At 41.7% G+C, this 72,089-nt stretch overlaps 1 protein-coding gene and 1 pseudogene across 4 annotated transcripts; both read right to left on the bottom strand.

Annotated features, from left to right (window-relative positions):
- Positions 1-22,297: 22,297 nt before the first annotated feature.
- On the bottom strand, positions 22,298-22,731 carry LOC110308583 (large ribosomal subunit protein uL14 pseudogene; annotated as a pseudogene).
- A 14,926-nt stretch (positions 22,732-37,657) lies between these two features.
- Positions 37,658-44,351, bottom strand: Fst (follistatin). Of its 4 annotated transcripts, none has more exons than XM_021180264.2 (6): positions 43,908-44,351; positions 41,771-41,962; positions 41,105-41,323; positions 40,532-40,756; positions 39,630-39,860; positions 37,658-38,877 (listed from the first exon to the last, which is right to left on the bottom strand). In XM_021180264.2, exons 1-6 carry the CDS (start codon positions 43,990-43,992, stop codon positions 38,795-38,797), a joined length of 1,035 nt encoding a protein of 344 aa, XP_021035923.1. In that variant the 5' UTR covers positions 43,993-44,351; the 3' UTR covers positions 37,658-38,794. The 4 variants fall into 4 exon arrangements, with proteins under 4 accessions (XP_021035923.1, XP_021035924.1, XP_021035925.1 ...); XM_021180265.2 differs by having other exon boundaries at positions 39,630-39,857; XM_021180266.3 differs by having other exon boundaries at positions 38,862-39,142.
- Between the last annotated feature and the right edge of the window lie 27,738 nt (positions 44,352-72,089).

The following is a 72,089-nucleotide window of genomic DNA, read 5'->3' as shown; positions in this document are numbered from 1 at the left end:
TGGTTATCAGGAGAAAGTTTCAAGGAACTGTATTCTAAACATTGGGTCAGCAATTTTGTTTTCCTTCTCAAACATCCTGAAGCTAAGAGATAATTCCTAAGTTATCACTTTCTTCACTCTTCACAAAGCTGCAGGTCATGCATCCATGTAAAGATATCTAAAGGCCAAAGGAAACTCATTACCCCTGTGTGCCTCAGGTTGCCGTGCGTAATCATTTTCCCCCACTAGTTTCAAGAATATGCTGATTTCTATAGCACCTTAACTTTGAAAGAACGCTTGTGTTCGATCCTTTGGAGGTTCCTCAGTTTCGTAGCACACAATCACTTATACACACACATGCAGAAACACAGACACACATGAACTCACACATGGACACACAAATACACCCAGATACACATTCAATCACATACATAGACACACAGACACCACATACATACACAAACACACATGTAGGCAAGCAACACACAGACACGAACACACACAATTTCACACATAGACACATATAAAACACTCAAACACATACTCAAACACACACATAGACATACTCATGCACACACATGCATACACATACATAGACACACACACACACACACACACACACAGCTTTAAGGCACTATATTTAAGAAACTTCAGTAATGCTGTTCAAAGCCGTGTAGGGAAGTCCGCTCCTAGCATTCCGAGGGTCATTTTGGTCCTCCTGACACACTGTAAGACAGTAAAGATATCTAAATAAAGTGATAGCCTTGGTCCAATTTCGCATGGCTTTAGAGAGCCTTGAGTTTATCGTGTTTTAATCATGGCCCTTTAACATTTGCCAAACATATGGCTTTTCTTCCTGCCTTTCGGTCTTGAGAATATTTATATTTGTCTTCTGCTGTCTGATCTTTGTGGGGCTGGAGATGTCTTTCACTGAAACGACACTTGCTCAGTATCTGTAAGCCCCGGGTTCTAGCCCCAGCATTGCAAAGACAAGTGATTTTTTTAAAAAATGGACCTCACCAAGGTATGTGTGCTGAGATAGCTAACCAAAACCCTACTTTACTTTTATGAAGGAATTCAGTTAAGGGATCATTTTATTTACTTGAAAAGCACATTTCATTTACTTGGAAAAATAGACCAGTTTAGTAACCACGATTTCATAGATTCACAGACTTAAAACTTATAATGGGCTTTATAGAATGATTTTTTTTCCTGAATTATTTCCATATGTATAGTTCCATTGAGAATTAGTGTGAATCAGAAGATTAGCCAGGAAGACGATAACTCATAGAACTGAAGATTTATATAGCAGAGTTTGTGTAAAAATTATGCTCAAACTGAGTGTAACTGTTCATTTAACACATGCCTACTGAGGGGTTGCTGTGTGCCGCACATCGTAGACGAGCCACAACGAAAAACAGAGACCATTCATGATGCTGGGAATTTAAAACCCAGCAGATACTCATCCAGAGGCTGTCAGAATTGATGTGAGGAACTCAGTTCTACCTGAGCTGACTACAAGTGTGCTGGTGTGTGCTGATATTCTTTGGTGTGCTGGCAAAGAAAACACTGAAATTCTTTCTCCCTTCACCATATTCCACATTAAAGGGAAGCTGGGTCAGATTGTACATGTTACAATATTTAGTGCCTTGACAAAGGAAGCATAAAATCCCAAAGTTTTGACTGGTTTCTGTGATGAAAGTGCAGACAGTTTGATATTTTGAGGGGATGGGGTGGGGTGGGGGCTCTTTTGAAACAGGATTTCTCGGTGTAGTCCTGGTTGTCCACTCTGTAGGCCAGGTTGGCCTTGAACTCACAGATCTGCCTGCCTCTGCCTCTCGTGCTGGGATTAAAGGCACCAGCACCGCCAGGCCAGGTTGAAGCTTTGCTTGGATCTTTCATTTTCTATTCTTAATGTTTCACAATGGCTGCATTAACATATGTCAGATTTGGACTTCTGGAAATGTATGTTCTTTCTCATATCTTAGCCTTCGCACATTTTCAGATTTTACACATTAGACAAATTTGTAAGAGTTGATCGAGCCGGGGGGCGTGGTGGCGCACGCCTTTAATCCCAGCACTTTGGAGGCAGAGGCAGGCGGATTTCTGAGTTCGAGGCCAGCCTGGTCTATAGAGTGAGTTCCAGGACAGCTGGGCTACACAGAGAAACCCTGTCTCGAAAAACCAAAAAAAAAAAAGAGTTGATCGAACACTAGAGTTTAAGAAACAGGTAAACAAGCCACACTAGCAAAACCAGCCAAGGGCTGGACAGATGGCAGCAGTTGACAGCACTGATGCTCTGGCAAAGGACCTGGGTTCCATTCTCAGCACCCACATGATGGTTTACAACCATCCGTAACTGCAGCTCTCAGGAACCCAGTGTCGTGCCCTCTTCTGACTCCCATGGGCACTACACACACATGGTGTACATACATACATACATGCAGGCAAAACACACATATGCATAAAATAAATCTTAAAAAACAAGCAAACAAACACCCCAACCAAAACACAAGCCCCCCCCCCAATAAAAACAACCCACCGACTTTTTTGACTAAGGGGAAAATGAATGATGGCTAACATCAGCTATGAGGTAGAGGCTATGTATGACGGCCATATAATGAGAAAGAACATGAACCCCATGAGAGTGTTGCAAGCTTTATAAACTCAGTCATGGTCCAGATAAATTCAGTGCATGTGGCCTTCAATTTGATCTTGAAATGTGTTGCAACTCAGCATAGAGAAAGGAAACATTTAGAATTTTAAAGTAAAATCACCCTGATTTGTAAAAGATTGTTATTACTTTGAAACTATTATTATTATTATTATTATTATTATTATTATTATTATTATTATTATGTATGAGGGCTGAAATGAAGAAAATATAACACAGAAGTCAAATGGGTTTAACACTAAGGAGGGAATAAAAGCCAAGGGAAGATGGATGGTCAGGCTGCACTGGAGAGCTGGCCGCCCACATGGTAGAAAGCAGACTCTGGGAAGCCTGCCCTTCGACCTCCACCAATGTGCTGTGGCATGCATGTCCACCCTCTCCCCAAATAAATGAATATTTTAAAATGCATTACTTTGAAAAGAAGCAAAACCAGGAAATTTCGCAAGTTTTAAGCAATCAACAGCATCTCAAGGGCGAGTGAAAGGCTGTTAGAAACACAGCCCACTGAGACAGAAAGAAAGGAAGCTATGCCAAGAAAGGAGTGCCAATGGGAGGGTTTAGAGCCCCACAGGCTTACGTTCAAAATCAGCAGGCTTCCAAATCAACAACTTACCTTTGCAACAGAAGGAACTAGAAAAAGAATAAGTTACCCTAAAGGCCACAGAAGAAAGAACATAATCATTAAAACAGAGATGAATAGAACAAATAGAAAAACGGTAGAAAAAAATAACCCAAATGAAACCAAAAGGGGGTCTTTCGAAAAGACCAAAGTAATTAATAGAATTTTAGCTCTAAGGACTAAGAAAAAGAGAGAAGATTTAAATTCCTAAAACAAAACAAATCAAAAAATTGAAAGTGATAGTAATGCTATCGATTCTGAAGAAACAAAGAGGATTATGGGAGATCAAGCATAAAGAGATAGGCGGATAGATTAGATCCTATGGACAACTTCCCAAAATCAAAATTTACCAGTTCTAAACACAAAGAAATAAACAATTGAATAGACCTGTAAGTAACTATGTAAATGAGGAAAACAAAGAGAGAAGACTGGGTTAGTAACCTAAAACATCTCCTAACTTGCTGGGGGTACCCAGTTAGTTATAGAGTATTTGCCTAGAATGCATAAGTACTGAGGTCAATCTCTATCTCTCTCTCCCTCCCTCCCTCTCTTCCTCCCACCTCTCTGTCTTTTTCTGTCTCTTTGTCTCTGTCTCTGTCTCTCTCCCTCTGTGTGTGTGCGCGCATATGTGTGTATATCTCCGTCTCTCTGTCACACATACACACAAACGAGGTGGGGTAGGTGGTCAAAGTTGGATGCCTAGCATTTAGGAAGTAGAGGTAAGACTGAAATTTGAAACCCTTCTGGGCTTCATAGTAAGATCCTGCTTTAAAACATAACAAAACAAACAAAAATACCTTCTGCAAAGAACAACATTGGGTGTGGTGGTTTGTATATGCTTGGCCAGGGAGTGGCACTATTAGAAAGTGTGGCCCTATCAGAGTAGGTGTGTCACTGTGGGTGACAGCTCCTGTGCCATGACAAACTGCTGTGGTAGCCTGCCTATGGTCCCTGTGGTTGGGATAGATAGGGGAATTCTCTGGAGCCAACTGGCTAGCTGTCCTTCAAGTGAGAACTCCGACCTCAGGATGGGAAGTGGAGAGCAACCGAGACAGGAAACAAAAGCTGTTTAAAAGACAATGGGGACACACTCACGTTCATGGTCCAGAAAAGCTTTCATTTTTTAAAAGAGATACATAGTGTCCAAAGTTCGAAAGAGCCTCTCTACCAAAACCCCTGCGTTGTTTCAAAGACAGTGCAAGGAATCTCAAAATTCATATTAAATTAGTAAAATTTAAATAAAAGGATCACACTTCTGAGTGTTTTGATTACATTTCCGGAAGAGGTTGACTGATGTCCAGGGTCGTTCTGAGACAGTGTTCTGGAGAGCATAAGTACTGGGTGCAATTGTTCCGTTCACGTGTCTACTTCCTGACTGTGGATGCCATATGACCAGCTCCTTGAGGTCCCGCTGCCATGCTTTTCCTGCCAACAAACTGTGGGCTGGAGTCAACCCTTCCTTCTTAAGTTATGGGTTTGTTTATTTCGTTTGTCTTGCATTTTGTTTCAGCAGCAAGAAAATACAAACCTTATTTAAAAAGATGGATCAAGCCAGCTTAGAGATTCTTGCCCCTGTCCTTATTATGTGAGGACATATTTGTCCCCTCTGGAGAGCACAGACATGGCATCTCACCCTGGAAGCAAATAGCAGCCTGCTTCTGCATCTTTTGGTACCTATGTTTTATTTGTTTTTGTTTTTGTTTTTGTTTTTGTTTTGTTTTCCCAGCTATTCTTTCAGTGTTTCCTGATTCTTGGGACAGTGTGTGTGTGTACACCCATGTACAGGCATGCCATAGTACATATGTGGAAGTCAGAGGACCACTCTTGGAAATGGCTTCTCTCCTGCCACCACGTTGGATCTGGGTATCAAACTTGGGTCATTAGTTCTGTGCAAATCTCTCTACCTACTGAGCCATCTAGCCAGTCCCCTACCTCAATCTATTCTTATAACCTTCCCTCTTTTCCCTTCAGGCAGAGTCAATCTCTTTTTTAAGACAGAGTCATAGCCTTTCACATACTTTTCAAAACAGAACTAATGGTAGAATTGTTATAATTGTGTCTGTCTCTCACAGGCCTGAGGATGATATGTTGTTCTTCCCAAAACCAAGCACATTATCATTTTTCAACCTTCATTTATTTATTTGTGTGTGCTTGTGTGAGTGTGTGGCTACAAATGCTCCATGATACATGGTAGAGGTCAAAGAAGACATTATGGGAATCAATTATCTTCTTCTACCATGTGGATTAAAAATTGCAAACACTTCTCGAGGAAATAGACCCAGTTAAGGTTTTCTGGGTGGATAATAAAAAGGGAAAATTGAACCGCGCACACACACACAAAAATGAGATACTTTTTTTCCCCCAAAATACTCTGCACTCTTTCTGTCTGTCTTCCTTCCCTTTCTTTCTTCTTCCTTCCTTCCTTCCTTTCTTCCTTTCTTTCTTTCTTTCTTTCTTTCTTTCTTTCTTTCTTTCTTTCTTTCTTTCTTTCTTTCTTTCTTCCTTCCTTCCTTTCTTCCTTCCTTCCTTTCTTTCTTTCTTTCTTTCATCCTTTCTTTCTTTCCTTCTCTCTCTCTTCCTTCCTTTCTCTCTCTCTCTCTTTCTTTCTTTCTTTCTTTCTTTCTCTCTCTTTCTTTTTCTCTCTCTCTTTCTTTCTTTCTTTCTTTCTCTCTCTCTCTTTCTTTTTTTCTTTCTCTCTCTCTCTCTTTCTTTCTTTCTTTCTTTCTTTCTTTCTTTCTTTCTTTCTCTCTCTCTCTCTTTCTCTCTCTCTCTTTCTCTCTCTCTCTTTCTTTCTTTCTTTCTTTCTTTCTTTCTTTCTTTCTTTCTTTCTTTCTGTTTTTATTTCCATTTAGCACTAGGCAACATTCTAGGTGTCAGAGATGCGAGAGAGAATAGTCATTCCTTCCTGGAGCCCACACTGTGAGGGAGGTGATGAGCAGAACCATAGATAATGAATGAATGAATAGCTTCTTATAAGAAGAGCATGTACCCAGTACAGTTGGAGACGAGCTTGCATGTGGTCCCTTGCTGGCCTTAGTCCCTGAGGATGACTTTGAACTTCTGATCCTCTGGTTTGTATCTTCTGGGTGCTGGAATTAGAGGTGTGCTGCCACACCTGGCTTTATATGTTTCTAGGATCTGACTCAGCAGTGCAGACAGCAGAGATGCCAAGTACGAACGTTCTGAGAGACAGCCTTCTTTGGTATGTTCAAGAGATGGTAGTTGGGCTTCCCAGGAATCTTTTTTTTTTAAAGATATTTTCTTTATTTACATTTCAAATGCTATCCCGAAAGTTCCCTATACACTCCCCCCGCCCTGCTCCCCTACCCACCCACTCCCACTTCTTGGCCCTGGCGTTCCTCTGTACTGGGCCATATAAAGTTTGCAATACCAAGGGGCCTCTCTTCCCTGTGATGGCCGACTAGGCCATCTTCTGCTACATATGCAGCTAGAGATAGGAGCTCTGGGGTACTGGTTAGTTCATAATGTTGTTCCTCCTATAGGGTTGCAGACCTTGGGTGCTTTCTCTAGCTTCTCCATTGGGGGCCCCGTGTGCATCCACTTCTGTATTTGCCAGGTAGTGGCATAGCCTCACACAAGACAGTTATACCAGAGTCGCTTCAGCAAAAATTTGCTGGCATATGCAATAGTGTCTGGGTTTGGTGGCTGATTATGGGATGGATCCCCGGGTGGGGTAGTCTCTGGATAGTCCATCCTTTCATCTTAGCTCCAAACTTTGTCTCTGTAACTCCTTTCATGGGTATTTTGTTCCCTATTCTAAGGAGGAATGAAGTATCCACCCATTGGTCTTCCCTCTTCTTGATTTTCTTGTGTTTTGCAAATTGTATCTTGGGTGTTCTATGTTTCTGGGCTAATATCCACTTATCAGTGAGTGCATATCTAATGACTTCTTTTGTGATTGGGTTACCTCACTAAGGATGATATCCTCAAGATACATCCATTTGTCCAAGAATTTAAAAAATTCATTGTTTTTAATAGCTGAGTAGTACTCCATTGTGTAAATGTACCACATTTTCTGTATCCATTCTTCTGTTGAGGGACATCTGGGTTCTTTTCAGCTTCTGGCTATTAAATAAGGCTGCTATGAACATAGTGGAGCATGTGTTCTTATTACCAGTTGGAACTTCTTCTGGGTATATGCCCAGGAGAGGTATTGTTGGATCTTCCGGTAGTATTATGTCCAATTTTCTGAGGAACCTCCAGACTGACTTCCCGAGTGGTTGTACAAGCTTGCAATCCCACCAACAATGGAGGAGTGTTCCTCTTTCTCCACATCCTTGCCAGCATCTGCTGTCACCTGAATTTTTGATCTTAGCCATTCTGACTGGTGTGAGGTGGAATCTCAGGGTTGTTTTGATTTGCATTTCCCTGATGATTAAGGATGTTGAACATTTTTTCAGGTGCTTCTCAGCCATTTGGTATTCCTCAGGTGAGAATTCTTTGTTTAGCTCTGTACCCCATTTTTAATGGGGTTATTTGAATTTCTGGAGTTCAGCTTCTTGAGCTCTTTGTATATATTGGATATTAGTCCCCTATCAGATTTAGGATAGGTAAAAATCCTTTCCCAATCCGTTGGTGGCCTTTTTTTTGTTATTGACAGTGTCTTTTGCCTTACAGAAGCTTTGCAATTTTATGAGGTCCCATTTGTCAATTCTTGATCTTACAGCACAAGCCATTGCTGTTCTGTTTAGGAATTTTTCCCCTGTGCCCATATCTTCAAGGCTTTTCCACACTTTCTCCTCTTTTAATTTCAGTGTCTCTGGTTTTATGTGAGATGATAGTTAGGCTTCCCAGGAATCTTAAGAACTAACTAATGGTTACAAATTAATAAGGTGCTATTCAAACTTAAGCTATGCAGAGGTAGAGTGAAGTTATTTTTTTTAATTTTTAATATTTTTTTATTACATATTTTACTCAATTACATTTCCAATGCTATCCCAAAAGTCCCCCATACGGCCCCCCACTTCCCTACCCACCCATTCCCATTCTTTTGGCCCTGGCATTCCCCTATATTGGGGCATATAAAGTTTGCAAGTTCAATGGGTCTCTCTTTCCAGTGATGGCCGACTAGGCCATCTTTCGATACATATGCAACTAGAGTCAAGAGCTCCGGGGTACTGGTTAGTTCATCATGTTGTTCCAACTATGGGGTTGCAGATCCCTTTAGCTCCTTGGGTACTTTCTCTAGCTTCTCCATTGGGAGCCCTGTGATCCATCCAATAGCTGACTGTGAGCATCCACTCCTGTGTTTGCTAGGCCCCTGCATAGTCTCACAAGAGACAGCTATATTTGGGTCCTTTCAGCAAAATCTTGCTAGTGTATGCAATGGTGTCCGCGTTTAGAAGCTGATTATGGGATGGATCTCTGGATATGGCAGTCTCTAGATGGTCCATCCTTTCATCACAGCTCCAAACTTTGTCTCTGTAACTCCTTCCATGGGTGTTTTGTTCCCAATTCTAAGAAGGGGCACAGTGTCCACATTTTGGTCTTCATTCTTCTTGAGTTTCATGCGTTTATCAAATTGTATCTTATATCTTGGGTATCCTAACTTTTGGGCTAATATCCACTTATCAGTGAATACATATTGTGTGAGTTCCTTTGTGATTGTGTTACCTCACTCAAGATGATGCCCTCCAGGTCCATCCATTTGGCTAGGAATTTCATAAATTCATTCTTTTTAATAGCTGAGTAGTACTCCATTGTGTAAATGTACCATAATTTCTGTATCCATTCCTCTGTTAAGGGACATCTGGGTTCTTTCCAGCTTCTGGCTATTATAAATAGGGCTGCTATGAACATAGTGGAGCATGTGTCCTTCTTACCGGTTGGGACATCTTCTGGATATATGCCCAGGAGAGGTATTGCTGGATCCTCCGGTAGTACTATGTCCAATTTTCTGAGGAACCGCCAGACTGATTTCCAGAGTGGTTGTACAAGCTTGCAATCCCACCAACAATGGAGGAGTGTTCCTCTTTCTCCACATCCTCGCCAGCATCTGCTGTCACCTGAATTTTTGATCTTAGCCATTCTGACTGGTGTGAGGTGGAATCTCAGGGTTGTTTTGATTTGCATTTCCCTGATGATTAAGGATGTTGAACATTTTTTCAGGTGCTTCTCTGCCATTCGGTATTCTTCAGGTGAGAATTCTTTGTTCAGTTCTGAGCCCCATTTTTTAATGGGGTTATTTGACTTTCTGGAGTCCACCTTCTTGAGTTCCTTATATATATTGGATATTAGACCCTTATCTGATTTAGGATAGGTAAAGATCCTTTCCCAATATGTTGGTGGTTTTTTTGTCTTATTGATGGTGTCTTTTGCCTTGCAGAAGCTTTGCAGTTTCATGAGGTCCCACTTGTCAATTCTCGATCTTACAGCACAAGCCATTGCTGTTCTATTCAAGAATTTTTCCCCTGTGCCCATATCTTCAAGGCTTTTCCCCACTTTCTCCTCTATAAGTTTCAGTGTCTCTGGTTTTATGTGAAGTTCCTTGATCCACTTAGACTTGACCTTAGTACAATGAGATAGGAATGGATCCATTCGCATTCTTCTACATGATAACAACCAGTTGTGCCAGCACCATTTGTTGAAAATGCTGTCTTTCTTCCACTGGATGGTTTTAGCTCCCTTGTCGAAGATCAAGTGACCATAGGTGTGTGGGTTCATTTCTGGGTCTTCAATTCTATTCCATTGGTCTATTTGTCTGTCACTATACCAGTACCACGCAGTTTTTATCACAATTGCTCTGTAGTAAAGCTTTAGGTCTGGCATGGTGATTCCACCAGAGGTTCTTTTATCCTTGAGAAGAGTTTTTGCTATCCTAGGTTTTTTGTTATTCCAGATGAATTTGCAGATTGCACTTTCTAATTTGTTGAAGAATTGAGTTGGAATTTTGATGGGGATTGCATTGAATCTGTAGATTGCTTTTGGCAAGATAGCCATTTTTAAAATGTTGATCCTGCCAATCCATGAGCATGGGAGATCTTTCCATCTTCTGAGATCTTCTAGAATTTCTTTCTTCAGAGACTTGAAGTTTTTATTATACAGATCTTTCACTTCCTTAGTTGGAGTCACGCCAAGATATTTTATATTATTTGTGACTATTGAGAAGGGTGTTGTTTCCCTAATTTCTTTCTCAGCCTGTTTATTCTTTGTGTAGAGAAAGGCCACTGATTTGTTTGAGTTAATTTTATATCCAGCTACTTCACCGAAGCTGTTTATCAGGTTTAGGAGTTCTCTGGTGGAATTTTTAGGGTCACTTTTATACACTATCATATCATCTGCAAAAAGTGATATTTTGACTTCATCTTTTCCAATTTGTATCCCTTTGATCTCCTTTTGTTGTCGAATTACTCTGGCTAGGACTTCAAGTACTATGTTGAATAGGTATGGAGAAAGTGGACAGCCTTGTCTAGTCCCTGATTTTAGAGGGATTGCTTCAAGCTTCTCACCATTTACTTTGATGTTGGCTACTGGTTTGCTGTAGATTGCTTTTATCATGTTTAGGTATGGGCCTTGAATTCCTGATCTTTCCAAGACTTTTATCATGAATGGGTGTTGGATCTTGTCAAATGCTTTTTCCGCATCTAACGAGATGACCATGTGGTTTTTGTCTTTGAGTTTGTTTATATACTGGATTACGTTGATGGATTTCCGTATATTGAACCATCCCTGCATCCCTGGGATGAAACCTACTTGGTCAGGATGGATGATTGTTTTGATGTGTTCTTGGATTCGGTTAGCAAGAACTTTATTGAGGATTTTTGCATCAATATTCATAAGGGATATTGGTCTGAAGTTTTCTATCTTTGTTGGGTCTTTTTGTGGTTTAGGTATCAGAGTAATTGTGGCTTAATAGAATGAGTTGGGTAGAGTACCTTCTGTTTCTATTTTGTGGAATAGTTTGTGAAGAACTGGGATTAGATCTTCTTTGAAGGTCTGATAGAACTCTGCACTAAACCCATCTGGTCCTGGGCTTTTTTTGGTTGGGAGACTATTAATGACTGCTTCTATTTCTTTGGGGGATATAGGTCTGTTTAGATCATTAACCTGATCTTGGTTCAACTTTGGTACCTGGTATCTGTCTAGGAACTTCTCCATTTCATCCAGGTTCTCCAGTTTTGTTGAGTATAGCCTTTGGTAGAAGGATCTGATGGTGTTTTGGATGTCTTCAGGATCTGTTGTTATGTTTCCTTTTTCATTTCTGATTTTGTTAATTAGAATGCTTTCCCTGTGCCCTCTAGTGATTCTGGCTAAGGGTTTATCTATCTTGTTGATTTTCTCAAAGAACCAGCTCCTTGATTGGTTGATTCTTTGAATAATTCTTCTTGTTTCCACTTGATTGATTTCGCCCCTGAGTTTGATTATTTCCTGCCATCTACTCCTCTTGGGTGAATTTGCTTCCTTTTGTTCTAGTGCTTTTAGGTGTGTTGTCAAGCTGCTAATGTGTGCTCTTTCTAGTTTCTTTTTGGAGGCACTCAGAGCTATGAGTTTTCCTCTTAGAAATGCTTTCATTGTGTCCCATAAGTTTGGGTATGTTGTGGCTTCATTTTCATTGAACTCTAAAAAGTCCTTAATTTCTTTCTTTATTCCTTCCTTGACCAAGGTATCATTGAGAAGAGTGTTGTTCAGTTTCCACGTGAAGGTTGGCTTTCTATTATGTATTTTGTTATTGAAGGTCAGCCTTAGTCCATGGTGATCTGATAGGATGCATGGGACAATTTCAATATTTTTGTATCTGTTGAGGCCTGTTTTGTGACCAATTACGTGGTCAGTTTTGGAGAAGGTACCATGAGGTGCTGAGAAGAAGGTATATCCTTTTGTTTTAGGGTAAAATGTTCTGTAGATATCTGCCAGATCCATTTGATCCATAACTTCCGTTAGTTTCACTGTGTCCCTGTTTAGTTTCTGTTTCCATGATCTGTCCATTGGTGAAAGTGGTGTGTTGAAGTCTCCCACTATTATTGTATGAGGTGCAATGTGTGCTTTGAGATTTACTAAAGTTTCTTTAATGAATGAGGCTGCCTTTGTATTTGGAGCATAGATATTCAGGATTGATAGTTCCTCTTGGAGGATTTTACCTTTGATGAGTATGAAGTGCCCCTCCCTGTCTTTTTTGGGTTGGAAGTCAATCTTATCATATATTAGAATGGCTACTCTAGCTTGTTTCTTCATAGCATTTGCTTGGAAAATTGTTTTCCAGCCTTTCATTCTGAGGTAGTGTCTATCTTTTTCTCTGAGATGAGTTTCCTGTAAGCAGCAAAATGTTGGGTCTTGTTTTTGTAGCCAGTTTGTTAGTCTATGTCTTTTTATCGGGGAGTTGAGTCCATTGATATTAAGAGATATTAAGGAAAAGTAATTGTTGTTTCCTGTTATTTTTGTTGTTAAAGTTGGCATTCTGTTCTTGTGGCTGTCTTCTTTTAGGTTTGTTGAGGGATTACCTTCTTGTTGTTTCTAGGGCGTGGTTCCCGTCCTTGTATTGGTTTTTTTCTGTTATTATCCTTTGAAGGGCTGGATTCCTGGAGAGATAATGTGTGAATTTGGTTTTGTCGTGGAATACTTTGGTTTCTCCATCTATGTTAATTGAGAGTTTGGCTGGGTATAGTAGCCTGGGCTGGAATTTGTGTTCTTTTAGTGTCTGTATAACATCTGTCCAGGATCTTCTGGCTTTCATAGTCTCTGGTGAAAAATCTGGTGTAATTCTGATAGGCTTGCCTTTATATGTTACTTGGCCTTTTTCTCTTATTGCTTTTAGTATTCTATCTTTATTTAGTGCATTTGTTGTTCTGATTATTATGTGTCGGGAGGTATTTCTTTTCCGGTCCAGCCTATTTGGAGTTCTGTAGGCTTCTTGTATGTTCATGGGCATCTCTTTCTTTAGATTTGGGAAGTTTTCTTCTATAATTTTGTTGAAGATGTTTGCTGGTCCTTTGAGTTGAAAATCTTCATTCTCATCCACTCCTATTATCCGTAGGTTTGGTCTTCTCATTGTGTCCTGTATTTCCTGGATGTTTTGAGTTAGGATCTTTTTGCATTTTCCATTTTCCTTGATTGTTGTGCCGATGTTCTCTATGGAATCTTCTGCACCTGAGATTCTCTCTTCCATCTCTTGTATTCTGTTGCTGATGCTCGCATCTATGGTTCCAGATTTCTTTCCTAGGGTTTCTATCTCCAGTGTTGCCTCATTTTGGGTTTTCTTTATTGTGTCTACTTCCCTTTTTAGGTCTAGTATGGTTTTGTTCATTTCCATCATCTGATTGGATGTGTTTTCCTGTTTTTCTTTAAGGACTTCTACCTGTTTGATTGTGTTATCCTGTTTTTCTTTAAGGACTTCTACCTGTTTGATTGTGTTATCCTGTTTTTCTTTAAGGACTTCTACCTGTTTGATTGTGTTATCCTGTTTTTCTTTAAGGACTTGTAACTCTTTAGCCATGTTCTCCTGTAGTTCTTTAAAGTCCTTCTTGATGTCCTCTACCATCATCATGAGATATGCTTTTAAATCCAGGTCTAGCTTTTCAGGTGTGTTGGGGTGCCCTGGACTGGACGAAGTGGGAGTGCTGTGTCCTGATGATGGTGAGTGGTCTTGGTTTCTGTTAGTAAGATTCTTACGTTTACCTCTCGCCATCTGGTAATCTCTGGAGTTGTTATAGTTGTCTCTGTTCAGAGGTTGTTCTTCTGGTGATTCTGAGTACTGTCTGTCAGCAGACCTGGGAGACAGGCTCTCTCCTCTGAGTTTCAGTGGTTAGAGCACTCCCTGCTGACAAGCTTTCCTCTTAAAGGGAAGGTGTACAGATATCTGGCGTTTGGACCTCCTCCTGGCCGAAGAAGAAGGCCGAAAACAGGACCTTTCCCAGATGCTGTGTTGCTTTGGCAGGTCACAGAAGCTGTCAGCTTCTGTGGTGCACACTCTCAGCTGTGCAGACTAAGTTCCTAAGTTCGGTGGAGTCCTGGATCCAAGATGTGTTCCCTGCTCCTGAGGCAGAGGGCTCCTGTGCAGGGCAGACCTCTGTCTTCCAGCTGGGAGGGTGCCGGATGTCTTCGGCCCCAAAAGGATGCTGCCTCAGTGGCTCTGTGGCTCCCGCCTGTCCCAGAAGCTGTCTGTCTCTGTGGTCCTCACTCTCACCTGTGCAGACTAAGTTTGTTGGAGTCCCGGAGCCAAGATAGTGCTTTCTGCAGGGCGGATCACTGTTCTCCGGCTGGGAGGGTGCCGGATGTCTGCGGCCCCAAAAGGGTGCTGCCTCAGCGGCTCTGTGGCTCCCGCCTGTCCCAGAAGCTGTCTCTAGAGTGAAGTTATATTTGTACTAAGATGAGTCCTATGTCACCGTCCACTTTCTAATTTTTTCACCCTTGACTGTGAGGATGAAGTTAAGCCTTTCATATTTCTTCCCCACCCAGCTTTGCACTCTGACATCACCATGAGAGTGTGAAGCCAACTGGTTGGACCATCAGCCAATGTTACAGGCAGATAGATCTTTTCATCCCTGGAGAAATGGTTGCTGGATGCCATAAATTCTCAGCAAAAGCAAATTGTCTCATCCCCCTTCTATGTCCTCGTAGCGTAACAATAAAAGTAGGAAGAGGAGGCAAGATGGCTCCCCAGGCAAAGGTACTGACTGCTGTGTGTGATGGTCCAAGTTTGAACCTTAGATTCCACACGATAGAGGGAGATAACTGACTCCTGAAAGTTGTCCTCTGACCTTCACCAACTCATCACACTGTGGCCTGCCAGTATGTGCATACACATGTGTGTGCACATACATCCACCATAAATACATGTAAGAGTTTAAAAACACTTCTATGCGAGTGAAAACACACAAAACAAAAACAAATATGAAAGAGACATAACAGGCCAATGGAAGACAGGCGCAGGTGCCCAAAGTAACCGAGAGAGCTTTGGTTACACTCTGTTGCTGTTTTTAATTTTTTTTTCCAAACAGAGTTTTTTTCTTTATAACAGCCCTGGCTGTCCTGGAAGTTTCTCTGTAGACCAAATTGGCCTGGAACTCATAGTGATCTATCTGCCTCTGCCTCCTGTGTGCTAGGATCAAAGGTGAGTGCCACCACACCTGGTATTTTGGTTACATTCTTAATTGTTCATTGAGTGTAACACAACAAATTTGTAGAGTGTCTTATCATCATGTTTGTAATAAGTTTACAACCTTAAAAGCCTACCAAGATTTGGGATGTTTCCAATCTTAATACATTCTAAAATTCTATGTCTTCTGGATCATACCAGTGGCACTAACAGTATGTGCCTCAGGTTAGCCCAGGATGTAAATACATTTCAAGCAACAAGATCCTGCTTCATTGTTAGAAGTGTCCATGAAATTGGTCTACTTGGCCATCTGTGCTATGGATGGATTTATGCTTTGAGTTACTGCATTACTTTTGATTGTCAGATAATTGCATATACTTTGGATTCCTGGATAATACAAGCTTATTATTTATTCTTAATCACCAGTAACTTTTTTTTTTGGCAATTGGATATTTTCAAATGTTGTTGATTTCGTTCTTTCCTTTGTCCATCCCTCAGTCCTCCTCTGTGTTGGCTGACTACAGACTTATCTTCTTTCTTATGTTGGCTCCCAGGTCTCATTCTCATTTGGTCTCTTATTTCTACTCTGTCTGGCATTTTCTTCTTCTCTCTTTTTAAAAAATTTTATCCAGTCCTTCCAGAATGTTTCTCTTTGAGTTTGTAGTGTCTTTCTTCTGGGCTTTGGCCACAGGAGAGTTCCCAATCTGTGACTGGAAGTGAACTTGTGTACTTTTTTGTGTAACATTATATGGACTGTCTCCTTCCTCCCCTCACCACTACCCCACCCTACGTCTGCAAGATGACCCGGTCTGTTTTTATTCTTACTGGATTTGTATGGCCTTGCCTCCCTCTGCAGCATCTCCCTCTGTGAGTATGCTTTTGCAAAATTATACAGTATTTTTATTCTGGTCAAGGGAACAGTCTGGCCCTGCTTTAAAGATGGTAATTATGGCTCTGTGAAGATCTTCCTGGAGAATTTGCACCAAATCTTCTTTTGTGTGCACGAATCCTTCCTCTGGCTTTGTGTTCTTATCCTTTCTGCCTGGAAGAACTCAAAGAACAAGCAGCATTAGACTTGGGTCCATGAGAAAGTATTTCTTATAGCTGCACACTATGAATTTGGGTTCTTCTGCCCTGTTTACCTAGCTTTCAAAATTATAAATTAAAAACTTGACCAAATAACTGGTGACCTTGCAAATAAGATTTTAAAAAGTTGACTTTGTATTTTAACTTATTTTTTGTTTTAATATTCTGTAAAATTTGGGCATTTGAATTATCATGTATTTCATTACAGTATTCCTAATAATTTGTCATACACTTCTTTCAAATACACAACGAGAAAGAAATGCTTATGTTTAAAAAGTGGGAAAAGAGCACTTCCATTTGTTTTATTTTTAAATTGGCTTAATTAACAACCTCCCCCCACCCCCAGAAACAATGTCTTGCTCTATAGTCTTGGCTGACCTCCTACTTGCTATGTGCCCGAGTTGGCCTTAAATTCTTGGCAGAGTGGGCCTTAAATTCTTGGCAATCCTCTTGCCTCACTCAGCCTACTGAATACTAGGATTACAGGTGTCTGCTACCATGCCCCATTGATATTTTTTCATTTTAATTAATATGTTTATGTTTATTTATGGTGCACAGTATTTTAATCCAATACATGTTATGGTGCTTAATAATGAAATCAGAGCAATTAGCATTTCCATTTCCTCAAATGCTACTTCTACAAATCAGCTACCTTCAAGGTCGCTTCTATTTATTTCAAGTGCATAATTAATTGTTGTAGAGCATAATACTTTGTGTGCTATTTAAAACCAATTCTCTTCATATAAGTCTATTTTGATCCTCTTTATTTAAACAATCACTATTTAAATATAATTATACTTGAAGGAGCCTTATTTCTCATCATGGTATAAATATTATGCTTTTACAAATTTCTGAAGAAAGGGAATAAAATGTACTTTGTTTGGAAGATGATATGTCTGTAAGCCTGATCCCTCAATTAAGGATTGTAGGGACAAGTTGAGTGCTCAGAGAGAGAGAGAATGAACAAGAGAGCAGAGTCTCCACGATTTGTTTCTTTCTTGATTTTGTAACTTAAATGAACTCAATGAAGTTAGGAAGCAATAGGCATTAAATAACAACAAGCAACACTTTTTCCCTTTATATTTGGTTGTGTGGTGGGCGAAATTTCAAGATGGCACATTTTTGTCTGTTTGGGTAGCTGTAACAAGTTGTCATGGACTTACTGGCTTACATAAACACTTATTAGTATTTTGTTTTCTGGAAGTCCAAGATCAGGTGGCCATCCTTGAATGAGTTCTGCTGTGGACTGCTAAACACAGCGAAAGGAGGGTGAGAGAGCACTCCTGGCTCTCTAAGGATAAGGTCTCTAATCCCTTCCTAAGAGCTCTAAGCTAGAGAGGTGAGGTGGCTTAGTGGTAAAGAGCAAGTACTATTCTTCCAGGAGACCTGAATTCAATTCTCAGATCTCGTTGGAGGGGGCACACACACACACACACACACACACACACACACACACTTAAAGGCAAATATTAAAAAACCAAAACCAACACTGAAAGAACTCTAAGATCATGACTGAATCACTTCCCAAAGACCTACCTCTTCAACATTTATTGGGGTAAAGGAGAATGGCCATTCAACCTGTTGCTAGTGCTCACATGTCCTGGCCCGTAGTAACAGTCTTTGCTAATATATTCAGGCAAGCACCAATCCTGTACTGCTAAGAAGGGTGTGTACACATCACTTCCCAAATAAATTAATACTAGGGGAATTATCATGACAGGTATGACCTAGTGACACAGCTGCTTACATCTGGTCTAGGTGTCAGAGACAAGAGGAGCTTGAGTGTGGGTGAGCCTCAGAGAGAATCTTGCTGGATGTGAGTGAGGAAGGGGCTCTGCAGCAAGGGAGCAGTCAGCAAGGAGATGCATCCCAGACCCAGAACCTCAAAGTAATGTATTCATTTCGTTGTTAGTGTTTTTTGCCCTAACCGTCCTGCATCTATCTTTATCCACTAGGCTGGACTTGAATTCAGAGATTTGCCTCTGCCTTCCTAGTTCTTGTTGTTGTTTTTTAAATTTCGGGTTTGGTAGTGTTAAGATCATGTCTAGAGGACTGTAAGCCTAAAGCCTTGCTTCTTAAACTACAGGTTTAAGGTGGGGTAACAGAATGTGGGGGGTACCTTGGAAATCCGGCACACGGAGCGTGTAATAACTAAAGAAGTAACCCAAGACCATCTGCACAGGAAGGAGAGCTGCTGCTGGAGAGCTCGCCTGGGTGTGTCATGCAAGTGCGCCGTAGCTCGCTCTGCACTGTCACTTCATGCCCTGCCAACCAACGCAGACTGAAACACCTCAGCTCCTATTCCTGGCGACCGTGCGGTGTTTACTGCAATGTTTTACTGAACGTGCAAAACGCTCTGCTCTCGAGAAAACACAGTGTTTTAATTATGGAAAACAAAGGCGTTTTAATACTTCCCTAGGACCATTCTGCAGCGCTCAAGTATAATTCTGAAATCAAAACCTTTTCAGCCTCGTTAAAGGAGATGAGGTTCCCAGTATGTTGTCAGAAAGCCCTTAAACCAAGAAGTTAAGAAATCCAGGACCAAAGCATAAAAGATTCAGTGTCTGTTGCTTCATGTGTCTGTGATACAAATGCTGGCGTATGACTTTGAAGAAAAAACAGAGTTAAGAAGGATAAGGAGGGGGCTGTAGCTTTTTAGTACAATTTTGGATTGTATTGTGTTCAAATGTTTGTTTTTAAGAACTGAGGTGCTGAGTGGAGTTTCATGAACACACACATATGCACATACACACACACATACACACATACTCACACATACACACACACACATATGCACATACTCACACACACACATACACACACATACACACACATACGCACACACACACACATATGCACATACACACACATACAAACACACACACGCACATACACACACATACGCACATACACACACACATATGCACATACACACACATACAAACACACACACGCACATACATACACATACGCACATACACACACATACAAACACACACACGCACATACACACACATACGCACATACACACACACATATGCACATACACACACATACAAACACACACACGCACATACACACACATACGCACATACACACACACATGTACACACACACACGCACACACACACACATACGCGCACACACACACACACACACACACACACACACAAATCACTAAACAGATTTTGGGTTTAGGAGTAGAATTTTCACATGTTTGAAATGGCCTCAAACATATTTTTGCCATTTTATACTACATTTTTATGTGAAGCTACAACCCCTACACTGATGATTATAAATAAAAATATCTAGTCTACATTTAATTACTTATGTAAAACTATAGAAATGCATTTATCATGTCAGTGTGCAAATTTATTTTCCTTTTTAATAAATGGTGAAATTATATGCATTCCACAAAGTCATTTGAAAATATAATCTTATTGTTTATTATCAGTAAACATTTGTCTTTTTCCTTAGGATCTGATCACTTCTTACTCTTAAAGATTTGTTTCTGACTGGATTGTGACTTAGACATAGAATCTCTCAGCACAGATGGCCTACATCCCTTGGCCACTCGCTTCTGGCATTTTTCTTTGCCTTTCTTCTTTCTCTTCACCAAAATTTTAGCATTTTCAACAGTCTGCTCTGTTGACGTTTTGTCTTTTATTGTCTATTGTAATGTTAAGTGTGGCCCCCAAGACTTGGAGTCTGCACTTAGCCCCTGTGACCCTACGCACAAGTTAATTTTGATTGGTGAATAAAGATGTTGACAGCTAATAGTTGGGCACAAGAGGCATAGGTGGGGTTTAGGTATCATAGGCTTGGGGTGAGAGGAGGACCGTGAGGTAGAAGTAGGTGAAGGAGAGAAGGAAGAAGAAGCTGCCATGGGTTAAAGGTCCTGAGGGCTGTCCAATTGGAGCAAAGAGCAGCCCAGATGGAACATAGTAAATAGTAAATAATAAGTTGGGGCTATTGATAGGAAAGTCAATTCTAAAAGCATGGAGGGTAGGCAGCTGCCCAGCTCTTGTGCTGTTTTAGGGCTTCACTGTAAATATAAAGGTCGTGAATTGTCTTTCATTCTGAAACTCAACAACCAAAGGCAGAGTACAAACCGTGGAATGGGATTTAAATATTTACTACAACACTTCTCCTTATCATTTTAAGTGTGTTCTTTCTTTAAAGCCATACGTCAACATTTGCATCACAGGACACATGAAACAAGAAGACACTGAATCTTGGATGCTTTGGTCTTGGATTTCTTGCCTTCTTGGTTTTAAGGGCTTTCTGACAACATACTGGAAATATCATCTTCTTTAGAGAGATTGAAAATTTTTTTTTGTTTTTTTGTTTTTTGTTGTTGTTGTTGTTTTTGTTTTTGTTTTTTCCTGCTAGCTCTTTTGTGCCTCAACCGCCAAGACACAGCAGTGTCTGCTAGTTCAGGAATATCCTTACTCCACCCCCTCCCCCACCCCATAAACAACTTGAGAGTATTCAGATTGGCATCCACAATACATCAATGAACAGACTCTGGCTTCCTCTCTCCAGTTTTCCTTGGTCTATAACAAGAAGGCCCCTTACTCAATAACAGATCCATACTGCTACAGATAAAGATGCCTTGCTTCATGAGATAACTGCATTTGTCATTCTCACTGCTTTGGACCAAACAACCATCACTCTTCAGCCAGAGCATCCACAGCTACCTTTCTGGTTGTGTACTCTTCATGGAAAGTACAAGCCTCACATTCATCACCCACTTCCCTGAGTTTCTAATAGCCGCTAGCTAGGAAGGAGATACTCAGGCTCACCTCGGTACAGCCCACCTCTTAGCAGGCGTCACGCAAAAGAAGTGTTTGGTTTTCATTCTCATCTTTATGTACTATGCTTTTGGGCTGCTGTTGTTTTGCTTACTGTTAACCGAAGTGATTTTTCTGCATAAAAGACAAAGAGCTTTAAGGCTGTAAGGGAGGGGGGCGCTGCATGATTTGGGGAAGTTCCCTATGCAGCCGTTAGCTAGCAATAAGGACTTTCTTTTCAGCTCTGAGAGTGTCCCATTGGTAGTCTCTGGTCCAGGGATCAAACTTAGGTTGTCAGTCTAGGTAGCAAATACCCTCGCCTAATTATCTTGCCAGGGGCTTTATTTATTTGTTTTATTTATTTATTTATTTATTTATTTATTTATGTTACTCTTTTGGGAGACTAGGTCTCATTATATACATTATGTAGCCCTAGCTGGTCTGGAACTTGCTTTGTAGTTCAGGCTGGCCTTGAACTCACAGAGATCTGCCTGCCTCTGCTTCCCTGCCTTCCTTATGATGGTATTAAAGTCATATGCCTCCAGGCCTGGCCAATTTTATATTTTCATACACGTCTTTATCCACCCATCTATCTATTGATGGACATCTAACCTGATTCTATAGCTTGGCTATTATCAATACAGTATCAATGAACCTTGGAGTTTCAAAAAATGTCTCCTAGATATTGACTTGCTTCCTTTGAATATATACTTAGCAGAATTATGATCAAGTGGTAGCTTTGATTTTCGGGTTTGCCAAGGAGCCTCCACACTTGGTTTCCAAAATGGCTGTACCGATTTATGTTCCCATCCTCAGTACATAAAGTTCTCCCTTATAACATTTGTAGTTTTTAGCTGTTCACATGGGGATGAAAATGGATGTCATTTTTTGCATTTTTGCATTTATTATCCTTGGTAATCAGTGATATTAAGCCTATTGAGTACACTAGTTGGTCCTTTGTGTATCTCACTTTGAAAAGTGTCATTTAGATTATGAATCCACTTATTCTTCTTTGCTGTTGTGTTTTCTTTTTCAAAGCAAAGCCTTTTTAATGAATATATTTTTCACATATACAGTCATGCAATGCTGGAGAATCATGCAGTGCTGTCTGCACTGGATACAATCCTCGGCCACAAGTCTACATACTCCTTTGCAACTAGACCTGTGATGGCAGAACCTTTCATCTCACCTTCATTGTTTACTATGACCCCTGTCTTATCTTCAAAATTAAGGAACGCCCCCCCCCCACCCCGTCTTTTCTTCACTATGACTTTCGTTGTTGAATTACCACGGCAGGATGGACCTTTTCTCTTAGTTCTGGTTTGCCTTTCTTAACTGTGGCCATCACCGTGTCACCTGCCCCAGCAGCAGGGAGTCTGTTCAACAGTCCCTTGATTCCCTTCACAGAGATGGCATACAAGTTTTTGACTACTGTGTTGTCAGCACAGTTGATCAGAGCTCCTACCGGAAGACCCAGGGAAATCCGGGATTTCATTCCGGAGGACCCACCATGTCCTTGCTTCAACATCTAGAACGTCTGGCAAGAGTCAGAAAGTGTTGTTGTGTTTTTATGTGTTCAATATTATTTGTTTGCTGAGTCTGTGGATGACCCGTCCAGCAGGTCCAGTTATTCGAGGGTCTCGAGGGGACCTCCTCCTAAGAACCAAATGTGGGGTAGAGAGGGATGAAGGCCTTGTGCGAATAACGACACGGAAACATTCTGGAATGCATCAAAGCCCCAAATGTATTGACAAAGGCCCAAGGCTTAAATGCACAAGCAAAAGGGGAAGTACAGATACTTATCAGTGGGAGGGGTAGGGCAATACAAGCAAAAGGAGAAGTACTTATGGGGGGGGCAATGAAATTCTTTCTTTTGGCAGCTACTCGGGGAAGCAGGAACTTGGTGGTATCAGGGTGTGGTCAGGACATCAGCGATGACTTAGGGCTGGAACATCCCATGGTTGTTCTCGGAATCCATGTGTCGGTGGCCCACTTTTCACCCTTTTCTTCTCAGGGGGAGAGGCCCAATTTAGAGATCAGGACAATAGTGTTGTCTTAATAGCTCCCAACACGTGGCTTGTGTACATCTCTCATGCTCTCCCACTCATCGTTTGACTGTTTCCTTTGTGATGAGGAAGCATTTCAGATTGATAGGATTTCATTTTGGCTACTTTTTTGCCTTTGGTTTTGGTTGGCATCTAAAACGTCTTTGCATCGCTTCTCGGCCTTTTGGCTAAGATCAAGTGTAAAACGTCTTTGTTCAAATAGCATTATCAACACTTTACCTAATGCTCTCCTCAAATTATTTCTGGGCATATTTACAATAAAAATTTTTCATCCAGTTTGAGTTCTGATTGCTTTTTTTTTGAGATGAGGTCTTCCTACATATCCCCACCTGGCCTGGAACTCACTGTGGAGAAGTGGATGACTTCAGGCTCATAGCAATCCTCTTGCCTCTGCCTGCTGAGATCAGGAATTGAAAATGAGCAAAATCATGTGAAGTTTGAATTTTGTATGCTGAGAGCTGTAGATCTTATTCCATTCTTCTTCACGTGGATACCCAGTTTACCAGCCCTATCTACTGAAGAAATTGGTTTTTTCTACAATGAATGTTCTTGTTGCCTTTGATGAAAATCACTTGTCGGCTTGTGCACTTATTTCTGGCTTCTCCATTCTATCCTATTGAGCTATGTATCTATTCTCATGCCAGCATGACGCTATTTTGTTTACTCTAGCTGGAACGGTTACTTGAAGTCAAGTACGATGACGTCATCAGTGTAATCATCAGCATAACTGTTTCTACTCAGCGACTGACTCTTCTGGGTCCTTTCGGATTTACACACCGCTTTTTCTATGATGAATTTCATTTCATTTTGAAAAGGACAGTGTTGAATGATCATGTTCAGTGGTACACGTATTTTAACAACATCAGTTCTCCTAACTCACAAACACATGATATCACTTTTACCATATAAAGTTTTCAGCGCATAATTTTTAAAAACTTTCCCAGGTTGAATTTACTCTTAAGCTTTTAAAAATAAGCATCATTTTTTTTATGTATTGAAAATGAGATTGCATTCTTTTTTCTTTTCCAGGTATTTTATTTTTGGTGTATGCTTGCATTCTGATCTATCCTGGAAAAGTTATTTATTTATTTATTTATTTATTTATTTATTTATTTATTTATAGCAAGACTTGACATACCTCAGGCTGGCCTTAAAGTCACTCCATCATTGGAGATCACTCTGAACTTTGATCATCCTGGGTGCTAAAGTTACAGGTGTGCCTCACTACATCTGGCTTATGCAGTGTTGGGGTTAAACTCAAGCCTTTCTGCATAAGAAGCTAGCACTCCATCAGTGGGCATTTATCCCCAGGCACAGATCAGTGTTTCCAATGATATGAATCCGACAGATCCAACTGAGAAGCTGTTATGTGAAGTTGTGGTAGACAAACCTTTCTCCCTTAAAGCCTTTTCCCTTCTCTTTCCTGTGGGGATTAAGGATTAGTTGAAAAGTCAGGTCTGATTGACTGCAGTGAACTAGACTGCATAGATGACTGCAGAGAACAGATTGTCTCAACTGGACTACTGAGAGCAATATGGATGCTGAGACTCACGGCAAAGCTCCTGCCATGCACGACAGCTAAGGAACAGAAGCAGGGGGCCTCTCGGCTTCTGCTAGGCAGTCCTGAAGGGGAGCATCGAGGTTGGGCAGTACTGACACAAAGTGGAAGAGCCCACACGGAGTGTCTGTCCTGTCCTGTTGGGGGGTAGTTTTATGCTACTTCCTTTAGGTCCCGGATCAGCTGAGCTACCAGGTCCCATCCATCTGGCTTCCCTTTCGCTCTACCCACCTTTAGTTTCATGCTACTAACCCCTTCCCAGCTTCCCTTGAATCCACAGATAAAACACACACACACACACACACACACACACACACACACACACACACACACACACAGTTTGTTCCTCTACAATTTGCCTTCTTGGCACAATTGCTGGGCATTACTATCTCCTGTCTGGAAAAGCATGCCCTTGCCAATTCATTATCTCTGTCTCTCCACCTGTCCTAAATGTCAGTGGTTAGTCCTACCTAGCCCCTGTAAACATCCTTGGCCACTCACCTGTAATAGTGGCCCCAGGCCCCAGCTCTCCCCACCCCACAGACCTCCCATGCTTACTGTGTTCTTCTTCCTCCAAAGCATAGCAGCAAACTCCTCTCTCCTTCCTTGTGTCTCCCTTTCGCTCCTGGGACCTAGAAGTCCCATCTGTACCTTCAGCCCAGAAATTGCACACACCCTCCCCATCTTTCTTTACTGACAAATCAAGAACCAATTGGGGAACAAGACCTTAGCATCAGAACTGCCCCCTTCACTGTCCTCTTCTCAAAGACCTGACTAAATTAGGATGGAAGCCAGCGTCTGTGGCTGCATGGAAGCTGCAATCTTCTAGGTTCAGCCTTCTAGAGTACAGGGCAAAAGAGAGATGGATAGAGTATGGATGGGGACTGGGAATGCATGACAAATACCCAGCATGCTCAGGGCCATGTCTATTCAACTTGAGACAATCTCAAGGTGAAGCAGTATGTCTTATTCCATGTCAGGTAAGTTACTGGTGAACTTAGTGTGGTCTGGGATGATTCTCAAAGCCCCATGATAATTCTCTTTACTATGCTGCATATGCTATCTTGATAAATGTGATTAATATTCCAGATAAATAGCATAGTGTTTGCATAAATTCACAGGTCTCCCCACCCCCAAGAAGTTAAATTAATAAATTAAAACCTGAAGGAGAAAAAATAAACTCAATCTCCCCCCTAAAACCAACAACAACCCACTACTGACTTTAAAGAACAGGAATGGGCATAAAATGGAACGCTATTGTGAGTGATCTGGTAAAAGAGAAAAGACACTTAACCCTTTCTTCAGGCAGTCTAAAGGTGCAAGACACAATTTTAAAAGAAATTTGTGACAATAATTTAAATTAGTTAGAGAAAATTAGCATTCAGATGGATTCTAAGTGGAAAGTAACACATATTTATTTTAGGTGTGAAAATAGTTCTTAAAGAAGGAATAATTTGCTGTTTCCAGAAAGAATGAGAGTGTATAAATACATTTGCAAAAAAAAAAGTTGCAAACTTTTAAATTTTGAGATAAAATGTAAAAAGTAAAACTAAACTATGACCACAGATTGAAAACTTTATGCAAATGATTCTCCTTTCTAACATTTTGCATCTAAAATGAACATTAATTTTTAACTTAAAGGACTGTACATACACGTGCATATATAATATGTAATATGTATATATATAATAGTATGTATATATATATATATATTTAAAGTATTTTAAAATTACGTGTATGTGTGTGTGTGTGTGTGTGTGTGTGTATGTGTGGGTATATACACTTGATTATAGATACCCTCTGAGATCAGAAGAGGGCACTAGATCCTCTGGAACAGAAGTTAAGGACAGTTATATATGGCCTAACAGTATTGAACTCAGGTCTTCTGAAAGTGCCATGCACATTCTTAGCTACTGAACTATTTTGCCAATCCCCAACATTAACTTTTTCTGAGGGTGGAAATTATCAGCCCACAAATAAAAGCATTTGGTAACATAATTGATTGCTTTAAGATAGCCATTAGGAGCTGGGCTTAGTGGTGTGCACCTTAATTCCGTGACATAGAAGGAGGCAGATCTTTGTGAGCTTGAGAAAATCCTTTTTTTTAAAAAAAAAGTCTTAGAATCCTGACTCTTTTTTATCATCTCTGGCAAAATACAACTGTACTATTAATAATAATTACTATTTCAGTAAATAAAATCAGGATTAAGCATATTTTTTTTTGCCCATGAAATAACTTTTTAGTGCCCCCTCCCCAATTTTCAATACCTATATTAAAATCAAAACTATCACCTCAGAGTTTAGAAATCTTAGGTAAATGTGGGCAAACAATTAGAGTGTGTTTTATAGTATATTCCCTTTATAAGTTAGCCCTTGTAATAACAAATGAAAATTTAAGAATTAAGTAGAAATATAAAATTCTTTCACTTAAACGACCTGCGAAAAATTAAAAAAACATATAATTGACATATAATTCATAACGTTTGCATCCACGTAAAGTGTGAAACTCAACACTTTTTATAAAGTATAGTCTCTCCTACGGAGAACTGTCAATTACTCACTATCACGCCTGCCTTTCTTCTGTCTCTATTTGTCTGTTCTGGACATTTGAGTAAACTTTTAAATGTGCAATTTATCTTTGACAACCTCTAAGTTTTCATACAGAGACAAATGTGTCCATACATGCTTCAAGTACATGCATGAGAATTTTGAAAACAGCTCTAGCTGACTTGCAAATTTCTAATGTTCAATGTTGAATGAGACAAACGGATGCTTGTTTAGGCCCCTAAAGAGCTAAAACCCAACACAACAAAACAATCAAACAGTATGACTGTTACGATGTTATATTAATCTGTACTTTTTTCTTATATCCTTGTATACTGGTGAAGAGAAATATTCACTTCCTTCTTTCTTCTTTTTTCTCCTTTTTTTTTTTCTTGAGGCAAGGTTTCACTTTATTATTTAGCTTGTCCTTTAACTAGCAGCAAACCTCCTGCCTTAGCTCTTAAGTGCTGGGATAACAGGAGTGGCCTATATTCCTGGCCTGATGTGGGAAGCCACATAAGCCATTGCAAGATGGCCACCACCGGTAAATTCGGGTAAACAACCAATGTGCGCATGTGCATAAGGGTTTCGCGCATGTAAATGAGGTACTGAAAGCACAACCAATCAGGTATAGACACGCCACTCCTCGGCCTATATAAGCAGTGCCAGTTCTGGGGATAAATGTGTGCAGAAGAATCCTGTTGTGGTGTCTGCCTTGCTGGCAAGTCGGGTGTCCACAGCCTGACCTTTTCTATCACCTAGAACATCTGGCCCACTTCACAAACATGGATCTGACCTTCCCACGGGAGTTTGTTTTTCCTGCTCTCAGAGCACTCTTAGTTGCCTACAAGCCTTTCTTGGAGCTTAGGTGGAGACTTGGAATACTTATTTGAAAACGTTCCCTTCTGCACAGACCCACTGAAGGCTACCGTTCTGATTATCGCTCTGGCTGATCCTCTAGGACACCCTTTTCTTTGTGTTTCTGTTGTCGCTTGTTCCTTTGCCGTGTGTCTCAGCCGCCATCCCTGCATCTGCCAATTCTGTTGAAATAGCGTGGAAGCCAAAGAAAAGATACGGCAACTTGCCCCAACACTCTCCACTTACTTCTTTGAGACAGGATCTCTCATGAACATACAATTAAGTTGGTGGCCGACAAGCTCCAGTAATCCTCCAGTTGCTGACCAGCACCGAGCCAGTGTTACAGGCATATGAAGCAGCGCCTAGTTTTTTCACCGGGGAGATGATGGGCTTTGAACTCTGGCCCTTAAGCTTGCTCTGCAAGTGTTCTTTCTCAGGGAGCCATCTCCCCAGCCCGTTATTATTTTTGATGATCTAATTGTATCTACCTGTCCTCGTGGCTAAGATTTGTGGAACAGCCTTGCTGTAATCTTTTACTTCTCTGTGATGAATTCCAGTTTTCCCAGTTAGAATCTAAGCAACCCTTACGGAGACTTAGTTTCCCTAATCAAATGTTTCCCCGGTATGCTTTGATTTGACAGGACTTTAACTGGGGAATCAAGCAGGACATGTCATCCCTTCCAGAGGGGTAGCATGTTCTACGGGTGTATCTTAGAGGGCCAGTGTCTTGTCTTAGAAGACAAAGTGTGAGCTGAAACTCGAGCTTCGGACTCAGGCACAGAGATCCGCCGTTTAAACCCTGATGGTGATGGGATATGGAGAAATGGATGAACTATTGTGCACCGGCGAGCAGGAGAATGGAGCGTGGAGGTCCTGACCCAGGAACATGGAAGTCGGTCAGATGACACGTGAACAGAGCGAAGAAGTGTCAGGATAATGGGAGAAAGGTAAGTCGGAAGGGCATCTCCCTTCTAAAGGACGCAGTTGTTGCCAGCTTTGCTCCCAAAAAAGGTGCCTGCGTAACATAGTGCTGTCTAGCAAAGAAAAGTAGAACACTAGATTGGTATGTGTAAAAATTTCTAAGTTTTAGATATAATAAACTAAGGTAAATTTTCATGGTTCTGTGCCATCAAATAAAATTCAAGTCAGTCAGGGCCTGTGGGTTTCCTGCTTGCTTTCCTAGTGAGAGGCACAGAGTTCATAAAGAAGATAAAGAGGGGGCCTAGCACACACAGAAGTGGATGCTCACAGTCAGCTATTGCATGGATCACAGGGCCCCCAATGGAGAAGCTAGAGAAAGTAACCAAGGAGCTAAAGGGATCTGCAACCCTATAGGTGGAACAACATTATGAACTACCCAGTAACCCCTGGAGCTCTTGACTCCAGCTGCATATGTATCAGAAGTTGGTCTAGTCGGCCATCATTGGAAAGAGAGGCCCATTGGTCATGCAAACTTTATCTGCCTCAGTACAGGGGAACGCCAGGGCCAAGAAGTGGAAGTGGGTGGGGGACTTTTGGGATAGCATTGGAAATGTAAATGAAATAAATACCTAATTAAAAAAAAAGAAGATAGGGAGGTTAGGAGATAGGAGGGGTGGGCACTAAGAGCCTGGAGAAGTGTCAGGTTAGCAGGGCAGAACATAAAGAAAGGGCCTGTCAGAGAAGGGCTGAATGGTATCCGTTGGGCTCCTTGTCTTGGAAATCTTGGGAGTCCCTGGTGATCTTTGGAAACCTCTTCAGAAGAGTACAGGAGAAAAGTTCAAATAACAGTGTTTTGGAGAATGCCTGAGGTGCGACAGTGGTGGCCGAAAGTGATGACTCTGCCAGTGGTCTCATCTATAGGGAGATGCAAGAAGGTGCTTTATAAAGATCTAACCAAGTACACACACACACACACACACACACACACACACACACACACACACACACCTACCTTGAATGAACGAAGTAAATTTTACTATTTATCACTTTTATTATTTATATATGACTACATATTATTTCAAACTAATACCATCTTAAAATATGAAGTACACACACACACACACACACACACACACACACACACACACTGTAGAAGGAAGTGTGTAAAAAGACAGAGAAGAGAGATGCGGTAAAAAACACAGATAGAGAAATAAGGCTCTCCAGGACTGAAAGGAAGGAACTCACTATAGTATGGGATTGAGTGGACCTGGGCTACTGACTCAATGTGGGGAAACCCTCTGGGTTCAGTAGATGAGTGATGGACACTGACAACAGGGAAAAAGGGAGGGGTTGGAAATGCGAAAGAGGTGAATGTGAGCCTGTGCTGCCCACAAAACATATGCTGAGGTTAGAGTTCTTGGAATTCTAATAAAGTCATCCATGAGAACTCTGGGTTCTGCTGGAACCCCCAGGTAGATGGAGATCACTCAAGAGAGTTTAAAGTCATCGCAGGAAAGTTCTTTGTTTTGCTTTCTGTTCAAATGACCGGAAGGGTTTATTTAAGCGCAGAATTGCAGTCTGTGAATTTGGTTCAGTGATACAGAGATAGAGTCCAGCCATAGTTCCCCCCCCCCCCGACTTCTTGCTGAGGCCCAAAGTTCTTGAGAAAAGGCTATTCAGTATAGCCAGAGCCCCGAGTCCTTGAGCAATGAAAGCAAGAGATATTTAGTGGGAATAAATCTAGCCACTCTCCAGGCACTGTATCTTGCTTATATTTGAGAATTTCAGTCTTTTATGTCAGTAGGAGGGGGAGCTGGAGGTTCAGGTAGCACCACACAGCTATTTGGAACATTCTGGAGTTGTCTTCACAATCTTGTACTCTGTGAAGCTTGGGTTCTTGATTATGTAGACCAGTAGTTCTCAACATGTGGGTCATGAACCCCACAGAAGTGGTCTATCAGATATCCTGCATATCGGATATTCATACTACGGTTCATTCATACTAGGATAACAGTTATGAAGTAGCAATGAAGTCATTTTATGGTTGAGAGGGGGCAGTCATCACAACAAGAGAAACTGTATTAAAGGGTTGCAATATTAGGAAGGTTGAGAACCACTGATGCAGATGATGGAAAAGAATTTCAGGACCAGTCAATAGGAAGCATTAATGGAGTTTACAAGGAAAAATTTTTTTAACAGATTTAAGCACCACCTTTAATAGAAAGAGAGATATTTAAAAAAAAAAATAAAAAAGGGCAGATACTCAGATATGAGTGTAGGCTACTGGTGGTGGGGGGTTGTGCTTAAGCATCTTAGCAGGAGTCAAGTATGCAATTTTGGTGCCTTCTGAAGTTAATTTGTTCAAAAGTGTTGAGGAGTGTTCTTCCACTTCTCTTTGGCGAGATGGTAGTGGGGTTTCCGAGGTGTGGTGGAGAGGATTACAGTTGATAAGGTAAAACCGAAGGTCACAATGGTGGCACAAGGGAACTAAGACAGCTTTAAAAAAAATACTACTATTATTATTTTTTACCTGTAAATGGTTTATAGACTTGTTTGTGGGGTTCCCAGAAAATTGCAGGTTTACACATGGGAACAGAGTAAGGCCAACCAGGTCACATATGCTTGACTATCCGGCATGACTGCTTGCTTTCTTAATTTCTTACTTGAAATATCTCTATATAGATGGAATGTTATTTCTATGTAGGCAAGCAAATTTTGTTAAAGGTGTTGGCCTTCCTGACTTTTATCCAGTCTCTGAGGTCAGGCCACCTTTCCTGTCCACATTGACTTCCTTTTTACACTATTTCTGTGCTGCCTTAATGCCACCAGCTGGATGCATAAATTTCCCAAAGCCCATTTTGATGATGTCGCCTTGGGCACTGATCCTACAGGAAAATCAATGTTAGAGTCCCCATTCTCACTGCCTTTTCTACCACTCAGTCCCTGTTACCTGTAGACATCAACTCAGGCCCACAGCATTGTTAGGGAACTATACGGAATTTTTTTTCCTATTCCTCTTATACCATCATCAGTACTATGAGCTGTGTACAAAGGTCATGGAACTGTCCAACTCAACTTTTTTGTTGTTGTTGTTGCTGGAAGAGATCAAGATTTAGACTTAAAAAAAAAAAAACTGGACTCAATTTAGAAGCACAGTTTTGGCTTTAAAAATGTTTGTGGGTAACTGAATTTTTGCCTCAAGTTTCCACTGGGAAACAGTATATCTCAACCTCTTCCTCACCCAGATTTTAACTTTTTCCTCTGCCTTCTCACTGGGACCCAAAATTCTTGAGAAGAGCTTATTTGCTGTAGCCAGAGACCTGAGTCCTTGGGGAATGAATACAAGAGATATTTGGTGGGAATCTATCTAGCCACTAGCCTTGCCAGTTGGTTCCTTGGCCATAGTCTTAAAATAGAAGAATGACATAGTATAGCTTTGCCAGGACGACATTTGTTCTAATCCAGAGAATATGTTTTTAAGTGTTTGAAGGACTCTGCCACAGGAATCTTGATGGCACCAGCCAAGATATCTGAGGCTCAAGGATGGCAAACCCCAGTCACCATCCAGTACTCGTGGGGGGATTCCAGCAAAATAGAAGCTGGGATTTGGGCATGTCTGGGCAGGTCTGCTGACTACATAGGGCAAGCATGCCTGGAGTCTATTTACATAACTACTTTTGGCTGAGGTAGGACCGTGTTGTGCAGCGACTGGAAACTGGGATGGGACCAGCAGAAATGTGTCAATCTTGGGAGGCAGGCTTTGAAAAAAAAATCTCCTTTAATAAATGAGTTTCATTAGTCAACAGGACTCTTTCTAACCTGACAATCGCATAGTTTGTATTAGCATATTGGATACCGTGTCATTGGTCTGCTCTAGGGATCTATAGATCTATAGATCCTCTCTAGTGATCTATAGCCTGTGGCAGGGCATTGCTTTTGTTTATTTAACTAGCAAGAATTAAGCTGACTGTGTGAATAAAAAGATACAAGGCACATTTTGAGTTTTGGAAAAGCCTGACAAGTGACTTCTTCTTCTTCTTTTTTTTTTTTTTTTAAATAAAATTTACAGGGAATAATATCTCTAAGTCTATTTTAAAAAAATAGTACACTTTTGCTGTAGTACTCAGAACTACTTAGTTTTGTTGAATACCATCATGGGTAAAATAGTTTAAGTTATATTTACCCTTCCTTCAAAAATTATTTATGCTTCTACTTCAGGTCTCAGTTGGTATCATTTCTCATTTATTAATATTAGGTGGTAAATCACAATAGCAATTGTTTTCTTTAGCTAACAGTAATCGTAAACCTAGGGGAAGAAGTTTATTTACTGTCCATTTGGGGTGCCAGCCACTGAAAAGAAACAATTTATACATAGACATCCGGAGTCTTTTAATGCTCATGGCGTTACTCTGAGATGAGTACTTATTTATCCTGACTTTAGAGATAAAGAAACAGACCCAGGAAGGCTAAATGAGTTGGTCCTTTGTATGGCAAACAGTGGGAGAACAGCAATGTTGGGTATTTGGAGTGTTTTACCCTCATTTTAAAGAAAATGCTGACTCTCCATTTGGGTAGTTTATTTTTCAGAAATTCTCTTACTCCCAACATTAATTATTTAAGTTGAATTCCTGACTCTTGGAATTGTTTTCTAGGCTTTTTTTTTTTTTTTTAAATCATATCAAAGAAAGTTTTGAGGTTTCTTTTTTTCTATTTTCTTTTTTCTTTTTCTTTTTTTTTTTTTTTGTTGTTGTTAATACTTGTTTTGCCTGTTTGTATGTCTGTGTGAGGATATTGGAGCCTGGAGTCACTGACAGTTGTGAACTGCCATGTGGTTGCTGGGAATTGAACTTGGGTCCTCTGGAAGAGCAGTTAGTGCTCTTACGCATTGAGCCATATCTCTAGCCCAGATTTTTAGTTTTTGGCCTTTTCGTTGTTGTTGTTGTCGTTGCATTTATTTATTCCTCTTGTTCGTGTGTTTCTGTGTGTGGGTACTCTCTCACCACAGGATTCGTGAGTGGGGTGGTAAGAGAACATTTATTTGGAAGTCTGTTCTCTTCTTCGGCCAAGCTGGTTCCAGGGGCTCAAACTTAATTAAGCTTGGCTGCAAGTTCCTGAGCCCACAGGGCTACCCCATTGCTGGCGCGCTATGCGTGTTTTAGAAGTGACCTTGCATTTTCCTTTCCTCCACGGACGAGGACTAGATGCCCACCGTGCACCTTTCCTTCCTGAGAGCGGTGTCTGAAGAATTTTTAAGTTTTCATTTGGGTATATTTTCAAGGGTACAGGAAATTTGCCAAAAAATGATAGTGCTGAAGATCCCTCCAGGTCTTTCACTGAGACTTGTCTTCGGCAGGCAGCACCGTCGGCAGGCAGCAGGCTCCCTTTATCTTTTTGTACCGTCTTTCACTATACTGGATATGAAGGCTACAATAAAACATAGAATACTTTTTAACGCCATTTAAAGATTATAAGTAGATTTTGCTCTCCCCTCTAAAGACTTCTGTATATCCTGACTGTAGGCCTGTTCCTTGACATAATTGCAGTGCAGTCATCAGGTTTAGCATGTTTCACATGGAGACCGGGCCTTTTCGCTGGAGAATATTCTGAGTCTGCGAATTAACTCAGTTATGTCTTATAGCATTTCCGTCTTAGGCACATTCTTTCAGGTGCCTTGTACCTGTCTTGTTTGAGGGTGGTTTCAATTAAAGTAGATTTAATTTTTGCCATGCCTGAGAAACTGTATTCCATATAGTATACAAAAGACTACATTCGAGTGACACTTGGACAAAAATTGAGCTTTTGACTGATTTTTTTTTCATTATCATTTCCTATTCTGCAATTCCAAAGTAGTCATACTAATATTAAAATTAGTTACTAGCCACTGTTTCTCTTAATAATATTATTATTAGATAATTTTTTACTTGCATATTTTTTGAGTCAGAGTTGGAATTCCAGTTATAATACTTTTAACCATTAATTTTAAAAGAAATATCTAGGGTTGCAAATGTACCTCAGGGGTAGAGTGCTGACCTAGAGACTTCTTCTCTTCTCTTCTTTGTTGCGGGGAGAGAGGCGTGCTAATTAAGCTGTGTAATATTAGTGTAAAGTATGAAACTCTAAGGGGAAACTTGAGATACAGTTTTGTTTTAAAAAAGAGGCATGGCAAATATAGAATACAATTTTAAATAAATAACCTGGATGCTGTTTAAAAGGAAAGCTGTTGGATTTATCACTCCTGCTTGCCAAGAGCTACCCCGGGGCTGGTTACCTCTGAGCTTTTCACCCTGATGGTCAATGGCAGCTTTAAAGAAGCCACAAACCCACCTGAGGAAGGGCTGTGAACCTGTATCTGGCCGGTCCTCCTTTCCTTCAGAGAGGCCCTCCCTAGCAGAAGCCAGAAGCTTGTCTGCCTCGCATTGGGGAAGCTCCTTGTCTGCAGTCAATGGCAGTTGGTTAGACTTTTGCATCCTAACTTTCCCCTTTTGTGGGAATCAGAAACACAACTCTCATGGCTCCTGCTCATTACAGAAATGCCCGCCCTTGCTTCTACTCAACTTCTCCTTTGGTGACGAGTTGAGAGCCAATGGTCTCTGATAGTAATTTTTAACTAATCATTCATAACAGAAAGGGATAAACAAACCAGCCAGGACCTTGGTCTTTGAAAGAGCATCCTTGTTTAGCACAGGTGAGATGGATTGCTCTTGGCTCTTTCTTTCCCAGTTTTCTTCACTCCCTCCCAGTTTGCACCTCATTGGCATTTTAAATACAGTGTTTAGATTGAATATGAAACACACAATGGACTAAAAACCTGTGTTGATGATTTATCCCATGTAACACAGGGGCCCCTGTTTCTGTTCCAAATAACATCCTAAACCTCTACATTGTATCACAAAACCCTCAAAATTTTAATAGTTTTTCTCCTACCTTCAGTGTCATTATTCAGGGTGAATCACAAACATCATGGTGGAAGTCTCTCCTTCACCTTCCCAGTGTTCCATTACTGCCCAGTGCGGTACTTATTACTTACTGGAATGTTGACTGCGCTTCTCAGATACATATCGGTCTGTTTCTACGTTTCCTCGTGTTGTATGTGACTGTTCTTTAATTTTAAAAGCCATCTCACTTTTATTTATGTGTATGTCTGTGTCTCTCTGAGTGCTCACACGCATGTAGGTGTCCATTCAGGCCAGAAGAGAACACTAGATCCCTTGGACCTAGAGCAATAGGTTGCTGTGAACTGCCTGATGTGGGTGCGGGGAACTGCATGCTGGCCCTCTGGAAGATCAGCAAGTGCTTTTAACCGCTGAGTAAACTCTCCAGCGTGTGTTGACTTTTAAACAATGGGAAACATGCTTTATCTAGATGAACTTACAAGGCTCAAGGCTGTGACAACTAAGACCAGCATCACCATGTTCATAAGGACACCATGACAGATGTCGTTCGGGAAGCAAGTCACATCTTCAATGTTTGGCCTGTGGCTATTAACACATGCCTGTCCTGTCAGAACTGCTGGACCTCTGGCCCCCTTCGTTCACACTGATTTGTCTTAAGTGTTTCCACACTTAGTTAGGGCTGGAGAGATAGCTCAGCAGATAAGAGCACTTGCTGTTCTTCCACAATACCAGGGTTTGGTTCCCGGCTCTCACAGGGCAGCTCACAATCATCTGTCACCCCAGGCATAATCATTCATGGAAATAAAAATTTTAGAATTTTAGTTTATGTGTTCGCTGCATGCATGTATGTGTGCCATGTGCATGCCTGGTGAAGGATCCTATAGAGAGAGCTCAAATAACAGATGTTTGTGAGACTCTCTGTGGGTGCTGCAAACCAACCCTGGCTCCTCTGTAAGAGCAGAGTACTCTTAGGTACAGAACCATCTCTCTAGCCCCCCCCCCTTTAAAAAAGGAATCTGTTTTTGTTTTAAATTGTGTGTGTGTGTGTGTGCATGTGCACCTGAGAGTGCAGGTACCCTCAGAGCCCAGAAGAGGGCACTGGATCCCTTGGAATTACAGTTAACAGGTGGCTCATAGCCCCCTGATTTGGGTTGTGGAAGCCTAATTTGGGTTTTCTGCAAGTATATGGACTATAAACTCTTAACCTCTGAGCCACCTTTCCAGTCCTGGGGTGATTAAAAAAAGATTTATATTTTTTATGTATTATGAGTACAGTGTTACTGTCTTCAGAACACCATAAGAGGGCATCAGATCCCTTTAGAGATGGTTGTGTGTCATCATGTGGTTGCTGGGAATTAAACTCAGGACCTATGGAAGAGCAGTCAGTGCTCTTAACTGCTGATCCATGTCCCCCTCCCCTGCCTCCCTCCTCAGGATAATTTTCATCCTACCTCACTTTGTAGCACCCTTTGCCCCTCACCACTTAATATCAGTGGTCCACATACACCTCAACACATGTATCACGAACATTTTCATTCACAACCAAAATCAGTTCTTTTTTTTTCCATCACCAGAAACTGAGACCACTGGCTTTTACATTTTTTTTTTTTTATTTTTTCACTCATCATTTATCTACAAATACACATTATAACTTTTATATACATTGCACATTTACATGGTAGAAAAGTACAAAACTATATATTTAAATGAATTTATATTTAACTTGCCATGTTTGAAAATATAAAATTGCATCAGAAAAAAGTATTATGAAAAGCAAGAAACTTGAACTGATAAAGCTTTGATGGAACTTTTAGTGACACATTGGTTGAGAAAGAACTAATTGAAAAGGTACAGCTGACTAGCTCAAAAGAAACACTGAATGACAGGTTGAAAAGTGTGTCTTTCACCTCTCTTCAGTCTCCTGACACCCACATCACTCTATGTCTTTGGATCTGTAACATCATAAAAGCACATCTCTAGAATTTTAATGTCTCTCTCACCCTCTCTCCCAACGTTCACCAGAACGAGGGGATGGAAGCAGACATTTCCTCTAAGATGCCCATCCTCTGTACCTTGTATCTGTGGCAGAGTTACGATGCCTTTTGGTCAGTCAAGATTCCTTGTAAACAAAACCCGAAGGATCAGGTGTGTACAGATTAGGCAGCTGAGAATCCAATAAATAAACATGACAGAAACTGACATGCAAATTTGTTAAAAAGGTGGAAAAGAATCTAACAGTGAGATGCGGAGAGAGACAGGTGGGTGTGCATAGTGAGGAATGGACTCAAATGGTTTACAAGGGGGAAAAAAGAAAACAGTTTTACTTTACAAGCAAGAGACCTCACAATAAATAACAACTGCTCTTCCTTTCACGAATAAATTTCTTCAAAAAACAAGGTGTACAGTCAACCAGACACTTTTATGTATAAATTATAAAACATGACACAGTATAAATAAATGTCTACAAGTCTCAACTATAGGCCTCATCCAGTAGACCACGAAATGACCATCTCTCCATGCCCAGTGAATAACAACGTGGCCTGGGAGAGAGCTTTAGGACAAAGGTCCTTTAATGTATAGTTTTCCCCCCCAAATAAATAAGCATACACTTATTTACATTATGAACAATATATTTTTTCTTCTTTTCTATCTTTTTTCTTTCCTTTATTATTTATTATTATTATTATTATTTATTTTGTTGTGTTTTGTTTTGCCCAAAGGCTATGTCAACACTGAACACTGGTGCGGAGTTTACCAGTCTAGAATGGAAGAGATAGGAAAGCTGTAGTCCTGGTCTTCCTCTTCCTCCTCTTCCTCCGTTTCTTCCGAGATGGCTAGATGGGGAATACAGGGGGAGCTGTTGTTTAAATACGGATCACAACAGCGCAGAAGCAGCTCAGTGTACGTTTTCAAAGCCCTCTGACACAGCCACATTACAGCGTTGCATTTTTACATGACTTGCAGTGTGATGCTTTTGTTTGTTTGTTTGTTTACGCAATAAGTTTACTTTAAAGAAAAACAACCAACCACCACAATCTATGAAGTCAAAATTGCAGAAAGTTCTGAAGAATCAATGGCTCAGGTTTTACAGGCAGATTCCTGAAATCAGATAAAAAGCGCTCTTGTGTTCTAGGTGTAACTACTTTGACTCCTTAAATTCAGAGTTAGTAGGTGGCAACTGCGTTAAGCCGCAGCCCAGGTGTGATAATATATAAAGCTGTCTTGGAAAGAACAAAACAAAACAACCAGACTTTTGAACGTTTGAAGCCGTTAGTTTAAGATTCCGGTGTTAATGAGGCAACAGCAAAGCAAAGTGCCAGAAGGAAGGAATGAGCATCAAACAACGGGACAAAGAATTTTCATAGGCAACCGACCCAGTGGCAGGCCACCAGGTAGATCCATCCTAAAAGCCAGGAAACACTGCAGAGCATTTTGGCTGAGGGATCAAGGGGTTGCTGGTGAAATTTAGCAGCTACCTAGTTTGAACAGAACCAGGTTTACACAGCAAGGTCTGAACTGTCCATTCCCCAGGCAGGGCTGGCCTGGAAATGCCCTATATTGCAGCAAGGTTAGAAATCACACTTACAGTTGCAAGATCCAGAGTGCTTCACTTCAAGAAGCACGCCAGAAGAGCAGGCAGCTTCCTTCATGGCACACTCGCTGGCGTACGTGGCATTGTCACTGGCACAGACTGGCTCATCCGACTTACTGTCAGGACACAGCTCATCACAGAGAGAGCAGCGACCTCTGCCAACCTTGGAATCCCATAGGCATTTTTTCCCGCCGCCACACTGGATATCTTCACAGGACTTTGCTTCTAGGATAAACACACCTGTGATGAGCAAACTGAGTGTCTCATTTTTTTCTCCCTTTCTTCCACTCCCTATCCATATACATACATACATACATACATATATCTATATATGTACATATGACATATATATATATACATATATATATACATATATATAATCAATAATGGGTTAATGGCAGTGTTACACAAAACTGCTTTACAATCTCTTTCACATACACCCACACAGACACATAACATGCTTTCTTGGATCTTATAGAACCACACTAAAAGTAATATTCTTTGGGTCAGAATCTCACAGTCTCCTTGAATTAACTATGCATCTGATTATTTCCTACAAGTGGGATTAAAAAACAAAAAACCAAATTCCATCAATTACTGGAATCCGGTAACAGGTTTTAAGAACTGTTAAGTAATTATTTTTCGCTTCCAGCAAGTCTGGCACTTTAAAAAAAAATGTGTAAAATTGTGTGAGTTCTAAGTTTTCTAAGATAGAAAAATTGTTTTCTGCTTCTTGCTGGCGTGTCAATGCAACTTCTAGGAGACAGTGGCTTTTCAGGAGGAATGTTTAATGGATTTGTTCATTGGTTAGCCCCCACACTATTAAATCAGTTTTCTTTTTTTTTTTTAACTTTCCCGTCTTTTTTTTTTTCCTCTCCTCAATCCAGAATACCTACTGATACACTTTCCCTCATAGGCTAATCCAATGGATCTGCCCAGCAAGCAGGTGGCCTTTCTCAGGTGGCAGGCGCTGGAGTAAGTCACTCCATCATTCCCACAAAGGTACTGTTCAGAAGAGGAGGGTTCTGGGCAAATCCGATTACAGGTCACACAGTAGGCATTATTGGTCTGATCCACCACACAAGTGGAGCTGCCTGGACAAAAAACATCCCTACAAGTCTCTGGAGAAAAAGAAAAGAAAAGAGAAGAAGAAGAAGAAGATGATGATGATGACATTTCAAACGGCATCTTCTGGTCCTTGGGGAGTAAGCAGCTGATATTATGAAGGAAATCATTAAAAGCAAAATATCCACATCTTAGCAGGCATCTGGGGAGCCTGGCTGTTTCCCAGAGGATCTATGACTCCAGGCTGGCTCCTTCATTAATTATCCTTTAGGAATTAGATAAGAGCCCCTTTATTTGGTATTACTATTCCAATTCCCGGGCTCTTTATGTAGACTGTACTATCTATCACCCTTGGGTCTTCAAGGATCTTTCAATGTATAGAGATGCTGAAGGGTAGGACCTACTTTTACATTTGCCCTGGTACTGCACTTCCAGTTCCGGCTGCTCTTTGCATCTGGCCTTGAGGAGTGCACATTCGTTGCGGTAGGTTTTGCCATCCAGCCCACACACTGGACCCTTCCAGGTGATGTTGGAACAGTCTGGGGCACAGACGCAGCGGGGTTTATTCTTCTTGTTCATTCGACATTTTTTCCCAGGTCCGCAGTCCACGTTCTCACACGTTTCTAGGAGTTGGAAAGAGGCACACATTCAAACCAAGGCCAGGCAGTTGGAGGGTCAGCCTGGGCGGAGTGGGGTGGTATGGTGGTCTCAGATGTCTTGAGCAATCATGCATCCGAGATGGAGGGCCCCAGACAGTCTCCTGGAAGGGATAAGGGGGTTGGGGACCTCAGGCCAAGTCCTGTATCCAAATTCTCTCAAAGACCACACTGGTTGATCGCTTTCATTACCATTCTCGGCTAAGAAGCCTGGGGACTGACCTCTTCCGACCTTGTTTTGCCTCCAGCGCGAGCAGAGGCAGATTCCACTAGCTAACTCCACTCCGGGTAGAATTAAAAAAAATGGAGAAACTGAACAAAACTGACAATCCTAAGCTTCAGTCAGCTAGTAGGAACGCTGAGGGCAAGACGCCCTCTACTGAGGGCCTGCCGCCTAGGGGAGAGGAGGCCCACCTTTACAAGGGATGCAGTTGGGGGCGCCCCCGTTGAAAATCATCCACTTGAAGAGAGTGTTGTCGTTCACATCCTCCTCGGTCCACGAGGTGCTCAGCCGGCCGGTGCTGCAACACTCTTCCTTGCTCAGCTCTGTCTTATACAGGACCTGGCAGCGGCCGTTCTTTGCTTGGCGGAGCCAGCAATTCCCAGCTGTGAAGAGACAGGGATCAGTAGGTGAATGAGTGAGCCGTGGGGTAGTGGGAAGGAAGGCTGCTTAGAGCTGGGCAAAGAGGCCTGGTGGGGCGGGGAGCAAGTGATTGGGGGAAGGGGGGGGCAGGAGAGGGAGAGTGGGATGTGAGAGGGAGAGAGGGATGTGGGAGGGAGGGAGGGAGGGAGGGAGGGAGGGAGAGAGAGAGAGAGAGAGAGAGAGAGAGAGAGAGAGAGAGAGAGAGAGAGAGAGAGAATGAATATGAATCTCCAAAGGGGAGAGTAGGGAAGGACCCGTCACCGAGGTGGGAGGTGGGCTAGAGCAGCCGCCGCTGTGCCCCAGCCATATCAATGCCAGTTACCAGTGACCCAGACACAACACGTGCAGCTTGCATTGACTTTTACTAGACTGTTTACTTTTATTCGTCCCATTTCATAACCTGCAGCGACTGGAAGACCAGATTAAAGAACCTGACAAAAACAGGATGCGACGGATGTTTTTACATGTCGGTTTCATGTAGGCGGTAAGAGAATTATTTGTGACAGGGGTTAAGAAAGTAAGAGAGGGGAGACGTGGAAGGGAGGGGAAGGGGGAGTGTAGGGAGAATGAATATGAATCTGCAGGAACAGATCAAGCATAAAGACACTTGTGAAAAATGAAAGGAAAAAAAAAAGCAGTCGGGCCCAGCCTGGATCTGCCCTGAGCGGCCTCGAGGCGCAGCCCGCCCGACGGGCCCGTTTTGCAATCGGCCAGCCCGGAGCACGCCCGCAGCCACCGCGGTCTTTCGAAATCTCCGAGGGCTGCTTTCTCTGGCGCCCACGTCCCGGCACCCAGGCAGCGCCCCTATCAGCAAGGCCGGTAGCCCAGCCTAGTGTCGGGCAGACGGCTAGGGCCGGTGCCCGGGAGGGCAGCTTACGACACACAAAACCTTACCGCTCCAACAGGCAACGCAGCAGGGTTAGAACCGGGAGGCGTCTACCGGGTCACACATACCTACCTCATGTCTCCCAAGAACCTCTTTACAAATAGTTTCTTTCCCTGTCCCTATTTAATGTGTTCGGACTTTGGGCAAGCAGACATCTCATGAATCACCAAAGTGACTCCAGAGTAATTGTCGTGAAGCTGCGGGGTTACCATTATTTTTAAAAAAGAAATCCCGCCTGGAGACTAATTGTAATAAAATCAATCCATTTTTAATTTTAGAAGATAAACTTCAGAAATTTGCTCTTTAATCCAGGTCGGAGTCTAAATAGCTTGTGGGCTGCTTGGTTCACAGAAGTTAACAGGAATGAGGCAAAGTGGAGAAAACTGTAAAGTACTTAAAACACTTCGGGCTAATAATTTGGTTTGTCTTTCTTCTTTTTCGCGGGGCTTGGGGGAAAAGAGGTAGAAGGAGCATCCGCTAAGCGTAAAACTACCTCCCTCTAAAAATTTCAGTACCCACATTTCCAAGTTTGGGCAAAGTTTCTGAAACCACGTCCCCCGGCCACCCAAGAAAATTCGGTATCTCCCATCCCCCACCCCGTCATTTTTTTTTTTTTTTAAAGAGTCTCCCAAAAGATATGGAAGGAGGATGGATAGATTGCTAGTAGGTCGACTGTAATCTCCAGGCTACGGATGCTCGCCCTTCTCCGGAGCCAGCCAGGGGAGATAACATCTAAAATCATTAGGACCAGAACTTGGAGGGAGCATCTACCCCTAACTACTGAGGCTCCAGCTCCTCCACTCAAGCCCTTTCCTTTTTGAGGCTAACCTGGCTCTAAACTCCGCTCTCTATCCTAAAGTGTCACTGCTTTCAGTCTTTCCCTCCCGTTCCGTTCTACAGGAGTAGCCGGGTGGTTCCAACATCTTCCGAGAGCAGCGTCGGTCAGAACAGACCAAGTGGAGACAGCAGAAAAGTAGAACCCGTGCCCCAGCCGAGCCTCCGGGCGCATCCCTTCCACTCACCCTGGGCGCTGCGGTCCTCCATGAACTGGCAGAGTAGCAGTAGCAGGAGGCAGAGCCCGCCGGGCTGGTGCCTGGCGCAGACCATCCTGGGGCAGGCGCGGGGCGAGGAGCGCGGCGGCGGGTGGCTCGGGCGAGCGGCGCGCGTCGCAAAGGCGAGCGGCGGAGGGCGCAGCGATCCCGGCGCAGCCCCGCGCTCGCCACCGGCCGCCCGCGCGATTCAATGGACGTCAGAAGCCGGGCGCAGCCGCGCTTTAAATCTAGACGGGGGTCTCCGAGGTTTGCGGTGGGCGGTCTCCCAGTGTGTGGGGCTGTGGGAGGGCGGCCGCGACGGAGGGTGTGTCGGCTCTTTGGGGGTGGGGAGCTTTTAAAAGTTCAGTGTGAATCAGGTGACATTTCCCACCTTCTGGAAACCCTTCCCAATTATCTGTCGGAGGTGCCCGAAATCAAAGCGGCAGGAGGGGAATCGCCGAGTTCTTATTTGCGTAGGAGCGGGAGGGGAGGGGGGAAGGAGGCAGGGGCGGGGGCTGGGGGCGACGCGTCGGGGGTGGGGAGGAACATCCACTTCAGTCCTGCACGCCGCCGCTCGGAGCCGGCGCGCCCGGGGTGGCGTGCGAGTGTGTGTGTGCGCGCGTGTGTGCGTGTGCGCGTGTGAGTGAGGGCGCTGGAGGAGGCGGCCGGCGGAGCGCGGGGACCCCGGAGGACCCCGGGAATGGGTCCCCAGCACCTCTGCTCCAGGGCTCCGGGATGAGACTTCTGCAACCCGCCGTAGGATCCCGGAGCTGCTTCAATGCCCCGGGGAGCAGTTTCAGGAGCCTCCCTGCAGAGCCTTGGCGCGGGGTCCCGGAGACGTTTTGTGTCCCGAGGTCTCTTACGTGTCTTACTTTGCGGCCACCCTGCCAGCTCCCCCTCCTCCCACTCCCTCCCGCGCCCCCTCCCCCCCCACCCCCCAGCCTGGAGTAGGTTGCTAAGAACCCCGATCCCCGGGCAACTTCCACCCCGGCCGAGCGCTGCGGAGACGCGGCCCTCGGGCTCCACAAGTCAGAAGCAAACAAAAATGTTTAACACCTCGGAGCCGGCCGCCCCCGGCAGTCTCGCCCTCTCCCTTTCTTTTCTCCCCTTTCACTTCGTCGCGTCTGGAGTCGCAGCCCCGAGCGGGGGCGCCGACGTAGGCGGTCTGCCCCCCTCCTCCCCCGCTCCGAGACGCCCCAGTTTCTGTCCCGACTCCCTCCTCTCTCTCTCTCTCTCTCTCTCTCTCTCTCTCTCTCTCTCTCTCTCTCTCTCTCTTCTCTCTCTCTCTCATTTAAAAAAAAGATTGCACCATGATAAAGAACTTCTGCAGCCTCAGTTTATTGAGTGCAATGCCTGGCATTCTTCGCCGAAAGTTGGCGGGTCTTCTCATTTATAACATTTTCTGGCACGGCTGAATGAAACTGAGGAGGCGATATTTCCTTTTATATAAAACGATTACTTCACGGAAAAGGCTATATTGTTTATTTCAAAGCTGCCTTTTAAATTTCTATTCTTTTCGCTTCTGAAGCCCGAACGACAACAAACAGCGAACTATGCAGACAAAATTCTTGGACATTCCCAGGTCATTGGGATTTGCTCTTACGGATTTCAAATTCGCCCTTCTTCTCTAGCCCCCGCCCTAGCCACCCCCCCTCCCGGTCCTCCTCTCATCCTCCACCCCCATCTTCCATCACCCTCCTCCTACCCCCTCCACAACTGCAAATAACTCAGTGATAACAGATTTTTTTCCACCAACTGCAGGAGATAGTGCTAATCTTTTAATAAAAGGTCCCATTACAATGGGATCTGTCTGGACAGACTATAATAGATCCCGAAATACAGCCGTGCTAATATTAGAAGACAGTTGTTTGGGTGCCTCTCAGACGGGCCCAAGCCCCCCTTTGAAAGTGGGCATGAATCACAAAGCCCCGCGGCCGCCGCACCTGCACCGCGCGCATTCGGTGCAGCAGGCTGGTAAAAACGGGTGACCTCGCCGCCGCTTTTTGCTTTATAATTACAGTCATGAGGACGGGAGCGGCGGGGAGGGGAGCGGGTGACCCGGGAGAGCCGCTTTTTGCTCACTTTAGACGGCTCTGGGGCTTCACATCCTTCTTAATCTTGCCAGATTCATTTTGTCTGTTTCTGTCTGTCTGCCTGTTTGTCAGTCTCCTTCCTCTTCAGGCTTTTTCCTCCCTCCTCGCTCCTCCCACTCCCCACATCTCTCTTTCCCAGCCCTTCCCGGCTTCGGTCTCCTCTCCCTCTCCCCTAACTCTGCCCATACTCTCCCTCCCCTTTCCTCGCTTCCTTTTCTCTTCCCTCCAACGCATTAATGTGGAGTTGTTTAGTGCCCTCTAATGGTAGGCGACATTAACAATTAATAGCAAACTGTCCCCCTTGCAGGAGCTGCCACTTAACGGCAGAATTTCAAAGTTGAACGGTTTTCTTCTTTACTCAGAGATACTTATGCTGTGATGCACTACAGAGGAAGTTTGTTTATTCACCTTCCTATGTCCCCACCACTATTCCAGGGGAAAATTTACTTAAAGGAGAGCTAACAATTATTGTTACTTGACCTCTCCCCATCCCATACATCTTATTCCCTTGCCAGAGAAACACCCAGCTTCTGTTTTAGCTAGAATTAAAAAAAATATATATCAAACTGTATATCTAGAGTTGGAAAATAAGCATTTTAAGTGCACACAAGCTCTCAGGTGGTAGATTACCGATTCCTATGGCCACCAGTGGCCATTAGAATGTCCTTAGGATCGAAACATCATTGCAAAAATTTTTATTTCTTTCCAATTTAAACACATCTTTTGGTTTCAAGTCATCAGGTAGCCTTTGGAATTTGAGAGGATTTTCTTAAACTTTTCAAAATTGGAACCATATGAGGTGTTCAAATTATACTTATGCCTACTCGTAGATGAGATCATTTTATAAAGAAAGGTTATTCATTCTTTTAAATTATGTATGTATGTGTGAGTGGAGGTTTCCAAGAAGTCCAGAAGATGGACCATGGGATGGGTTCTGGGAACTGAACTCAGGTCCTCTGCAAGAGCAGTGTTCTGCAAGTTCCGTGTTCTGAACCTTCTTAACCCCCTAGGCATACCCAGCATCCTCAACGAGGTCAGTTTGCCTAGCCTAGCACTGGGCTGTTGACTGTTGTGCAACAGTGTAACACTCTCTCCTACAGGAAGTTCCTTATGCAGGAAGGCAAATAATTCAAAACAGCTTCAGGAAGTCCCCGAAACTGAGCAGATTCGCTACCTCCTTCCTACCGAGTTAACAATAAAAGCTGAGAATCTAAAGGAAAATGAGCTACAAAGAAGACTGCAAAGATGACCCTGAGACAAGAGAAGCTGCCCGGGAGAATCAAAAACCAGCCAAGCTGCCTGGAAGAGGTTTAGACCAGAATCACTTTGAAAGGACCCTCTGGAACCTGTTGAGGTGCCTGCAGGTTGTGAAGTGTGCTGTGGGTTCCCCAGCTTTTGTGAACTGTCACCCATGCTGGGGTGGGCCATGGTGAGGCAGCTGCCATGTAACCCCAATAAAACACATTGATTCACTGGGATGGACTTGGGTGGTATCTGTACTTTGTTCTGTTGTGGGATCTCTATCTGGGTTGAGTAGATGTGTGTGTTGCATCTCCCTATGGAACCTTTTGTCACAGAGACCATTTTTAATATCTTCACGTCCTCAGCACTTTCTGGAAATATTGTTTAAAGGACTATAATTCTGCCTCCCCCTTTAAAAATAACATTAAACAGTGAAAACACTGATATATCTTGCATGAGCTGATTAGATTTAAATAATCATTTATGTAAATATACATAATCCAGTGTAAAAGGGTCATACAAGTATATACAAATGATACTTTTTGGGGCGGGGGTTGCAGTGTTTCAGGCTTAATGGAAACTAGGAAACAATTAATTAGAGTTAAAAGCATCTTTATCCAAATAAAAATATTTGGCCTACCCATACAAATCAAATGTCATGTGGATGTGTGTACCATAAATTTACATAAAATTATGTAAATTAATTTAATCCAAGATGTACCCACACAATTCCAAAATGACTGGGGGAAAAAAAGTATTTTTTCTTGATCTTTTGAGACAGGTCCTCAAGTAGCCTGAGCTGGCTCAAGCTTGATATGTAGCTGAAGATGCCTTTAAACTCCTGCCTCCACCATCTAAGTCCTGGGATGACAGACAGATGTGCGACACCATATATGGCCATTTGTTTCTCTTTTTCTTGTGTCATATCAAACAATCCAAGTACTCACTTTACAAACTACATTGATGAGTCATTTTGGCATCCTGCAGTTAGGTCAACACAGATCAAGTTAGAAATGCCACCATTCCATAGGCTTCCCTTAGTGGCCAGAAGACCCAACACAAGATGACTTCTAGTTCCAGAGAGGGTGGCCCTGTAGGTCAGGGTTGAGGTCACTGGCAAACACAGTGTGGAAAACCACAAGTGCCCAGTGCGTTTGGCCTTGTGAATCCGCAGCTTTGCTGTTTGCTCAGTGCTACAAACCCATCCTGTTTTTCAGCTGCACCTTGGATAGTATTGATCTGTTTGGGAGAATGTCTGCCTCCGAATTTGCCCACATCAGTCACCAGGACTCTTGTCATCCCTGGGTGGCTTTCTGGTCACATCTGAGGAAATGAGTCCCATGTCAATGCCAGCTCCATACTGGTTTCCTGTGGGCATCCTCAAGAGATGCATCCAGTTTCTATGGTGTCATACGGTACCACACACCTGTTCAGTGACATCGGAGCAAAACAGCTGCAGCCTCTTCTACTGTTTGGTCTTTTATAATGTTGAATATTGGTTTGGCTGAGATCTAAATGTTAAAGTCAAATTTTAAAATTAAGAAAAAAAGAAAGAAAAATGCCATTTCCCAGTTTCATTGTATGCCTTCAAGTTTGACTGATTTTTTTTTCTTTCTGCTTTGCCAAAAAGTTAATGTAAATTATGAGACACACAATAGAACCACTTTGTAACCGAATTTCTGGGCACCACACAAAAAAAGACTACTGTTCTCTGATTTTTTTTTCCTTCCAGCTTCAAAAGCTATCTTTCTTCTGAAGTTTATAAATTTAAAATATTAGCCTTTAACAAATGCTTTAAGCCAGCTTCTACGAAAGCTATTAAACCCACACTGGAACAACCTGGTTTAATGTCAGTCTCCTAAAGCAGAGCAGAGGAGAGAGATGGGATTGAGCTCCGAGCATGTGGCAGCCATAGCCTGGCAGGTTTCCTTTTGTGTTTGGAAAGTCAAACTTCTCTTGAATCAGATTTTGTCCTTCTAAATATAGAGACAGTTGGTGCACGGGGTAGTTTTTGAAATGGTGCAACTTCCTAGGCTAGAGTGAACATTTGAGGGAGTGGGGTGGAGTGGTAGTTCTGCATTGCCTGAGTTGTGGTGACCCCAAAATGTGAAGAAACGTGGGCCCAGCCAAACAGTATTCGTACAGGATATGAAAACCACGAAGGTTTAGAAAAAAATATTATGTGTCTTTAAATAAAGCATTAAGGTAACGATTAGTTGGTTGTTTTATACAGTGTGTCAGTCAGACACAGTCCATTCTTTCTTCTTAGGAGCACTTTTCTCCCTCTGTGTAACTGTGTGTGTGTGTGTGTGTGTGTGTGTGTGTGTGTGTGTGTGTGTAGCTTTGTTTCCCCTTCATTTTAGAACTCCTTTGAGTTTTCAAAACTCAGCTAAGATTTGGGACACATGGGCGCTTAAACTACCAGCTTATTCAGAAGCTCAGGGTAGTTAAGTCAGTAAGGTAAACCATTCAAATTCTGCCCCAGGATAGAACTATTTTGTGGGATTAATAGAAAGTTCTCCATGTTTCCGGCCACTTGGATAAGATAAGGGACTCAGGTATTTGAGTGTGACTGAAAATGTCAGCATGTGAATGTCAGTACTTTCTGTCCCAACTCCACATAGACATTTGACATCGTGGAATACACATTCGACATCGTGGAATACACATTCAACATCGTGGAATACAGTGTGAGGAGAACAAACCCAGCATTTGCTGTTTTGTGTCCCATATTAGGTTCAAAACAATGCATTGATCAAAGCGAGAGCATCCCTCCTGGATGATTCGTTGGCTAAAAATGAGTCCGTATATTATAGTCATGTTACTAAGGTTTGATTTCTGGTGCCCCATTTTGGCTTTCCATTAAGCAGCAAGCAATGGCTTGCGTACTGAAATAATCAGCTATTTTCTAAGGGCTTCCTGTTGACTATTGGAGTTAGTGGTTGGTGTCGTTGTTGTTTGGTCATCTGTGATGTGGCCACTTTCATTAAGGGAAAAAAAAAAAAACTCTTGGCATGAGTCTTATCTCTGTTGTGATGTATACTTCATTCAAGAAGGAAGTATTGTTTGGGACAAAGTCAGAGTTCAGTTGACTAACTGGCAGTTAGACTAGCTCTGGACATCTCCTGTATTATGTTGATAATTTTTGCAAGGTTGTTGGTTTAATGTAACATATTTAGGAACTCAACTGCAAAAGTAATGGGAGGTAAGGCACTTGGGAGGCGTGACCATGAGGAGTATGATCTTATGGGTGGGATTACAGCTCTTATCAAGGGGCTTAAGAGAAGCAGTCTGTTCCTTTTACCTCTTTGTGCTTCACTCCATGTGAAGCTGCAGCCACAAGGTCTTGTTCTGGAAGCGGGGAGAAGAAAAGTCTTAATAGATATGGCATCTGCTGATGTCTTGATGTGGGGATAAAACAAAACAAAACAAAACTTCAAAACAGTGACCAATACATTGCTATTGCTTATAAATGACCTAATATAAGGTGTGTTATAAGTTGTTACAGTATCAGAATGATATAGTACCATCACTTTTCCATGTAGGAAACTTTTGTTTTGCTTTGCTTTTGCATCTTGTGAAAAAAAAAATCCCATGGCCTCATCCCTGAGCTCCATATCTGGTCTGTGATCTGGTCTATTGATCTATTTATTGATCCTAAGCCAGTGCCAAACTGTTGTTAGTAACAGCTTTGGCAGAAGCAATGAAGTCAGAGAGTATAATTCTACTTACTGTTTTGTTTTTTTTTCCTTTCAATATCTTATTAGGTAATCTACTTGTTTTTATATACAACTTATAGAATCTGCTTGTTTATTTCTACAAAATCCTGACGGAGTTATGGTGGTGAGAGGGTAATTGTGGAGAGTTAGCCTTTTAGCAAAAGGAAATCTTTGAAAAGTATGAACATAATATATCTTTTCATTACATAAAAAAACCCAAAAAATTAACATTTCTCTCAACTATGGTTTAGGGGATCCACATTGTGTTTTGTTTGTCAATGAAAAGCATATGTTGAAATAGACTGAATTTGTGTGTGTGTGTGTGTGTGTGTGTGTGTGAGAGAGAGAGAGAGAGAGAGAGAGAGAGAGAGAGAGAGAGAGAGAGAGAGAGAGAGGAATCTCAGAGAAGCTGAAGCTGAACAAGTTATGGACATTTCCTTGTGCAGGCTGACACTGGTCTTCACCCTTCCAAAGGCTGATGGTCTGTGGCCATCATGAAGAATGCACTAAGCACACTTTTCAGGAGAGCCATGCTCATTCATCAGGGTTGCTTGCATGCTCTCACTGGTGTTTCCTTTAGACCCTAGTCAGTCTTTTCAAGGGAAAAAAACCATCCACCACAGAATTTACACTCAGTGAATGTTGGGACCCCTCACTGAGTAGTGGCTTGTTGAATATTCTTCTATCATTTTTATGTAAGTAGATTCCTATTTGGAACAATCCATCGTTACATTTCGGAGAGGCCGAAACAGGCAGTTTCCATTCTGCCAACATTCGGGTGGCAGTTACTATCTGCCTTCACTCTCCCTTGGTGAGTTGTGGCATCTTTTCCATTGTGGTTGCTGCCTGATTCATTGATCCTCCCTGGACCTCCCCTTGTATTTCATTTCCTATCAATCAGGAGGGTAACAACAGCAGCAACATACCTTGTACCTTTTGGACCATGTATAGGTTTATTTATTTATTTTTTTCATGTAAATGTTACATTCAAAAGTAAACAATACTTTGTATTGTTTATTCAACAGTACTATTAAATATTTAACAATGGGCTGAGGTCAAACGGTGTCACAACATGTGGAAATACAGGGCTGATGATGCATTAAGTGTTGAAATAAATTATTTCAACACATGGTGAGCCTCTCTAGTTTCTGAACTAAAATGGGACTACATATATGTATATTTAAAAAAAAACTGGTAGGCAAATTAGTTAGACACAGTTCTGGTTAATGTATGCCTAGTCTCATAGTCGTTGTGTAGCAGTACAAATAGCATGCATGCATCAGAGGAATGTTTATCTGGTTCTCCAGTACATTAGCTAAATAATGTGCTGGTCTCGGTGTGATTTTCTTGCAAACAGGGTATGAAGATCACCAGGAAGCATGTGCTAATGGCTCACATGTGGGACAGATGGAAACGTAGCGTAGAAGAACCATTTCGTTGAGATCATTTTGGCCTCAAGACTTCTAATCTTTGCTTTTTAACAGAAAACATTGTTTTGGCCAGCCAGATGACACAACCGTCACACTGTCAACATTTCCATTTTTGCCAAGGCACCAGATTTCCTGAAGAAACTGTTAGGCAGTGATTCTTCACTTTTTTTTTTTTTTTTAATGTTTGTGGTCCCTTTGAACAGCTTTGCAATATATGGACCATCTTCCCAGAATAGTACAGAGAATAGAACGCTTACACACTCAAACAAAAATTTGCATTTGTTCTGAAAGAGTTACAGACATAGAAATCTATGCATGGATATTGTATGGTTTCAGGGATCCTCGATTAAGACTCAGACCTTTGAAGGCGGGAGCTTCTAATACAGGCTGTTTATTCTTCTAATACACTTTGTCAACTTGCTTTCCAAAAGCCCTTCAGAGTTTAGAATGTTAGAATGTTCTTCCTAGTGTGAACTTCATATATTTTGTAGTCTTTCAAAGTTAGTGATTGTTACCATCATGGCTTGAGTGGCGTCTTGAGTATCTCTCTCCCTGCTTCCTATTTACTGTTCACACACCAATCAATTATTTTGATCTTTAATAACAATAGTCACATATTGAGCATACATTGCATGCCAAAAACATGAACTTCATATGCTACCACTAGTTTCCTGACCTGTGTCTTGTAGTAGATGTATAGATTTTCATCACCATTTGGGGGGGTGTTCCAGAAAACATAACAAAGCTGAGGTAGTTTTAGGAAATGCTCCAATTTTCATCATATTTATTTATTGTGAGTGTACGTGTGTGTGGAGGTCCAAGGACAACTCACAGGGGTCGGTTTCTCCTTTTACCATGTTAAACCCAAGAACTGAACTCAAGCTGAGGGTTAAGCTTGGAAGCAAGTGGTCCAAGTCTTAGCCCAGCTTTTAAATAAATCAACTAATCGACAAACCTCCTATACAGCCATCGAGTTTTATTCAGAATCCCTTCTGTTTTGTTTTGTTCATTTGTTTTTGGTTTTTGGCTTACACTGGAACTCTCTCTGTGGACCAGGCTGGCCATTAACTCACAGAAATCTACCTGTCTCTGCTTCCTGAGTGCTGGGATTAAAGATATGCATCACTACCAGGCAGCCTTTCTTCTTCTTCTTCTTCTTCTTCTTCTTCTTCTTCTTCTTCTTCTTCTTCTTCTTCTTCTTCTTCTTCTTCTTCTTCTTCTTCTTCTTCTTCTTCCTCTTCCTCTTCTTCCTCTTCTTCCTCCTCCTCTTCTTCTTCTTCTTCTTCTTCTTCTTCTTCTTCTTCTTCTTCTTCTTCTTCTTCTTCTTCTTCTTCTTCTTCCTCTTCCTCTTCTTCCTCTTCTTCTTCTTCTTCTTCTTCTTCTTCTTCTTCTTCTTCCTTTTTCTTTTTCTTTCTCTCTCTCTCTTTCTCTTTCTCTTTCTCTTCTTTTTCCTTTCCTTCCCTCCCCTCCCCTCCCCTCCCCTCCCCTCCCCTCCCCTCCCCTCCCCTTCCCTTTCCCTTTCCTTCCCTTCCCTTCCCCTTTCCTCTCTCTCTCTCTCTCTCTCTCTCTCTCTCTCTCTCTCTCTCTCTCTCTCTCTTTCTAAAAATGGTTTTAATTTGGCTTGGCAAGGTGAAATAAACAGGTCTGTAATTACTGCTATATGCTAAACAAAGCAAAATATTCTTAATGTCTTTCTGCTGTCTTTGCAGCTGAGGTACACTAGGAGAAAAGAAAGAAGAAAAATTTTGTTGAAGCTTTTATAGAGATTTCAGCTATTTAATAAGGACAGTGAAAACTGCTACAGAGGGGCCAGGAGGGTTTTTTTTCTTTTTTAAAGATTGTATTTATTTATTAATTATTATATGTAAGTACACTGTAGCTGTCTTCAGACACCCCAGAAAAGGGCATCAGATCTCATTATGGATGGTTGTGAGCCACCATGTGGTTGCTGGGATTTGAACTCGGGACCTTCGGAAGAGCCAGTCAGTGCTCTTAACCACTGAGCCATCTCTCCAGCCCCACGTGGGGTTTTCTTTAGGTAGCATTTAGCAGTCCTGTGTGTATGGGGTGTGGGGGCTGTCAGTTATGAGAAGTGTCGGAAGGTGGTGTTTTGGAAGAGATGATAGAAGCAGACTTGTCAAGCCTCAGAGGTCAGAAAGGACTCATTCAATAACCCAAAGACGTTTTAAAGACTCAAGCACCAAGTTTGAGAAACACAGAAATTGAGGTAAATGGAGAAGCTGGTGGTTGCCATCCTGTGAGCTCTTGCAAACACGATGGATGCTTTGGGTTTGCGGGAGGAAATCTTGTGAGATGAAAGTAGTAGAGTTTCCCTTTGCATTTTGAAATGCTCTCCTCCGGGCTCTGTGGAGGGGGATGCTGACATTGGAGAGGCGCTGGCACAGAGGAAAGGGATGCTTTCAAGAGCCAGAGAATAGGCAGAACCGACAGGAAACGAGGCTGGTTCTTGTGTTTCTAGTGTGATGGGATGAGTGGGTGGCAGCATCATTTCACAATGTAAGCAATAATGGAAGAGGGGGCAGTTTCTGTTTAGGACTTGGATTTAAGGAGCTTTTGGAAGGTAAACATTTTTAAATGTCCTAAATTGCCAAAGTCATCTTTATAGACGAGCCCAGTAGGTACCAAAGGTTAGTTTTCCTTTATGATTTTGGAGATAGCCAGTTGCAGACACAACCATTTACCCCCCCAAAGCCACAAAGCAGTTTCGCATGAGTTAACCAACAAATGAATGCGGCTGTTTCATAAACTAACATTTAGGAAGATGCGTTCTATCCTTTGTATTTTGGAAGCATTAGCTTTTAGGAAAAGTCACAGCTCAAGATTCACCACTTACCTATTAACAGGATGAAAGGGGGCTAAACACTCTCTCAGGTTGTAGAACCATTCAGAGCCTTTTATCTTATGCAGATTAATCTCAGTCTCTTGAAGACCACCCAAAATCCAATACCTGGAGTGGGATTAAAGATAGTGGAGGAGAGAAATAAATCCCCACCTGCTCTGACATACATTTACACACTGAAATATATTGTGTATAAGACTTATTGAAAAGGACTGAATGAGAATAGATATGAGAGCCATTGGGGGAATGGTTAATGGGTAACTGCTGGGTGATAAGATGTTTCCTGGGAAACATAACACACATCTCTTCACCCCAGATGGGGAACTGGAAAGACCAAAGTAAAGATATCACCAAAGTCCAATTTGATGAACCAATGAGTTTTATTGAAGTTACTTATGGGAATATGGGTGAAAGGTTAGAGAAGCAGAAATGACTCAAAGATAGCTGCATCACCAAAGCTCACCCAGCATGGATAACAGGTCACAAAGTAAGTTTAACATATTGAAGAGTGTCCTTTCCAGGTGCCTCAGCTGGCTCAAACATCTTCCAGGCAGCTTAGCTGGTTTCTGCTTCCTCCGGGCAGCAGGTCTGGCCTCAGAGTCTCCTTGACTATGTTTCTTCTCTGAGAATCTTCATTGCAGATCATCTTCCTAAGGCCTGAGAGGGACCCTCAGCCTTTACTGCTTACTCTGGCAGGGAGGGAGGGGCCTGTTGGGTCTGGTTAGTTTCGGGACTTCTTGAAGCTATTTTGAGTTGTAATAATGTATGTACAGCAGTGAGAAACTGCTTTAGGGCTGGCCAGATGGCTCCTCAGGGAAAAGTGGTCCTTGACCACTTGAGTTCCATCCCGGGGAACCATACAGTGCACGGAGAGAACTGGTTCCCACAGATTGTCCTTTGACATCCACACGTGCTCTTGCACATTCATGCGCATACACTCACACACATACAATAAATGTGAAAACGATCTGAGTTATTACATACTTCATAAGTATCCAGAACTTCCCACAGGATGGAATGCTTTGTTCTCAGAGGAGGTGTTGGCACACTAGTAACTTATATAGACATTTATATAGTCCCACAGTAATTATATGTCTCTCTTGAATCAAGAGGAAACTTAGAAAGGCATTATGGGAGGAGCAGGCTACTACTGAAAACCAGCAGCCAGCCGTTGTATCTATCAGACAGCTCTAAGTGTGTCCTGACAGGATCGAGTGCTAAGAAGTGCTTTCATTCATGATGAACTCTAGACAAAAATGTGTAAGTTGAATCTAATCAAAATGCTAACTCTAACTTTCCATTTATAGGATAGTCAGGAGATGGAAGAAGCTTACCACATGGAAACAGTCTAATCTAAGCAGAAGGGTCATTCCACAGAAGGCTCACTGGACATAGTCAATATAAGCCTGTAGGCATATACTTTTCAAAATGTACTTTAATAAGTGTACTTAAGTGCTTTAACCTTCCTTCTAGCCCACTCCCCACTAGGAGTAGTAGAAAGGAAAGGTTAATAGAGCAAAGGAGGGTGTGGGCCTGGTTAGATTATAGTTTGTTGTGGCAAATCCAGTCTGTGTTGTCAGGATATCAGCAGTTCAGTTCACACAAATGAGCAGAATCAGCTCAACCTACTCACAAACACTACACTATTCATGAACTAGCAACGGCAGTCTGATCCAGAAGAAACCACAAGGCTCTGATAATCTGCCCGAGTCTGCGGAACTGGCAAGAAGTTACTGGAATATCATGGAAGTTCTTTGGTGCATTTCTCTCTATGAAGTCAATGAAGAAGGCAAGGTGAACCAAGGCCAGTGTTGTCAGTGAAGACCAGTGTCAGCAAAGCACACCAAAGACCAGCAAAGAGGGGCAAGGCGAACCAATGCCACAGTTCTGTCCACTGTCTGTTGAGTCAGACTTATATCTTTACCAAACGTCCCTTGTTCTCTCAACAGACTACTCTAGCAAAACATCACATGCCCTTATCCCAGACAGCTTCTAGAAATACATGTGTCTGTTCTCAGCAAAACATCCTCCCACATGTCTGCTTCAGCAAAAGCATCCTCTCATAAGACAGTTTCCAGAAAAACATCACATAACACAACTGAATCTCCAAAGAAACCAGAAATTTCTACTTCAGGAGCTGATGTAGAGCTGATGTAGAGATGAGGGAGCTCCTCCTCCCCCTCCTTCTCCTCCTCCTCTTCTTCTTCTTCTTCCTCCTCCTCCTCCTCCTCCTCTTCTTTTTCTCCTTCCCCTTCTTCTTTTATTGGATATTTTCTTTATTTACATTTCAGATGTTGTCCCCTTTCCTGGTCAACCCCACGTCAGAAACCCCCTCTCCCTCCCCATTCTTCTATGAGGGTGACCTACCCACTTTCACCTCTTCACCCTGACATTCCCCTACACTGAAGGGCCTCTCTTCTCATTGATGCCAGACAAGGCCATCCTTTGCAACATATGTACCTGGAGTCATGAGTCCCTCCATGTGAACTGTTTGGTTGGTGGTTTAGTCCCTGTGAGGTCTTGGGGGTCTGGTTGGTTGATATTGTATTTCTTCCTATGGGGGTTACAAACCCCTTCATCTCATTCAGTCCTTTCTCTAACTCCCACTTGCTTTCTATGCAAAAACTCTGGTTGCTTTGTCCAGCTGAGAATCCAGTCACAGTGAAGGAGGCTATTTCCATAGCATATTAGATTGCTTCTTTTTTTCCTTCTTTAGTCTGAATCCCTCACTACTGGCCCATGATTTACATACTCCAAGAAAGTGTTTAAGATTCACTTATGCCTTCTTATAGGTTTTGTTTTCTGAGCAAGCCACACTCAGAGGAAGCAAATAATAAATAGGTAAATTGGACCTAGTGGGAGTAGAAAAAAATTCTGAATAGTCAGCATTTTTTATTGAACACCATGTGAAAGTGTTTCATGGAATCTTTTTTGTCTTCATTAGACTGAAGGTTTAACATGATAGAATTCAAGATAAGGAAATGATAACATACAGAAGAAAATTTATGTGGACCACGTTTGTGAGCCTTGGGCAGTCTAGCTCCCTATCAGCTTTCTCTAACCTTGTTAATCACAGAGTCTGATTGCTTTCTGGTACATGTTGTCCTAGGTAAGCATGGAATAAGCCTTTCTATCAAGAAGCCCCAGTTTTCTTTAAAACTGAGGAATGATGTCAGGGTTGAAACTGGGTGTGAAGGGCATCCATTGCAACTGGGGTGACAAAGTGTGAGTACATACCAGTTTGTATGTGGAGGTCAGATGACAAACTCCTTGACCATACGGATCCCAGGGACTAAACTCAGTTCATCTGACTTGACAGTAAATGCCTTTATCTACTGGACCATTTACCATCCTTCTTTATTTATCTTTTTTTTACTGCTGAACAATAAATACATCATTGTATGGATTTATAATATTATTGATGGACATTTACATTATTTCTACTTTTTAGCTATTATGGATAATGCTACTATAAGCATTTCACCACAAGTCTTTTTTTCCCCCTCTTAGGTTTGTACACAGGAGTGGAATTTCAATCATTTGGAAATTCTATGTGGAAGATTTTGTGGAATTATTAAAACAATTTTGGAACAGTACTTTGGAAACTACTGTTTTCTATATTGACAATGTACAATGACACTGGCAATGGATGAGTGTTCCAATTTCTCGAACACTTGTTATTAACTACCTTTTTTTACTGTAGCTGTATTAATATGTGTGAAATGGTAGCTTACTGAGGGCTTTTTTCCTATGTCTTCATTTTTGCAAGTACACTCTAGTTACTAAGTTCAGATATAGGGATTTTTATAACGAGGAAATCAGTGACGAAGACCTGTAGACTTCTGACTAAAGAAACCCAAATATTCAACAGTGGATTTTGATACTTCTAGACACAGAAGAGGGGAGTGGCTTCCACACTCTTCAACACAACATAAAACCCATAAAGAGTACATTCTGGAAGGACAGATACGTCACAGTTAGAGTGAGACCAGTATGGCAGGTACATCCCATCAATACAGAAGGACCCATGTCCTGCAACCAAAGCATGGCACAGGGGAGCATGTAGGAAAACTTATCCATTGCTGATGGGCGCTGACTTTGCCTCTAAGATACAATTTTCCATTTCCAGGGCTCCCTTATTTGTGGTTCTGTGTTACATTTTTTTCCAACTCACTTTTAACTTTGTATCATTCAAATTTAGTTACAAACTCTATTTAACTTAAATTTTAGTTCTGCAGTTCTCCCAGTACCAGGAGACCATGGATGTGTTACGTCATCAATGCATGACTTACCTTCTTTTTCCTATGGTGTAAAGCACACGGCAAAACCTGGCTGGTTATGCTAGATAAGGTTTAAAAACCTTCAACATGTATTTTCTCTTAAAAATTCGTCTATGGATTTTAGTCTTCTTTGTAGAGAGAAAGCCCTTTCTCATCAAGCAGCGTGTGGAGAAGAGAAGAAATGATATACTAAGGGAAAAAGCTCAGGGCAAGGTAGACTGTATGACTTGGCATAGTGTTAAGCCAAATGTAAAACCAGAACAAAACAAAAGCCACTTTTCTTTTTGAGCATGAAAGCAATTCATCACTGCAGAACATTTGCAGAATACATTATGTAAAGAAGCAGATTGAGATTGTGTGGTCCTTACTACACAGAGATAACGATTAATGCTTTGGTTCATACCCCCATAAAGTGTTTTCTCCATATGTATATTCAGTGGCTCAGGCAATCACCAATATCAGTCCAAGATGGCAGGTCAAATCTCCTCAGTAGAGGTCTAGGTATTTTGAAGAATGTGGGAATGCTCATCTTTCAATATTTCTGCCAACATGTAGGGTCTAAGAAGGAAGGAAAAAAAAAAGGTCTGGGAAGGAGTCGACAGAATTTCGGGGTTCTGAGCTTGCACACTAAGTTTCTAGCTGGGTGTTTTCCAATGAGGAAGATGAAGGAGACAGATCAGAAGGTACCTGAGTGTGGGAATATTGACCTGTTGCTAAACGCTAGAAGAATGGTGGGTTATCATTGTGCTTTTATTCCTATTAGGGCCATCTCAGGAAAGGGAGTGGACTTGCCCTCCACAGACAGAACTCATCAAAGATACCAACCTTGGGTTGTAGAAGACAGCCACAAGGGGAACCACGACAAGGATTAACATTGTACAGATGGAAAACAAATCTATTTGGAGCTGGAGAAATGGCTCGGAGGATAAGAGCATTGGCTGCTCCTCTAGAGGTCCTGAGTTCAATTCCTAGCAATCACACCGTGGCTCATAACATTCTTAACTCCAGTCCTAGAGAATGTGGTTCCTTCTTTCGATCTTTGTAGGCATTAGGTGTGTACATGATGCAGAGACATAGACATTAGGTGTGTACATGATGCAGAGACGTAGGCACACACGCGAAATATCCATACACATGAAATAAAATGAAAATTAAGAAAAAATAAAATGAATTAATGTAGTTCCAATTATCTTGTACATTTTTATGGGCAAAGAATCTTCAAAATATGTTTTAACATGGTGTACTGGCTGGTTTTGTGTGTCAACTTGACACAGGCTGGAGTTATCACAGAGAAAGGAGCTTCAGTTGGGGAAGTGCCTCCAGGAGATCCAGCTGTAAGGCATTTTCTCAATTAGTGATCAAGATGAGGAGGTCCCCTTGTGGGTGGTGCCATCTCTGGGCTGGTAGTCCTGGGTTCTTTAAGAGAGTAGGCTGAGCAAGCCAGGGGAGGCAAGCCAGTAAGGAACATCCCTCCATGGCCTCTGCATCAACTCCTGCTTCCTGACCTGCTTGAGTTCCAGTCCTGACTTCCTTTAGTGATGAACAGCAATGTGCGAAGTGTAAGCTGACTAAACCCTTTGCTCCCCAACTTGCTTCTTGGTCATGATCTTTTTGTCCAGGAAGAGAAACCCTGACTAAGACACAGGGTAACTTTATCTTGTTTTTCAGCCCAAGCCACTGGCAAACATAGTCAAATGTTTCAAGTATGATAGTAGACATTCATTTGTAGATTCTATTGTTATTCTTAATGGCAGGGGCAGAACATTGCATTGTGTTATGGAAAGCAACTACAGATATTTGAAAAATGTGTATCTTTGTTGCTCTTACAGTGACGAAACAATGTTTAGCTTTTAGCCAATGTGATTTTTTTTTTCCTTCTAAAAAAGTTTTAACAAGTTGCAAGCTACATGCTGGTAGAGTGCCTATAGTCTTGTCCTGGGTGTTGGATAAAAATTCAGCACCGCCCACGATTGTTAAAAGTTTCCTGTGTCTGCTCCTGAAAGGGCTTCTTCAGTAATGCTATGGATTAAGAGTATCCCCGAGACCACAAGAAAGAGACACTTAGAGACGATGCCCACAGCTCAGTCCCACACAGTATATCAGAACAAAGGCATCAGTATATGGTGGTAACTCCTGCAGTCTTCCCTGCATGCTTAGCTGCCCTTTCTTGTTGCTGGCCTTTTATGAATAAGGAGTTGAATCAGCCTCTGATAAGGCAACTGCAAAATGCTGGCATTTGAGAAAGGATAACCTGTGAATATGGTCCTGGGTTTTGCTTACATATTTACATCTCTCCAGGACTAGCTGCCATTTGAGACGAATTTGGAAATAAGGAGATAAGTATTCTTGCACTCAACTGAGGGGCAGAAGTCAGTCTGCCCTGTGATCTGCAGTCTGGATCTCCTATCGGCGAGGTGAATCTCCCTTGCATGCGGGCCCAGTGCAGATTGTACAACAGAGGGTTCCTGTGTGCATCTCACAGGAGAAGTTTGTTCCGAATGTCATAGTGTTGTTTTCATCTTGATAGACTAGCACAATCTGGTAGAATGGGGGTGGGTAGGTGGGTTCTGGGGACAGGAGGAGGGAGTGCTCAGGTGGGTGAACAATGAAGGCTCACATACTGTGTGCAGAAATGAAGTGCAGTGAACTGGATAGGTGAGCCGAGGCAATTGGGAGTGTGAGCTGAGAGATTTCAGAAAGAACAGCATTTGCAAAGCTAAAAATGATCAAGAAAATCGGCAACAGGCACTGGAAAAGTCGACGGACATGTCATGTCCAGTAACCTGTAGCATCAGCACCATCCACCACCCTTAGACTATGATGAAAATTTAAAGCTCAAGAGAGCATGAAGGCTGGAGATTGCTCAGTGGTTATGTGCACTGGCTGTTCTTCCACAGGACCCGGGTTCATTTCCGAGTACCTGCATGGCAGCTCACAACTGTTTGTGACTCCAATTCCAGGGGATCTGACACTCTCATACAGATATACACAGGCAAACACCAGTGCACATTAAATAAAAATACAGATTGTTAAAGAGAGTGTCCCATCTTACTTTGTGCCACTTCATGTTGATGTATTTATTTTTAGTCTTGTTATTTGAAAATACTGCTTCTGATGGCACGGCTATTCATGTATGTGAGTAGAATACTCTTGTATAAATACATAGGTAGCCAGTCAAGCCTGCCTGTCACATCGATGGCATTGCCTCTTTACGTCTGAGGCTGTGCGAAATCTCCCCCAGCTCTGAAGTCAGCAGCATTGATGTGTTGAATGGTCTTCCAAGGACTGGCATAGATGCCACACTGCTAACAGCAACGTCTACACACTCTTCCTGTCTTCCGTTGTTGGCCCTGCTTCTCATCAAGCCTTCTGGCTAGTGGTATGTGCAACTGCTAGGATTTAGCATACATGCCCAGGGTCAGAGAGTCAACGAACAGAGCTTGAATGAGATGACATTCTGGGTCTGTGTTTCTGGCAGTCTGTATTTTCCCTCCTGTCAATTTGGCCAGTGAATGATGTTGTGGAGACTGCTAGGGGAAGCAGATGGGAACCCATTTTTTTTCTTTTTTTCTTTTTGTCGTTCTTCTATTAAATAGATGCTTAAAGTATACAGGTTTCTTCAGTTGCCTTCGGTGCCATGCCTTAGCCCTTCTGAGGTGATTTCCACTGGAGGGGGGCTGCTTGAATGTGTTCTATGTTTGTAGTCTGACCAGCATGCGTCCTAGGCGGTGGAATATGCATTATTCTCATTCCAAAAAGACTTGGGGAGGCTTCCTCTGTGAAAACTGACTATGCCCCTTGAGTTTTGATTTACATTTTTGCATAATCTACGAAAGGATCCCATGGACCCCATGGGCTCTGGGTTTGGAGGCAGAGTCACAGACGGCATAGAAGTTCCTGAATGAGTGCACGAGCATCACGTGACACTGCCTTCTGTGCTGGCTTGATTTTAAAGAGGATGCTGGGCATAGTCTGATTCTGGCTTTTAGAAGCATGGTTTTGTCTAGCACACTGCACAAATAGATGTACCCAAATTCAACTGGTGGTGGAGAGCAGATTTCGCAGCTTAGCAGAGTCTGCCATTGACTCTAACATGTTGGCTTCCTGGTAATTTTCTGAGTTTAGGGAAATTGTCTTGTGAAGGGGATCTGGTGTAAGAGTGTGAGTCGGGTGAACACAGGGGCTTGAAGCTATAGTAGCAATGATGTGGAAATAAAATGAGGCAAGATTGAGTTTAAATTTTTAATTAAATTCTGTGTTTTTTGTTTTTTTGTTTTTTTTTTTTAAGGTACAGTCCCACTATGCTGCTTTGATCAGGTCCAGACTTCAGAGCCTCCCACCAAAGCATCTCCAAAATAGCTTCTTTTTTTTTTTTAATTTCTTTTTTTTTTAAATTAGGTATTTCATTTACATTTCCAATGCTATCCCAAAAGTCCCCCACACGCTCCCCCACCCACTCCCCCACCCACCCACTCCCACTTCTTGGCCCTGGCGTTTACCATGTACTGAGGCATATAAAGTTTGCACGACTAATGGGCCTCTCTTTCCACTGATGGCCGACTAGGTCATCTTCTGATACATATGAAGCTAGAGACATGAGCTCCGGAGGGTACTGGTTAGTTCATATTGTTGTTCTACCTATAGGGTTGCAGATCCCTTTAGCTCCTTGGCTACCTTCTCTAGCTCCTCCATTGGGGGCCCTGTGATCCATCCAATAGCTGACTGTGAGCATCCACTTCTGTGTTTGCTAGGCCCTGGAATAGTCTCACAAGAGACAGCTATATCTGGGTCCTTTCAGCAAAATCTTGCTAGTGTATGCAATGGTGTCACTGTTTGGAAACTGATTATGGGATGGGTCCCTGGATATGGCAGTCTCTAGATGGTCCATCCTTTCGTCACAGCTCCAAAGTTTGTCTCTGTAACTCCTTCCATGGGTGTTTTGTTCCCAATTCTAAGAAGGGACAAAGTGTCTACACATTGGTCTTCATTTTTTCTTGAGTTTCTTGCGTTTAGCAAATTGTATCTTATATCTTGGGTATTCTAAGTTTCTGGGCTAATATCCACTTATCAGTGAGTACATATTGTGTGAGTTCTTTTGTGATTGGGTTACCTCACTCAGGATGATGCCCTCCAGGTCCATCCATTTGCCTAGGAATTTCATAAATTCATTCTTTTAAATAGCTAAGTAGTACTCCATTGTGTAAATGTACCACATTTTCTGAATCCATTCCTCTGTTGAGGGGCATCTGGGTTCTTTCCAGCTTCTGGCTATTATAAATAAGGCTGCTATGAACATAGTGGAGCATGTGTCCTTCTTATCGGTTGGAACATCTTCTGGATATATGCCCAGGAGAGGTATTGCGGGATCCTCCGGTAGTACTATGTTCAATTTTTTGAGGAACCGCCAGACTTATTTCCAGAGTGGTTGTACAAGCTTGCAATCCCACCAACAATGGAGGAGTGTTCCTCATTCTCCACATCCTCGCCAGCATCTGCTGTCACCTGAATTATTGATCTTAGCCATTCTGACTGGTGTGAGGTGGAATCTCAGGGTTGTTTTGATTTGCATTTCCCTGATGATTAAGGATGTTGAACATTTTTTCAGGTGCTTCTCAGCCATTCGGTATTCCTCAGGTGAGAATTCTTTGTTTAGCTCTGAGCCCCATTTTTTAATAGGGCTATTTTATTTTCTGGAGTCCACCTTCTTGAGTTCTTTATATATATTGGATATTAGTCCCCTATCTGATTTAGAATAGGTAAAGATCATTTCCCAATCTGTTGGTGGCCTTTTTGTCTTATTGATGGTGTCTTTAGCCTTACAGAAGCTTTACAGTTTTATGAGGTCCCATTTGTCGATTCTCGATCTTACAGCACAAGCCATTGCTGTTCTATTCAGGAATTTTTCCCCTGTGCCCATATCATCGAGGCTTTTGACTACTTTCTCTTCTATAAGTTTCAGTGTCTCTGGTTTTATGTGAAGTTCCTTGATCCACTTAGATTTGACCTTAGTACAAGGAGATAGGAATGGATCAATTCGCATTCTTCTACATGATAACAACGAGTTGTGCCAGCACCATTTGTTGAAAATGCTGTCTTTTTTCCACTGGATGGTTTTAGCTCCCTTGTCGAAGATCAAGTGACCATAGGTGTGTGGGTTCATCTCTGGGTCTTCAATTCTGTTCCATTGGTCTACTTGTCTGTCGCTATACCAGTACCATGCAGTTTTTATCACAATTGCTCTGTAGTACAGCTTTAGGTCAGGCATGGTGATTCCACCAGAGGATCTTTTATCCTTGAGAAGAGTTTTTGCTATCCTAGGTTTTTTGTTGTTCCAGATGAATTTGCAGATTGCTCTTTCTAATTCGTTGAAGAATTGAGTTGGAATTTTGATGGGGATTGCATTGAATCTGTAGATTGCTTTTGGCAAGATAGCCATTTTTACAATGTTGATCCTGCCAATCCATGAGCATGAGAGATCTTTCCATCATCTGAGATCTTCTTTAATTTCTTTCTTCAGAGACTTGAAGTTTTTGTCGTAAAGATCTTTCACTTCCTTAGTTATAGTCACGCCAAGATATTTTATATTATTTGTGACTATTGAGAAGGGTGTTGTTTCCCTAATTTCTTTCTCAGCCTGTTTATTCTTTGTGTAGAGAAAGGCCATTGACTTGTTTGAGTTAATTTTATATCCAGCGACTTCACTGAAGCTGTTTATCAGGTTTAGGAGTTCTCTGGTGGAATTTTTAGGGTCACTTATATACACTATCATATCATCTTCAAAAAGTGATATTTGACTTCATCTTTTCCAATTTGTATCCCCTTGATCTCCTTTTGTTGTCGAATTGCTCTGGCTAGGACTTCAAGTACAATGTTGAATAGGTAGGACGAGAGTGGACAGCCTGTCTAGTCCCGGATTTTAGTGGGATTGCTTCCAGCTTCTCACCATTTACTTTGATGTTAGCTACTGGTTTGCTGTATATTGCTTTTATCATGGTTAGGTATGGGCCTTGAATTCCTGATCTTTCCAAGACTTTTATCATGAATGGGTGTTGGATTTTGTCAAATGCTTTCTCCCCATCTAACGAGATGATCATGTGGTTTTTGTCTTTGAGTTTGTTTATATACTGGATTATTTTGATGGATTTCTGTATGTTGAACCATCCCCGCATTCCTGGGATGAAACCTACTTGGTCAGGATGGAAGATTATTTTGATATGTTCTTGGATTCGGTTAGCAAGAACTTTATTGAGGATTTTTGCATCGATATTCATAAGGGAAATTGGTCTGAAGTTCTATATCTATGTTGGGTCTTTCTGTGGTTTAGGTATCAGAGTAATTGTGGTTTCATAGTATGAGTTGGGTAGAGTACCTTCTGCTTCTATGTTGTGGAGTAGTTTGTGAAGAACTGGGAATAGATCTTCTTTGAAGGTCTGATAGAACTCTCCACTAAACCCATCTGGTCCTGGGCTTTTTTTGGTTGGGAGACAATTAATGACTGCTTCTATTTCTTTAGGGGGCATAGGACTGTTTAGATCATTAACCTAATCTTGATTTAACTTTGGTACCTGGTATCTGTCTGGAAACTTGTCCATTTTATCCAGGTTCTCCAGTTTTGTTGAGTATAGCCTTTTGTAGAAGGATCTGATGGTGTTTTGGATTTCTTCAGAATCTGTTGTTATGTGTCCCTTTTCATTTCTGATCTTGTTAATTAGGATGCTTTCCCTGTGCCCTCTAGTGAGTCCGGCTAAGGGTTTGTCTATCTTGTTGATTTTCTCAAAGAACCAGCTCGTTTGGTTGATTCTTTGAATAGTTCTTTTTGTTTTTACTTGGTTGATTTCGCCCCTGAGTTTGATTATTTCCTGCAGGATACTCCTATTGGGTGAATTTGCTTCCTTTTGTTCTAGAGCTTTTAGGTGTGTTGTCAAGCTGCTAGTGTGTGCTCTCTCTAGTTTCTTTTTGGAGGCACTCAGAGCTATGAGTCTTCCTCTTAGAAATGCTTTCATTGTGTCCCATAAGTTTGGGTATGTTGTGGCTTCATTTTCATTAAACTCTAAAAAGTCCTTAATTTCTTTCTTTATTCCTTCCTTGACCAAGGTATCATTGAGAAGAGTGTTGTTCAGTTTCCATGTGAATGTTGGCTTTCTATTATTTATTTTGTTATTGAAGATCAGCCTTAGTCCATGGTGATCTGATAGAATGCATGGGACAATTTCAATATTTTTGTATCTTTTGAGACTTGTTTTGTGACCAATTATGTGGTCTATTTTGGAGAAGGTACCATGAGGTGCTGAGAAGAAGGTATATCCTTTTGTTTTAGGATGAAATGTTCTGTAGATATCTGTTAGGTCCGTTTGTTTCATAACTTCTGTTAGTTTCACTGTGTCCCTGTTTAGTTTCTCTTTCCATGATCTGTCCATTGGTGAAAGTGGTGTGTTGAAGTCTCCCACTATTATTGTGTGAGGTGCAATGTGTGCCTTGAGCTTTACTAAAGTTTCTTTAAGGAATGTGGCTGCCCTTGTATTTGGAGCATAGATATTCAGAATTGATAGTTGCTCTTGGAGGATTTTACCTTTGATGAATATGAAGTGCCCCTCCTTGTCTTTTTTGATGACTTTGGGTTGGAAGTCGATTTTATTAGATATTAGAATGGCTACTCCAGCTTGTTTCTTCAGACCATTTGCTTGGAAAATTGTTTTCCATCCTTTCATTCTGAGGTAGTGTCTTTCTTTTTCCCTGAGATGGGTTTCTTGTAAGCAGCAAAATGTTGGGCCCTCTTTTTGTATCCAGTCTGTTAGGCTATGTCTTTTTATTGGGGAGTTGAGTCCATTGATATTAAGAGATCTTAAGGAAAAACAATTGTTGCTTCCTATTATTTTTGTTGTTAAGGTTGTCATTCTGTTCTTGTGGCTCTCTTCTTTTAGATTGGTTGAAGGATTACTTTCTTGTTTTTTCTAGGACATGGTTTCCGTCCTTGTATTGTTTTTTTTCTGTTATTATCCTTTGAAGGGCTGGATTCATGGAAAGATAATGTGTGAATTTGGTTTTGTTGTGGAATAGTTTGGTTTCTCCATCTATGGTAATTGAACGTTTGCCTGGGTATAGTAGCCTGGGCTGGCATTTCTGTTCTCTTAGTGTCTATATAACATCTGTCCAGGATCTTCTGGCTTTCATAGTCTCTTATTAAAATTTAGCTTCTTATTAAAATTTCTTATTCCAGATAGGTTTATTTGAAGAACAATGTGTATCTGGAAGACAGAGGTGAAATTTGGGCCTGAAAAAAACCCATATTCTTTTGTTTTTGTAGTCATTATAGGAATTTTTTTTCTTTTTCCAAGTTTTTATTAGGTATTTTCTTCATTTACATTTCAAATGATATCCTGAAAGTCTCGTATACTCCCTCTCCCCCACCCCACCCCGGCTCCCCTACTCACCCACTCCCACTTCTTGGCCCTGGTGTTCCCCTCTACTGGGGCATATAAAGAAAAACCCATATCCTACATTTAATATTCTGCTTTTTAATAAAACTTCTCTTTCCAAACAGGCTTTTTTTTTAATGTAGGAAAGATAAAAGAGATAAAGTAAATGCATGAGACTACTTTTACTGTTTAAAAGCAGAATTGTTGAAATATCCATATATGTATTTAAAATAAGAAGAATGTACATGTTTAATATACATGAGCTATTTAGAATATATAGAGGCAAGAAGATGGCTTATATATTATGTAAGAAATTGCCATATTATAGGAGGTAATGAAGGATATGATTACCTCCTTTTTGATTTTTGGTATTATGTGAATCCTTTGCATTTAGTATATTTATTTTAAAGAAAAATATACAACTTTAGGGCCAACTTTAGCTATCTTTAAGAAGATTCAATTATCCTTATAAAGAAAAAAATTTGTAATGGGTTTCTTAAAGATAAGAAATAATGTAAACTAGTTCTTAATCAGATGAGGGAACTCAGGAAATAAACTGAAGTAAACACTAAGAATTAGTATATTTGAATCAGGAGTGTGGGTAGACCATGCTCTCAATAAATATATGACTATTCCACTTCATTATATAAAGCCACTGTGACTGACAATTTCAACTCAAGAGAGAACAAAGGAAGAAATATGATAATGTACCTTAAAGAGTTTAGGAATTAAGGTAGACATGTGAGTAGGTGAAATGCTAAGGGATCACTCCAAAAAAATGTTATGCTGCCTCTTAGACCAAAACATTCCACCTTGAATGGAAGCTTATTAAGCAGGAAGGGAAACAACTCAAAATAGCTTCAGGAAGTCCCTGAAAATGACCAGATTCACTAGGTACCTCCCTGCTAGAATATGCACGCAGTAAAAGCCTAGAACTCATCTCAGACAAGGCAAGCTGCAAAGAAGACTCTAACACCAGACCTGGAAGAAGCAGAGCCAAGCCAAACTTCTTGGAAGAGACTCAGAACAATGGAAGCACTTGAAAAGGATACCCACTGACCTGTTGAGCTGCCTGCATGCTGTGTAGTTCCCAGGTTCCCAGATTTGTGAGCTGTCACTCATGTTGGGTGGGCTTTGTGATGCAGTTGTCATTTTGGTTGCTGTAAGTAACCTCTAATCCATATTCCTGTAAGTACTTGCAATAAAATTCATTGGCTCACCAAGTTGGACTTGGGAGGTATCTGTACTTTAGTTTGTAGTGGGATCCCTATCTGGGGTGAGTAGATGTGTGTGTTGCATCTCCTCAGGAAAATGTTTTGACACACAACAAACTCCAACAGCACAGCCGTATCGTATCTAGGTAATTTGATTGATGACCAACAGAATTTGGTAGAAATATATTCTGTGTCGATCTGTTAGCTTAGCTAATTAGGTTTCTTGTACAACTGAGAGAGTCGCTTAAAAAGTAAATAATGAAGATGATGTGGTGGCTATTCTTGATTGCCAGCTTGACTACATCTGGAAGTAACCAAAGCCCAAACTGCCTGTGAGGGATTTTGGTTGATTGGATAATTTGAGGGGGGAAGATCTATCACACATCTGGGTCACACCTTCTAGTAGCAGCCTACAGAAAGAACACTGGAAAAGGAAGCCCTTGCTTTTTGGGTGCTTGTCTTCATTCTTGTTGGGAAGTTCTTTCTTTCACTAGTATTATTAGTATACGTCTATGGAATTCTGAACTATACTGAAAACCACATTAGACATCCAGCCTTGTCTACAACTAATGGATTCTTGTACTTTCTATCCAGGAACAAATGTTGGAATAATCAGACTGCAACCTACAAGCCACTCTAAGAACTCTCAATTTTCTATACATAGATTTATCCCATCAGTTCTGTTTCTCCAGAAAGCACTAATACAGATGAATAAACCACATGTAGCAATCTTTCTCAGAAGACTATCATTTTTTTCTAATATTTATGTTCATATGCTATAGGAAGATGGAGGGATCAGTGGTTAATTCTCTCCAAAGAAATAAATGTGCTCATGGCATATGGAAGAGATCTCCAAAGGTGAGAATTGTCTTATTGCAGGTAGAATTGATAGATACATAGTCCAGGCAAAGACACGAGGAAATGGCTGAATAGCATAGCACTTGGAACAGATCACTTGGAAGTAATAAACATAGGAATATTTAAATTGTATAGATTAGCCTTAGCCCTGTAGGTAATGTAAAGTCATAAGACAAATGAAGCACAACTATGTGCACAACTATGCACTTACTCAGTAAAATAATAAAAAGTATAATCCAGTAAAACAATGTAAATGGGAACTTTTAGCATAAGTTTATAACTTCTCACATAGACACTGCTGACATTTCAGGCATGCCTGTTTAATAGATCATATCCCATACGATTATGGCAAAAGGCACTATAATAAATATAGTCTTTGGCATATTAACCCCCTTTCCGTATAATAGTGAAACAAAATTAAAATAGTAAACAATAGTTATAGTTAAAGATTTTTGTTAAATACTGTGCCATTATAAAACCTATAAAGCAAAAATAAAAATAGAAATCACAAGGACAAAGAGACTGAAAACTCTGGCTCATAGGTTTTTATTAGCTTTCTACTCTAGCTACTAGTATGCTACTCAACCAAGGCTATGCACCTTACCTGAATGCCCATTGCTGGCTATATATTCTTCTAGTGTTGTAACTGTATTCATTGGATAGTTTTAACTGTTGTAAGTAGGAACAAGTAGTTACAAATAGATACAATGTCAGCAGCATCTGTGTAAGAAGATACAAACTTTAAGTTCCCATTCAAATTGTTTTAATTTCTGGATTATGTTTATGGTTTTTTGTTGTTTTTTTTACTATATTAAGTGCATAGTTGTGCTTCATATTTCTGACGACTTTACATTACCTACAGGACCAAGTCTAACTGGGACCTACACAATTTAAATCCCCCCACATTCATTGTTTATCTGTTCTGAGTTCTATGCTATTCAGCTATTTCTACTCTCCTTATGCCTTTGCCTGCACTGGGTATCTATGAAGTCTATGGGTACAACTTGATGCAACCAAGAATCATCTGGGATGTAAGTCTTTAAGAGGAATTATCTAGACCA

The sequence above is a fragment of the Mus caroli genome, unplaced genomic scaffold (genome assembly GCF_978045245.1).
Source record: "Mus caroli unplaced genomic scaffold, Mus_caroli_1 scaffold_15, whole genome shotgun sequence".
Taxonomy (NCBI): Eukaryota; Metazoa; Chordata; class Mammalia; order Rodentia; family Muridae; genus Mus; species Mus caroli.
The sequence above is the reverse complement of the archived record's forward strand: the minus strand, read 5'-3'. Positions and strand labels throughout refer to the sequence as shown.

What these genes read in the sequence shown, in the direction of transcription:
- Fst (XM_021180264.2), bottom strand. Translation starts at nt 43,992, where the DNA reads ATGGTCTGCGCCAGGCACCAGCCCGGCGGGCTCTGCCTCCTGCTACTG. An exon ending in CTATGAGGGAAAGTGTATCA is followed by an intron (nt 39,861 to 40,531) that starts GTAGGTATTCTG and finishes TGTTTATCCTAG; the next exon opens with AAGCAAAGTCCTGTGAAGAT. An exon ending in GCACTCTGGATCTTGCAACT is followed by an intron (nt 38,878 to 39,629) that starts GTAAGTGTGATT and finishes TTCCCCATCTAG; the next exon opens with CCATCTCGGAAGAAACGGAG.